At 50.3% G+C, this 61,195-nt stretch overlaps 1 protein-coding gene and 1 pseudogene across 2 annotated transcripts; both read right to left on the bottom strand.

Annotated features, from left to right (window-relative positions):
• Positions 1 to 12,039: 12,039 nt before the first annotated feature.
• LOC120764598 (zinc finger protein 664-like) lies at positions 12,040 to 15,061 on the bottom strand. Of its 2 annotated transcripts, XM_058423839.1 has the most exons (3): positions 14,701 to 15,061; positions 14,206 to 14,281; positions 12,040 to 14,018 (listed from the first exon to the last, which is right to left on the bottom strand). In XM_058423839.1, exons 2-3 carry the CDS (start codon positions 14,252 to 14,254, stop codon positions 12,637 to 12,639), a joined length of 1,431 nt encoding a protein of 476 aa, XP_058279822.1. In that variant the 5' UTR covers positions 14,255 to 14,281; positions 14,701 to 15,061; the 3' UTR covers positions 12,040 to 12,636. The 2 variants fall into 2 exon arrangements, with proteins under 2 accessions (XP_058279822.1, XP_058279823.1); XM_058423840.1 differs by lacking the exon at positions 14,206 to 14,281 and having other exon boundaries at positions 14,701 to 15,060.
• A 1,200-nt stretch (positions 15,062 to 16,261) lies between these two features.
• Positions 16,262 to 37,877, bottom strand: LOC120764601 (zinc finger protein 271-like; annotated as a pseudogene).
• Positions 37,878 to 61,195: the final 23,318 nt, after the last annotated feature.

The raw sequence follows: 61,195 nt of genomic DNA, 5'->3' as shown, positions 1-61,195 counted from the left end.
GGAGCAAGGTACTCTCTCAGCATCTGGCCCACTCTCACGGATCTATTTCACCCAATCTGGGTGGTTTATTCCTGAGGCAGGCTGTGGGGCAGGGTCAGGCTGTGGGGTGGGGTCAGGCTGTGGGGCGGGGTCAGGCTGTGGGGCAGGGTCAAGCTGTGGGACAGGGTCAGGCTGTGGGGCAGTATCCTTATTCCCTAGGGTGGTTATCAGGGTTGTTATCCAGGTCAGTCTCCCCTTATCTCTAAATGCTAAACAGAACAGGCATACCAGCAACACCAGCCACTGTATGATATCATTAGCATTCAGAGATTTGAACCCTTCAAAGACTGGTGGGGTAGACCCAAAGAGCTGGGTGAAGGGTTGGGAAAAGGTTTCCCCTGGTGTCATTTCCTCACAGTAGGTACCATTGTTAAAATAACCCCAGAAACACACAGTTAGTGTATGATAGCCCTGAATCCATGTGCCTGCCTTCCAGAGGAAGAAAAAATCCACAAATTCCTCATCTTGTTAATCCATATAGGAAACTGGATGACAGCCACAGTAGCCTTAGTTACAGGGCCCGTGTTTAGATAAAGGCCTGCAAATGGGAGAAATACGGTCACCACCACATGCCACCGGAAGCAGGGTAAGCCAGACTACATGATATCCAGTACACAAGAATGTGGGCACTTAAGAACTGTTATTCCTTTTTCCTCTCAATGCCCTTGTGCCCCACATTGGGTAGCAAATTCTGTCTTGGTTTGAAAGACTGGTATCTGCCAGGGAGGGGCAGGGCCTCTCTAGGAATGGGGAATTCCAATCCCTTCCTTCTAAGTTATTTCAATTAGAAGATTAAAGAGGATTTTCAGTCAGAGCTATGGGAAAAGGAATAACAGTACTTTACTAGTAAGTATAACAAGGCAAACAAACAACAACAACTACAGCATTAATAATAAAGAGCCAGGAACCTCAAGGAGCTTTGTCTCACAAGCCCCAGGCAGTCTGATCCCTTGGGACCCTGAGAGCACCGAGCTGGAACGGTGGGACACTCCCAGGCTGATGGATGGAACAGCGAGGGTTCCCGGCAGGTAGGGGGGTGTCCCAGCAGGCAAAAAGGGGTGTCCCAGCAAAGTGAGCAGTGCTGAAGAAGTCGTGACAGCCAGACAGGGCTGGCCCAGCTCCAGCGGGGCAGGCGAAGGAGCTCCGAATTCTTGGGCACTCCAGCAGATGATGGATGGTGGTAAAAGTCCCAGAACCAGACCCTCCGTTAACAGTGGGCTCCTCACGTAGTAAAACAGCTGCCCGCCCGACCTCTCCGATGCCAAGAGAAGGAGAAAAGCACACCCAGCTCCCAGAGCGCTGTGCCTTTCCCTCCCCCAAACCTACCTGATCTTCTCCCACCCTTGGCCACTTCTTTTGTGTGGGTCAAGAACCCTCTAAGCATTAGTGTTTAATCTCTTTGCAACTTATGGGGGGAAAAGTTCTATAGGGAAAAAACCCAAAACCAAACCTAACCCCCAACACTAACTAAAAGCAAAAAGATCTCTGTCCTGCAGTCTTTCCGAGCCTCAGCCAATCACTCAGTCTGGAGAAGAATGTGGAGGAGTCAGGCAGTTTTTACAAAACAACCTTGGCGGTTCGTCTTTCCCCACTTCACTCCCAAAACCAGTCTTAAAGGTACAAAGCACAATATAGAGCACAAGCAGAAGAGATGGTTGGGGATACAAACATTATAAAGTCACCCTAGGACACTCAGTCCACGGATTATCCCCATATCATCAACTTACTATCAAAACTAAAAAAACTAAACAAATGCTAACTCTGCACACACATACCTTGTACATGCATGTATGTGTATATATATATACACAGTATACAGCTATATACAGACAATGGCATTGACATTCAGCAAACAGTGATATTTACACATGGTTCTCATCCAACAATCAGATGTCCCTGAGGTACACATTTTGTGGCTCCATCTTTCTGGTCCCTGAGCAGAGACAATCCACAGATTTGTCTGTTTGCCTGTACTTGAAGCAGATTTGATCCAAACTGTCTTCCATAACAAACTTCATGTACTACTGGGACTTTATTTCTGTGGACTGTATGCAAGAACTCAGACGGGGCAGGGCCTGCTCTGTTGGTGGAGCCACGTGTGTTAACTAACCAGGTGGCCTTTGCTAGATGCTGCTCCCAATTTTTGAAAGATTTGCCCACCCAGTGCGTTCAGGGTGGTTTTTAATAGTCAATGTGCCTCTCCACTTGCCCTGAAGCTGGTGCATGATATGGTACACCCACTCACTGCCATGTTCCCTAGCCCAGGTGTTGATAAAGCTGTTCTTGAAATGAGTTCCATTGTCTGACTCAATCCTCTCAGGAGTATCATGCCTCTAAAGAACTTGCTTTTCAAGGCCTAGAATGGTGTTAGGAGCCGTAGCGTGAGGCACAGGGTAGGTCTCCAGCCATCCTGTGGTGGCTCCTATCATTGTGAATAAATAGCACTTACCTTGCATGTCTGGGGCAGTGTAAACTGCTAGGCCTCCCCATAGTTATATTTGGACTGCTTGCCTTGGCGGTTTGGGGAAGGGTGATGTAGTCAATCTGCCAGGCTTCCCCACTCTTATACTTGGACCACCGCCCGCCATACCATAGGGGCTTCACCCGCCTGGCCTGCTTGATTGCAGCACGCATCTCACAGTCATGGATAACCTGAGAAATACTGTCCATGGTTAGATCCACCCCTTGGTCTCATGCCCATTTATAGGTGGCATCTCTGCCCTGATGACCTGAGGCATCATGGGCCCATCGAGCTAGGAACAACTCTCCCTTGTGTTGCCAATCTAAGTCTATTTTTGACACCTCTATCTTTGCAACCTGATCTACCTGCTCGTTGTTTCAGTGCTTCTCATTTGCCCGACTCTTGGGGACATGGGCATCTACATGGCGGACTTTCACAGGTAGCTTCTCTACCCGAGTGGCTATGTCCTTCCACTCATCTGCAGCCCAGATTGGTTTTCCCCTACGCTGCCAGTAGGCCTTTTTCCACTTCTCCAGCCATCCCCATAGAGCATTGGCTACCATCCAGGAATCAGTGTAGAGGTAGAGCTTTGGCCACTTCTGTCTTTCAGCAATGTCCAGGGCCAATTGAATGGCTTTGAGCTCAGTGACTTGGCTTGACCCACCTTCTCCTTCAGTAGCTTCTGCGACGTGTTGTGTGGGACTCCATACAGCTGCTTGCCACTTTCATCCCTACAATGCAACAAGTACCATCTGTAAAAAGAGCGTAACGTGTTTCTTCTGCTGGAAGTTGGTTGTATGGTGGAGCTTCTTCAGCCCGTGTCACTTGCTCTTGTTCTTCTTCATCAGTGAGACTCAAGTTTTCTCCTTCTGGCCAATTTGTAATTATCTCCAAAATCCCAGGCCGATTCAGTTTTCCAATAGGGGTGCACTGTGTGATAAGAGCAGTCCACTTACTCCATGTGGCATTGCTGGCATGGTGGCATAAGAGATGGTCCGAAGATCCTTCATCGGCCTCACGACCTTCACCAAGGACAGAGAATGAAACCCTGAAACCAACCACACAGGAGTTCTGGCCTGGCTGAGGTGGGATGTCTGCCAAGGTGTTGCCTGCAGGAGTGTTTGCTGGACCAAAAAAACTGGTGTGAATCCCCATGGGAACCCGTGCAAGAACAACGGGCAGGTCACGGTGGACTGGCTGTGCTTGTTGCAGAGGACTGGTCTGTCCCGTACCTGTTCTCTCAAAGGTTCCCCCACCCTTTGGCAACTGCCTGTCGCTTTGACAAGAGACTATAAAAAGGACCCCTTGAGTTAACCCCATTTTGTGAACACCCATGGGAAGACACGTCTATTGGCATTGCCACAAGGACTCCATTCTTCTTTCTGGTAGCTATAATCCTCTCTCTCTCTTTCTTCCTCTCCCTCTATCGCATACTGTGATGGCACTCAATAAAAGTGCATGGTTGTTGAGTAAACTGTTGTTGTCCCCTGCTGTGTCTTTTGCGCTCTGAGATTGATAAAAGAACCAACACAACCCCCACTTGCATTAGCAGATCGTGAAAGGTCGGTACAGGGAACCTCTGCTTTGAACATCCACTCCAGCACTGGTAGTTGAGGTGCCAGCAGGAGTTTCAGTGCCTCTTACCTCTGAGGCGGCTTGGACTCCTCCATAGGCTGCTAAAATTTCCTTCTCTGTTGGAGTGTAGTTGGCTTGGAGTTGGAGTGTGGTTGGAGAGGGTGGGGACCCCAGAGAGGAGAACCCTCAATCCATGCAGGAGCCCCTGAAGTCCAAAGTGGAGAGACCAGAGAGGAGGAAGTCTTGGAGAGGTTTTCTTTTGGGTTGATCATGATCCATCCAATAATGGTATTTCCCAAGGGCTTTTTCAGCTAAATCGTGGTGGTCTGGAGTCTTTATGGGCTGAATCTTGGTGGTCTGGATGGTTTTATGGACACAAAATGCCTGGTGACTTCTAGAGATGGGTTGGGCAGGAGGAATCCTTAACCAAATGCTCCCACACCTTTTTTTCTCCCCCTCTAAGACTTCTCATTCCCACAGCTTGACTGGATGGAGGAGGAGGAGTCTGTGAGGAAGAAGAAGATGGCCCTGGAGGCCCAGGCAGGTGAGGTGAGGGTAAGCGCCTTTTTGCCTCTCTCCTGCTCCATCTCCCAGCCCAGCATGGCCCCTGGCTGCAGGACAACCCCGCTGCTGATGCCTTACTGCTTGGGACACATTGGGGTGTTGCAATGGGTGGAGGTAGAAAGGTGCCACAACCCTCCAAAGCATTCCCAAGTGGAGAGCCACCAGGAGTCACCACTAACCTCAATCACTCAATACTCACACTGGATAGCTATAATAAATCCCTCATCAGTAAGAAAGGGGAGGGTCTTTGTATAGAGTTCCACTGAGAGGTTTTTATTCATGTTCACATAAAGTGGTCCAGGGACAGAAGACAGGAGCACAAGTGAGGGACCGGAGTTTACATATGAGGTATCAGGGGTGGAGCTTGAGAACAAGGTTCAATGGGTGAGGGGAGAAAGTGGTGCGAGGCAGGGTAAGGCACAAGGAAAACCAATAGGGGGAAGAGGGGTGGAACATGGGTGGAGGATTGCACCAAATCAGGGCCAATGAGGCCTCGGGGAAGGGAGAACATTTGAGGGAAGGACATGCAAGGGAGAAAGGGGCAGGGAGGGCCAACGGGCCAAATGGGAGAGCAGAACTGGGGGTGCATTTGACAAAACCCAAAGAACTCTGGGAGAGGGCAGCTTCTTCTCCTCCTAATATTAAGGGACTTGTTCCAAATAAGGGACACTCCTCCAAGGGAGTCACAGATGCTCTGGTTTAGGAGGTGCACTGGCCTCCACATTGGGGGTATCTTCTTCCCCTTCCCTCTAGCACAGAGGCAAATCCCCTCCTCTCTTTGTCCTTCCTCCCCAAGACAAGGAGCTGAGGTCGGAGACCAGGGAGGACAAATACCCATGGCAGAACAATGTGGAAGAGGGGCGTTTTGAGCCATTCTGCTCTGTGACACAGGAATTGAAGGGGCAGGAAAAGCCCTGGAGATCCTGCATGAGGACGGGCTCCAAACCCAGCTCAGGGTGCTTCAAGGAAGAAAGACCCTCCCTAGGCTGGGGACATGGCCAGAGCTTTCACGAGAGCTCGGACCTGCTGGTACCCTCAGCAGCTTCATGTGGGACAGAAGCCCCACAAGTGCTTGGAATGTGGGAAGCTCTTCAACTGGAGCTTCAACCTCCTCTACCACCAGTGGGTGCACACTAGGGAATGGCCCTGTAAGTGCTGGGAATGTGGAGAGAAACTTCAGTAACAATTCCCCACCTGCTCTGGCACCAGAAGATCCACACTGGAGAATGACCCTACAACTGTATGCAGTGTGGGAAGAGCTTCAGAGACAGCTCCAGCCTCATCACCATTGGCACATGCACACCGGGGAATGGCCTGACATGTGATTGGAATGTGGGAAGAGCCTCGCGTTAGGTCCAATTGGACCTCCCACCAGAAGATCCACACTGGGGAATGGCCCTATGAGCGTTCCAAGTGTGGGAAGAAGGCTTGGAGCCATTCATCTCCTCAAGCAGCAGCACACACACACAGGAGAGAGGCCCTTCCATTGCCTCGACTGTGGGAAGGGCTTCACCTGCAACTTCAGCCTCCTCACCCACTGGTGTATCCACAACCAGGAGAGGCCCTTTGAGCGTCCTGAGTGTGGGAAGAGCTTCTCCAGGAGCTCTGACTTGACCAGACACCAACAGAGCCACTGGTAAGGGAAGCCCTGTGAGGGCCCCGACTGCAGGAAGAGCTTTGTGCACTGCACAACTCCATCCCCCATCAGAGGACCCCCATTGGATGGGCCCTGGTGTCCCACATTCCCGGTGATCCATGTTGGGAAGACACCTGGCTGGTTCTTCGCAGGCACCTGGATGAATGCAAAGGAAGGAACATGCATGTGGACAGAGACATCAGAAATTGATTGGGAACAGGAGATCCGTTGACTTTAAACTCCAAAAATGTCTCACCTGCTCTGTCAAATCATTTCTTCAGATAGCATCAAGCAGTGCTGGATGATCTTGGATCCTCCCACGGCACAGCACGGCTGCTTTTGGGGTGTCAGCACCTGCCCAGAGCTGCGGATGGGGCCTGTGGGAGCAGCTGGGGCCATACTGGTGGTGCTGGGAGACCCTTCAGCTGGGAGCCAAGGGAACTTGGGTGAGCGTGGAGTACGGGATAGGGGAGGCCATAGGAAATGTGGGGGAGAGGGAGGAAAAGTGGGGTGGGATCCCCAAAAGGAGTGGGAGGGGAGTGGGACCCCACAAACCAAGATTGGAGGTAGGAGTTGGGGATTCAGGGCACGATAGGAAAGGTGAGGGAGAGGAGGGAAAAGAGAGGGCATTGGACTGATGCCTTTTTGGGACTACCTAAAAACAGAGGCCAGACAAAATTAAGGGAATAAAAAGCAGTTGTATTTGTTGAAGGGTCCTCATGCACATTTCAGGCAGACAAAGCCCCCCCAGGGGCTACACCCAAAAATGGACGACGGGTCTCAGGTTTTCATACTTTTATAACTTTGGTCCATTTGCACATTGGGGGTTAATCTTCCAACTACAGCTTCAGGTAATGAAGTAATTTACCCCAGCTTTCCTCACCCCAGCTCACTTTTGTTTATATTTCTCAGGGCCTGAGACAGTGAGGTGTCCTTGATTCCCAGGCCTGGAGAGGAATTGTTTTGTCTGACCAAAATGAGGAGGCAGCAGAAAACACTCTGTATGGAGTTTAGAGTTATACACGAAAGAATTGCTGGATTGCAAATATACAAAAAATAAAAAAGCTGAAATCCTAAGGCATCAATGGCAGCTCAAAAGGATAAAGGGATTCATGACTCCTTGCTAAAACATTTGGATGGAGAGCAAAATTGGAATCTCTGCTGATTATGGAAAGGGGCCTTAGTAGACAAATGCACCTTGGGCTGCATAAGGCTGCAGAGCAGGAGAAGGCATTGGAAGAAATTTTGGGTACATGGACAGGATGAGGAGCCAGCACAAAGGGTGAGCACAAGGACATGGACAGCGGTTCAGATCAGGAAGAGTTAAGAGTTAGGAAAGTGCAGGAAGAATTAGTGGGTGAAAGGGAGAGGTGAGATCAGGCTTGGGAACTTTTAGAAGCCAGGAGAGTGACGAAGTCAGGACAGGAATCCGTAGGGTGAGGAGGATGAGGATGTAGTGGTTTCACGTTCACTAAATTCTGGTCTTAGTACTCACTGTTTTTCTGTGGGAGAGAGACTAGGAGAAAAACAAAGCAGGCTCAACCTTAAAAATGAACAAATAGTTTTATTTACACACACTAAAAGAACAGAATAAGAAAGTTGGAAAAAAACTAAAGAGAATGAAACTTCGAAAACACTCTTCCCTCCCTTTACAAACTGTTCACTTTCTTACAAAACAACATAAAGAGACAAAACTTGTAATTTTCAGTCAGTTTCACTATCTGACAATAGTCTTTCATCAATTCTTTATGGGAAGAGTCTCTCTCAGAGTCATGGATCCCACTGACAACTTAGAATGAGTCTCTTGTGGGTTTTTAACTGTCACAAAAACAACCGCCTGGAGAAACCTGCCTTTGTGACCCCTCCCATTAGCAGGTTCCCAAGCTGCTTATGGGTCATGGGTCGTAGACTTTTGCATACTGGGGTGTCACTTTTTAAAGATGAATAACTCCAAAGCAAAGGATTCTTCATCTCAAGATACAGAGATATCTTCTCCCTTCTTCACTGGCGCAGAGAGCTTCTCATCTTTATCTCTGTTTAAGCATCTTATAGGATTAATATTACTTAGTCCATCACAAACACCTTTGCTCAAATCCATACACAAATCTAAACAATCATCTCCCCAAATGCATATCTTTCCCATGATTTAAAGGAATAATCTAAATATAGAGTTCATTTCCATGGGCTCAAATAAGAATGGAACAACCAACTCTTCAACCCCCTGTTCCAACAGTCTTTTCACTTTCACTCTACTGACTTCGTGCTATTTGTTCTTTAGGTTCACTCTGTCCTTTCTTACTCTCTCAGAGAAGGGCCAAGCTCTGGAAGCTTCATGTTGCCAGGAAAGGGTTAAATCTGCCCAGAGTCTTTGTCTCTTCCTCTGTAGCTCATGGTGTTAGATGTTCAAGGCCGAGCTGATGAGGGAGGAAGAACTCACAAAAACATCAGAGATCAGAGCACCCGGCCAGTCTGGAATCACAAAAAAAACCAGGCAGGATCATAAATGCCTTCTCAGCCCACCCCTTGGTGTAAATTGGGGCAGCCTCAGCCTAGATGGTGCCTATAGCTCTTATCAGGGGCCCGGCAGAGATCTCTGTCTGCTCCAGGGAAGTTTAGAGAAGGTAGTTGTTGTAAAGCAACAACCTCTCCTTCCCCCCACACCCGGGAGCTGATGGAATCCGGCCAGGCCTCAGGCCAGCTCCGCCCCAAAAAGGGGAGACCAGCAGGCCCAGCTGGATGTTACCTGTCTCTCTCTGGCCAAAGGAAAAAAAGGAAAAAGACCCACCTACAGCAAACCAAGGGGGTTTATATGGTACTTCCCAAAGTCATAGCCAACAATTTTCAGTGGTCAAAACAGATGCCAATATTCCAACTAACCCTCTGATAGGTCCCTGTCCTTTCTAAAGCAATTTCCAGGTCCTGACCCAGAAAATCATACTACATTCCTCTATAACTAAAAAACCAAACTGTACTAACCCATGACAGAGGAGAAGGAGAAAAAGAAGTGTGGGACAAGGAGAGGAAGCTGGAGAAGTGGCTGTGGAAGAGAAGGGAGAGGCAGGAGAGCAGGCAGTGGAAGAAAGAGAAGAAGAGGCACCTAAGGAAAAGGGAGAGGCTGTGGAAGGGCAGGCAGAGACAGCAGAAGTGTGGGCAGCAGCTGCTGGGGAGCAGAAAGAAGTTGCAGAAGAGGAAGTGCAGGGATCCTGGGAACCAGGGCTTTTCCTAAGGGTAAATGATCCTCCTAAGCCCTGGTGCCACAGGCAGAGGGCTGTCTGTTGTTCAGGGGATTGAAATCCCCTGGAGAGGGAGAGCAGGCTTTGGGGAAGGCTGTGTTGTTGCTGAGCATGATCAGGAGAAGGAAAAGAAGCTGCAGGCAGTGGTGCTGCTCACCACCAAGTCAGATGGTATGAGGAGGCCTCAGGCAGAGCTTGGTGATGGAAATGAGAGGTAGGGAATCTTAGTGAGAGAATGAGAGGATGTAGAGTGTATAGCCCTAAACCAGATTGAACGCAGAGATGGTCAAGGTCAGCACACTGCTACCAAACAGTGCCATACATGGCAACTGGGATATCCAAGTTATTTCCAGATCAGTTAAATTAAGAGGTGGGAGACCCTGTAAGTATTCCCACCCTGAATGTGGAGGTGGTGTCGGCACTAATGAGATTATTTGTCACAAGCGCCCCAAAGCAGGGGGTGGCCCACATCCTACAGGATGGGGTGGGGGGTGGGAGGGAACAACATTACTGGGGTCACCCTCACTACTTCCACCCCCCACATCCCCCTGAGAACACCGCATGAACCCGCACCCCCTGTGCACTGCATTTCCCAAAGTGACCTTGGAGACTTTGGGGACTGTCCCCGTGTCCCTACCCCCAGTCCCCCTTGGTACCTCCGCTGCTGCGCACGCGCTCGGCCCTGTTCCTGTCGCGGCTTCCCGCTGAGACCAGGCAGGAATTTCAGTCACACCCTCACCTCTTCCTCCTCCTTCTCCTTCTCCTCCTTGTCCTCGAGGTGATGTCCCTTCTCCCACTGAGGACACACTGGTGACACCAGGGGAGACACTGTGTGTCAGCCCACAAAGAGACTGCAGAGTTGTGGTGGCTCCTGGAGTTCCCCCGATGTGACAGCTCAGTGTCCTTGGATGACAATTTGGGGGGGTGCATGCTCATTTAGGGGTCTCCAGGGTGGGTCATGATGTCCCTTCCCATCACCACAGTCATGTCCAGCCTGTGCCTCAGTTTCCCCCTTGCTCTGCACGTACCAACTGGCTTTGATGTTCTGATATTGGGTTTATTTTGGGGGGTTTTGGGGTTGGGGCTGCTGCAATGGGCTGGTGGGTCATGGTGGTGGGCCAGGGCTGTCCAGAACAGAGTTCATCTGGAATCCATGGGTCTGGTGCCCATCTGGACCAGCGCCCATCCAGAGTGGGATCCCTGGCTCTGGTGTCCATCTGGACCAGCATCCAACCTCTCCTGTCCTCGTCCATCCCAGACTCCCTGGTTGGGGGCCGCTCCTCACAGCAGAGTGGACAATACCCACGGTTAGCCCCAAGATGACCCCAAACCCCCTCCCACCAACCCCACCAGGCCACCCACCCCGAGCCCTGGGGCCATCGATGTCCCCAGGAAGCCTGTCCAGCTCTGAATTTCCTGGAAGAGGAGATCCACAGTCCTGGACTGGGGACTCAAGGGCATCCAGGATGGCGAGCACCAAGTCCATGTGGCATGGGGGGACAGTTGGGGACACAGCTGGGGACATGCCTGTGGGGACAGGGGATGGAGGCTGAGGGTTGAAGGTGGGGGGCTGCACACCAAAATGTGCCAAAGTCAAGAGGAAGGGACCCAAAATTGGGGGAAAGGATGGGGAAAGAGGGAAAGGATCCAAAATAGAGAGGAAAAGACAGAAAATAGGGAGAAGAGACCCAAAACAGGGGGAAAGGACCTAAAATGGGGGAGAGGGGAAGGACCCAAAATCAGAGGACAAAGGGTGTCAATGGGATGTTGTGGAGTGTCACAGGGTGTCGTGGGATGTCCCTACCTGTGACGGGACAGTGGAAGATGCTCAGTGTCAGCAGCAGCCACGGGAACATCCTGAGGCACAAGGGGACACCCTGTGGGACACTGGGACATCTTGAAGGACATGGCCCTGGGACCTCGGGGGACTTTGGCTACACTGGGGGTAGGGGACATGGACAAAGGGGAGATGGGGACAGGGACTCACAGTGGGGACAGGGACACACAGAGAGGTGAAAGAGAACCAGTGGGGCATGGGGACATATGGAGAGTAGGGGACACAATGCCATCAGGATACTCATCAGGGGACAATGTCACCACACCTGTGGCGATGCTGCCACCAGAACCCCTCCAATGACACTCAGCGTTGGCTACCTGACCCCACAGGAGACACTGACCCTTGCCCTGTCCCCAGGGTTGATTGGGGTCCCCTGAGCACAGTGGCCCTGAGACACCTGGGTGGCTGTCACTCGATTCCGGGACATTTGTCACCAGCTGAACAAGTTCCCTGTCCCACCCTGGGCAGGGGGTGACATTCAGCAGGAACAGCACAGTGGTGACAGTGGGACGTGGTGACAGGAACTGCATCGGGCAGCGCTTCGCCATGGCTGAGATGAAGGTGCTGGTGGCACTGTGGTGGCACAGGTGGTGGCATTGATGCTGTCCTAGTTCATGACCCTGTTTATGTCCCCACCCATATCCATGTCCCCCAATGGCCCCACCCATGTCCTTGTCCCCCCACATGTCCCCATCCATGCCTTAGTTCAATGTCTTTATTTTGACGCCAGTTTCAGGGCTTTCAAAGAGATGAACAGAAACCTTTTTGTTTCAAGGCCAAAACAAAAGGATTTATGTGTCCCTGCCAGCAGAGCATCCATGTGCTCGGGTGAGTGGGAAAACCTTTTTGGAGGGGTTGGTACCCCACTGAATCCAAAATGGTGGATTTTGACCCAGTCCGTCCCTGTTTGCTGTGGAAGATGTTCATGGGACAGAGAGAATTGAAACAATGGATTTATGTGGGAGAAGACCTCCAAGGTCATGCAGCATTTCTTGATGTCACCAGAAGATGTGAACTGAGATTTTTCTGGGGTTAGAAGTCAACAAATCGTTCTCCACAATGGATTTCTGATGCTGGTCTGTGGATGTGTCCAGATGCCCACAGGGAGCCAGGAGGATGTGAAGCCCCCAGCCAGGTGTCTTCCCAACACAGATCACTGGCACCACGGATCACCAGGGCTCTGCCCACCGGGGGTCACTGGGGATCATCCAGTGCAGATCCTCCCATGGGGGATGGAGTTGGAACAGAACACGAAGCTCTTCCTGCTCTCAGGGCACTGACAGGGATTCCCTCAGAGGTGCCTCTGTTGGTGTTTGGTCAAGGCTGAGTTGCTCGAGAAGCTCTTCCCACACTTGGGACACTCAAAGGGCCTCTCCCCAGTGTGGATGCGCTGGTGGCTGATGAGAGTGAAATTGCTCTTAAAGCCCTTCCCGCAGTCGTGGCAGCGGAAGGGCCTCTCATCTGTGTGAATCCGCTGGTGTACAAGGAGATTTGAGCTGGTGGGAAACGTCTTCTTACACTGGTCACACTTGTAGGGCCGTTCCCCTGTGTGGATCTTCTGGTGGGCAACCTGGTGGGACCTTGACATGAATCTCTTCCCACATTCCCTGCACTCGTAGGGCCGTTCCCCTGTGTGGCTCCTTTGGTGGACAATCAGTTCAGAGCTCCACCTGAAGGTCTTCCCACACTTCCCACACTCGTTGGGCCATTTCTTGTGGGCCACAGGGGCCTTGTGCCTCCTCTTGTGGCAGATCAAGTGGCAGCTCCGGCTGAAACTCTCCCCACACTCATCACAGTCATAGGGCCGTTCCCCTGTGTGGCTTCTCCGGTGGATGATCAGTTCAGAGCTCGTCCTGAAGCTCTTCCCACACTCCACACACTCGTAGGGCCGTTCTCCGGTGTGCCTCCTCTGGTGGGCAACCAGGGTGGAGCTCTGTGAGAAGCTCATCCCACACTCGGGACATTCATAGGGCCTCTCCCCAGTGTGGATGCGCCGGTGGTTGATGAGCGACGGCTTGTGCTTGAAACACATCCCGCAGTCGGGGCAGCGGAAGGGCTTCTCATCTGTGTGAATCCGCTGGTGCACGAGGAGACGGGAGCTGGTGGGAAATCTCTTCTTGCATTGGTCACACTCATAAGGGCTCTCCCTGGTGTGGATGCGCATGTGGGTGACGAGGTTGGAGTTGTACTTGAAGCCCATCCCCCACTCAAGGCAGCAGAAGGGCTTTTCCTCAAGGCAGCAGAAGGGCTTCTCCTCTGTGTGAGCCTGCTGATGCTTAAGGAGACAGGAGGTGGACTGGAACCTCTTCTTGCATTTACCACACTTGTAGGACCTCTCCCCAGTGTGGATTCCCCAGTGGCGCATCAGGGAGGATCTGTGGCTGAAGCTCTTCTCACATTTCAAGCACTTGTGGGGCTTCTCCCCATCGTGAAGGTGCTCAGGGACCCCCAGCTCTGAGCTCTGGCCACATCTCCAGTCACCTCCCCTGCTCAGGGTGGATCTTTCCTCCTCAGATCCCTGTGATCTGCGTTTGCAGCCGCTCCTCGTGCGGGATCTCCAGGGCTTTTCCTCCCCGTTGCATTCCTGCGCTGTGGAGCTGCTTAAAACGGCCTCTTCCATGAGGATCTGGTGTGGGGATTTGTCCTTCGTGGACTCCGTCCTCAGCTCCCTGTCTGGGGGATGAAGGACAAGAAGATGATGGCATTTGCCTCCGTGCCACAGGGAAGGGGATGGAGATCCCTGCAAATGCATCCCCGGCAGGACGGTGTCGGCAGCAGGGTTGTCCTGCAGCCAGAGGCCATGCTGGGCTGGGAGGTGGAGCAGGAGAGAGGGGGAAAGGGGCACTGACTTCCTCCTCACCTGCCTGGGGATCCCCGGCCCTCTTCCTCGCTGCATCCTCGTTCTGCATCGGGCCAAGATTTTAGAAGGGGAAAGCCTGGTTAGGGGGGAAACAAGGGATCAGCGCTTCGGGTTTGATGGTCCCGCTGTCCAAGTGCAGCTGCAGAAGTCAGCGCCCCTTTCAGCCTCGGGGGGCCTGGAGCCCGCTTATGTCCAGTCTCCTCCCACCCCTCCACGCTGCCGTGGGTCCCCCAGCTCCGGGATCGCCCCTCTGCGCTCTCCCCGCTCCGCGGCTCCCGCGTTCCCCCCCGGCTCTCCCGGCCATCCCCAAACCCGATATCGCCCCGCTGCCCGCCGCTGCCGGTCGATCGCCACATGGCACAGGCCAAGATCCCTCCAGGGCCATTTCCGCCTCGGCTTTGGGGTCCTGCAAGACACAGTCATGCCCTGCCCCGAAAAAAACCCCTCCCACAGACCCCGCGATGGATTAGGTGCCATCTCCCCCTCCCCGCTCACCTGCGGGTTCCGGGGGCGCGATGCTGCCGGAGCCAGGGGAAATGCGGGCTGAGCGGGCGGGCGGAGGAACCGCGTTCGGGTCCTGCTGCTCTTGCTCCCCCTTCTCCTCTTCTTTTGGCCCTCCTCCTCTTCGTGCCGCTCCTGCCTTTCCTCGTCCTCCTCTGTCCCTCCTCTTCCTCCCGCTCCTCCTCCGCTCCCAGCCCGGCCCGGGCGGTGCCGACACCCAAAAGCAGCCGCGCTCTGTCCTGCGGTGGTTTCAAAGCGGCCCCGCCCCGCGCGGCACTGGGAGCGATCCCAGGAGCACCGGGAGCGATCCTGAGAGCAGCGGGAAGGAGTTGGGAGCGCTTTCCCCCCCAGCATCGCTCTTACTGGGAGCACTGGGAGGGAACTGGGAAGAAGCAAACCCACGGGCGTGGTTATGCAAATACAGGAGCGATCGCGCGCTGTGATTGGTGGGCGGGGGCAGCACGGGGTTTCCTTGAGTGACGGGAGGGCCGCGGGGAGAGCAGGAGAGATGGTGGCGGTGTCCGGTGAGAGGGGACAGGGACCGGGAATGGGACCGGGAGTGGGGACAGGAACTAGGAACGGGACCGGGAATGGGGCCGGGAATGGGATCGGGAATGGGGACAGGGAGCGGAACTACGGGACCGAGACCGAGAATTGGACCGGGCATAGGGACAAGGACCGGGACCGGGACAAGGAATGGGACCGGAACTAGGGACAGGGATCTAGAATCATACCGTGAATGGGGATATAGATCGGAATGGGATGAAGAATATGCGACTGGGACTGTGACTGGGACTGGGAATGGGACAGGGAGTACAAGACTGGAACTGGGACTGGGACTGAGGCACGGAATACGAGACTGGGACCAGGAATGGGAGCGGGGAAGGGGACAGGGACCGGGAATGGGACCAGGAATGGGAATATGGTAACAGGACAGGGAATATGGAAACAGCGATTGCAAAGAGAACATGGGATGGGGATTAGTGTTCCAAAGTGTTCCAGTGAAACCCATCCGGTGCTGCGAGCTCTGCAGCTGGGCCTCCCCTGGGCTGCTTCGGCCCAGGGCCCAAAGGCCGGAGCTGCAGCCTTGCTCCTGTCTCAAGAACAGGAGCCTCCTGCAGGCCCATGTCCGCTCCATGTCCCCAGCATGAGGGAGGGCTCTGAGCCACAGCGGGTGCTGGCAGGAGGGGCTGCTCTGGCCAGCTGGGGGCCTCTGAGGAATGGCCAAAGCCTTGTGCTCTCTGCAGCTGGCCAAGGACAGCAGCGGGGCTGAACGGTTCGTGTGCCACCGCCAGCCCGAGCTGTGGAGCCCTCAGGGCCCCATGTGAGAGGCAGCCCTGGGGAATGGCATTGGGAATGGGATTGGGAATGGGGACAGGGACTGGGGATAGGTAATCAACAGAGAATGTGGATAGGGACTGGAAATGGGACCAGTGTCTTGGTTTGAAAGACAGGTGTCTGCTAGGGAAAGCTGGAGCTGCCCTTGGAATGGAGGATATTAACATCCTCCCTTCCTATTATTATAATCTTGCAATTAGAGGCTTTCAGGCAAAGATATGGGAATACGAATAAAAGTTCTTTACTGGTATGTAAAACAAAGCAAAACAAACAATAACTACAGTCATTAACAACAAAACAGAACCAAGAACCTCAAAGGCTTTGCTTCACAAAACCCAGGACAATTTGGTGTCAGTGCCCCTGCAGGACTCTCAGAGCACCAAGCTGCAACAGTGGAAAGTCCTGGGCTGGTAGCTGGAAAGGCAGGATGCCTCGGCAGGGCAGGGCAGTGCGGGACTACAGCCTAGCACAAAGAGCAGTGCCGAAGAAGCCGCGATGGCGGGACAGGGCTGGCCCAGCTCCAGCAGGGCAGGCGGAGGAGCTCAGAATTCCAGGACACACGAGCAGATGATGGTAGATTTCCCAGGATCGGACTTTCTGTTGGCAGTGGACTTCTCCCGCAGCAAGCAGCAGCCTGGCCATCCTCTCTCCGATGCTGAGAGCAAGAGAGAGAAGCTGCTCCCAGCCCTGTCCTTTACCTGGTCCAAAAAGTCTGTTTATCTCCCCTCTCCGGGGGAAACTCCCAGAGACAAAAGAATTGTAGCTATGTGCTACAATTCCTCTCCTTTGGCCCCTTGGTTCTGCTCGAGCACCCAGTAGTTAGTTTCCTAGCAATTCATGGGAAAAATTCTCTAAGTAAGAAAGAAACAAATCTAACCACCAACAACCAGGAATGGGACCAGCAATGGGGACAGGGACCGGGAATGGGGAGAGGGAATGGAGAGAGAGACCAAGAATGGGACGGGGAATCGTGTTGGAAGTGGGGACAGGCATTAGGAATTGGAACTGGGAATGGGGACAGGGGCTGGGAATGAGACTGGAAATGATATAGGGAATGGGGAAAGGGACCACAAATGGGACCAGGAATACTGGACTGGGACTTGGAATGGGGACAGGGACAAGGAATATGGGACAAGGACCTGGAGTGGGGACAAGGATGAGGAATAAAGGATCGGGACAGGGATTGGTACTAGAAATAAAGAGACAGGGCCCAGGAATATGGGATTGGGTCAGGGAATATGGGATACAGCCTGGATATGGAGATGGACTGAAATGCGACTAGAAATGACAGGGACCGGGAATGGGACTGGCAATGGGAATATGGGAACAGGACATGGAACATGGAAAAAGCAACCACAGGGAGAATATGGGCTGGGGATTAGGAAGGCGGGAGCAGGATCAGAAATGAGAACATGGCAACGGGACTGGGAACTGGAATATGGGAACGGAACTGGAAATATAGAAATGGAAATGCAAGCCTGGCAAGGGGAATGGGAATACGAGAACTGGAACGGGGCAGGAAATATGGGACTAGGAATATGGGAACAACAACTAGACACAGAGTAAGAGACAGGGAATGAGACTGAGAAAGGGATATGGATTGGGATGGGAGCAGGATGGGACCAGGAGAGGGGTGACATGAGAACGGGCAGGGGGCAAGGGGAGTGACAGCAAGGAGAGGGGGATCCTAGACAAGGGAAATTTCCCAGGCAGTGGATCTGTCATCTGCTGCTCCAGAACCTCCACCAGTACACCAGAGCTGCTTGGCCTGGGATGCTCAAAGCCCTGGGCAACCCCCAAGTCCCTGTCAGGAACCCTCAACGCCCTGGCATGCAGCATCCCCTTGAAGATTCCTCCATATCCCCGTACCTGTCTTAGTTCAACATCTTTATTTTTATGCCAGTTTGGGGTGTTTTGGAAGGAAAAAGAGAAATGAAATTAAAATCCAGGCCACAGGGGGCCAAGAGGATGTGGAGCCCCCAGCAAGATATCTTCCCAACACGGATCACCAGCACCACGGACCACCAGGGCTCTGCCCACCGGGGGTCACTGGGGATCATCCAGTGTGGATCCATGTATGGGGGTGGGACTGGAGGAGTGCACAAAGTTCTTCCTGCACTTAGGGCACTCACAGGGCTGCCCTTAGTGGTGGCTCCGTTGGTGTTGGGTCAAGCGGGAGCTCCTGGAAAAGCTCTTGCCACACTTAGGACACTTGTAGGGCCGTTCCCCAGTGTGGACGCGCCGGTGGATGACAAGGCTGGAGTTGTACTTGAAACCCATCCCACAGTCCTGGCAGCGGAAGGGCTTCTCATCTGTGTGAATCCGCTGGTGCAGGAGGAGACTGGAGCTGGACTGAAACTTCTTCCTGCATTGGTCACATTCATAGGGCCTCTCCCCAGTGTGGCTCCTCTGGTGGATAATCAGGTGGGAGCTCTGGTTAAAGCTCTTCCCACACTCTGCACACTGGTAGGGCCGTTCCCCGGTGTGGATCCTCTGGTGCACGAGCAGGGCAGAGCTATCGCTGAAGCTCTTCCCACACTCGGGACACTCGTAGGGCCTCTCCCCAGTGTGGATGCGTCGGTGGCTGACGAGGGCAGAGTTTCGCTTGAAGCCCTTCTTGCAATCAGGGCAGCGGAAGGGCCTGTCCTCTGTGTGAGTCCGCTGGTGCTTGAGGAGATTGGAGCTGGTGGCAAACCTCTTCCTGCATTGATCACACTCGTATGGCCTCTCCCTAGTGTGGCTTCTCTGGTGGCACATAAGGTGGGAGCTCTGGCTGAAGCTCTTCCCACACTCCCCACATTTATAGGGTCGTTCCCCTGTGTGGCTCCTCTGGTGGACAGTGAGATGGGAGCTGATTCTGAAGCTCTTCCCACACTTGGGACACTCGTAAGGCCTCTCCCCGGTGTGGACGCTCCGGTGTTTGATAAGGCTGGAGTTTTGCTTGAAGCCCTTCCCGCAGTCGGGGCAGCAGAAGGGCCTTGCATCCGTGTGAATCTGCTGGTGCACGAGGAGATGGGAGCTGGACTGAAACCTCTTCCTGCATTGGTCACACTCGTAGGGTCTCTCTCCGGTGTGGCTCCTCTGGTGGGTAATCAGATTGGATCTAAAACGGAAGCTCTTCCCACACTTCCCACACTCATAGGGCCGTTCCCCGGTGTGCATCCTCTGGTGTTTGATCAGATCCGAGCTCAACAGGAAGCTCTTCTCACACTCCCCACACTCATAGGGCTGTTCCCCCGTGTGGATTCTCCAGTGCTGGAGAAGGAGCGATTTCCACCTGAAGCTCTTCTCACATTTCGAGCACTTGTGGGGCTTCTCCCCATCCTGAAGCTGCTCAGGAACCCCCAGCTCCGATCTCTGGCCGCCTTCCCGGCCCAGGGTGGATCTTTCCTCCTCGGATTCCCGTGATCTGCGTTTGCAGCCCCTCCTCGTGTGGGATTTCTGCGGCTTTTCCGCCCCGCTGGATTCCTGCGCTGCGGATCCGCTCAAAACGGCCTCTTCCGCGAGGATCTGCCGCGGGGATTTCTCCTCCCTGGTCTCCGTGCTCAGCTCCTTGTCTGGAGGAGGAAGGACAAGGAGAGGATGGGATTTGCCTCCGTGCACAGGGAAGGGGAAGGAGATGTTGTCCTGCAGCCAGGGAAGAGGCTGGGCTGGGGGACAGAGCAGGAGGGAGGGGAAAAGCGGCACTGACTTCTCCTCACCTGCCTGGCGCTCCTGGTCCATCTTCCTCTTCCTCGTGGCCCTTTCCTCCTCGATCATGCCAAGGTTTGGGAACGGGAAATCCTGTTTTGTGGGGATAAATAAGGGCTGAGCGTGTTCAGTTTGATGGTCCCGCTGCCCAAGTGCAGCCGCAGCAGTCAGTGCCCCTTTCAGTCTCAAGGGCCCCGTGTCCAGCTCATCTCCAGGCTCTGCCCTCCTGCAATCGCCACATGCGACCCGCTAAGATCCCTCCAGGTCCTTTTCCGGCTCGGCTTTGAGGTCCTGCGAGATCCAAACATGCCCTGCCCAGGAAAAAAAACCTCTCGGAGCCCCCCCGCCCCGATGGATTTAGGGCGATCGCCCTCTCTCCGTTCACCTGCGGGTTCCGGGGAGGCGAAACTGCCGGAGCCGGGGGACCTGTGGTCTGAGCGAGCGGGCGGGACAACCCCGTGGTGTTTGTGCTGGTACTGCTCTTCCTCTCCCTCCTCTTTTGTCCCTCCTCTTCCTGCTCCTCCTCTTCCTGCCCTTCCGCTCTTTATCTTTCGCCTTCCCCGGTCTTCCTCCTCTGTCCCTCCTCCTCCTTCCGCTCCTCCTCCGCTCCCAGCCCGGCCCGGGCGGTGCCGACACCTAAAAGCAGCTGCGCTCTGCCCTGGGTGGGGGTTCCAAAGCGGGCGCACTCCGCGCGGCACGGGCAGCGATCCTGGGAGCACCGACAGCGATGCTGATAGCAGCGGGAAGGAATTGGGAGCGCTTTCCCTCCCAGTATCGCTCTTACTGGGAGCACTGGGAGGGAACTGGGAGCAAACAGCGCCCGGAGGCGGCTGCAGGCGGGGAGGGGCGGGGGCAGGCCGTGGGGCGTGGTTATGCAAATACGGGAGCGATGGCGCGCTGTGATTGGTGGGCGGGAGCAGCGCGGTGTTTCCCTGGTTACGGGAGGGCCGGAGCGATGGCGGCGGCGTCTGGTGAGGGGAGAGGGTACCGGGAATGGGGACAGGGACCGGGAATGGGGACAGGGACCGGGAATATGGAAACAGCGACAGCAGAGAGAACATGGGATGGGGATTAATGTTCCAAAGTGTTCCATTGAAACCCATCCGGGGCTGCGAGCTCTACAGCTGGGCCTCCCCTGGGCTGCTGCGGCCCAGGGCCCAAAGGCCGGAGCTGCAGCCTTGCTCCTGTCTCAAGAACAGGAGCCTCCTGCAGGCCCATGTCCGCTCCATGTCCCCAGCATGAGGGAGGGCTCTGAGGCACAGCGGGTGCTGGCAGGAGGGGCTGCTCTGGCCAGCTGGAGGCCTCTGAGAAATGGCCAAAGCCTTGTGCTCTCTGCAGCTGGCCAAGGACAGCAGCGGGGCTGAACGGTTCGTGTGCCACCGCCAGCCCGAGATGTGGAGCCCTCAGGGCCCCATGCAAGAGGTGGCCCTGGGGAATGGCATTGGGAATGGCACAGGGACTAAGAATGGCACAGTGAGTACCAAACTGGGTCTGGGATTGGGGCCAGGAATATGGGCAAAGGACCTGGAATGGCCTGGGAGTAGGAATATGGGGACAACACAGGGAATTTGGCAACAGGAAGTGTAGGGAGAGCATGGGCTGGGGATTAGGAAGATGGGACTGGGATCAGAGATGGGAATACCGGAACAGGACTTGGAATATGGGAACAGGAGAAGGAATATAGAAATGGAAATGTGGGCCTGACAAGGGGAGCAGGAATATGAGAATGGGCACAGTGCAGGGAACATGGAATTGGGAATATGGGAATGGCAACCAGAGAATATGGAACAGGGACTGGGAATGTTTACAAGAATGGGATCTGGAGATGGGGACAGCCCGTGAGCACGACTGGGTTGACACTGAACTGGTGGGGGGCAAAGGGGACAGCTGGGAGAGGGGCATCCTGGACAGGGGACACTGGGAACTGGGATGAGGGGACATTCTGAGAGTTCCAGGGCAGGGGGTCCTTGATCAGCTGCCCCAGAACCTCTGCCAGGGTCTCCCAGAGCAGCTGGAGCTCCTTGGCCTGGGGAGCTGAAAGCCCTGAGCAACCCCCAAGTCCCTGCCAGGAACCCTCAGTTCCCTTGCGCCCACATCCCCTGGTAGGTCCCCCCATGTCCCCGTCCTTGTCTTAGTCCAAAATCTTTACTTTTACTCTGTTTTGGGTGTATTGAAAGGACAAAAAGAGAATCCTTCCACGGGGAGAGAGGAGGATGTGGAGCCCCCAGCCAGGTGTCCTCCCAACACAGATCACCGGTGCCACGGATCACTCTGCCCACCTGGGATCCCTGGGGATCATCCAGCGCTGATCCTCCCATGGGGGATGGAGCAGCACACGAAGCTCTTCCTGCCCTCGTGGCACTCATGGGTCTTCCCTTAGCGGTGCCTCTGTTGGTGTTCGTTCAAGGTTGAGCTCTGTGAGAAACTCTTCTCATGCTTGATGCACTCATAGGGCTTCTGACACCACAAGGATCAGAGCTGGGATGTGCTCTGGTGCCTGTCACACCACAAGGAGCAGGGCTGGCTGTGATGCTCTCTGGTGTGTGGGACATGACAGTGGGCTGGGCTGGCTGTGATTTGTTTGGTGCCTGTGAAATGCCAAGGGCAGTGTCACAGTGGGGCAGATCTCAATGTCCCCAGCAGGTCACAGTGTCCAGTGCAGCCCGTGCCAGTGGTCACTGCACACACGGGGGAGGCTGGGCTGGATGGGGGTCAGGGCAGAAATGCCGCCCCCAGAACTGGGCTCTCCCCCTGCCTCTGGGGCCGAGCCCCTGGTAGGAGCACCTTGGACAGGGCACGGGGCTGCTGCTGGGCCAGGGGGACAGGCCTTGCCCCCTGCCAGCTGCCTGGGCCCCTCTGATGTCTGTCCCACATCCCTGTGGCTCCTGTCCCCACTACTCCCCACCACCTTCACTCCCTCCGTCAAAGCCGCACTCAACGTCTTCACTGTGACCTCTGGAAACAAAGAATATATGGAGGAAAGGAAGTCTATTCAATTTACCTGTAGCGGTTTAATGTTTAATAGAATAATTTATTATTTTTTGTTCTACTGTAAGATATGATTAGGAGAGAAGCAAAGCAGGATGAAACTTAAGGGACATAAAGACAGGTTTATTAACACACTATAAAAAAACAAGAATCAAATGAAACTTCCAAAATACCCTTCCCTTCCCTTAGAAACTGTTGACTTTCTTACAAAGAATGCAAAGAGGCAAAACTTAAAACTCCAGGTCAGTACTACTTATAAAATAGTGTTTCATTCAGTTTTTTAGGAGAGAGAAGGTTTTCCTTATTTGTTCTGGTAACTTTTTACAGGAGAAACAGTCTGCTTGTTGCCTCCACGTCTCACAAAAGCAGCCCGCCCAGGAACTTTTGCAGTTGAGGACCTCCTATATCACGTAGCCTTTCCTGTGACTGCATATAGGCGGTAGACTTTCACATATTGGGGTGTCACATTTTAAAGATGCATGACTCAAAGGCAAAGAATTTTTCATCTCAAGGAACTGAGGTATTTTCTCAATTCTTCACTAGCACAGAACTCTTCTCATCTTTCTCTGTTCAAACATCTTACAAGATCACTAAATTACAGCTTCTAGTTTAATATTCATTCAGTAAATCACAAATACCTTTGCCCCAAAGAAATTCACAAATCATCTCCCCAATTCATATTGTCCGTGATTTAAAGGACTACTTTAGCATATTCATATTACAGTTTGTTACCACAACTCGTAGGAAGTTTCAGCCTAGAACTAAGGCAACTTGTCATCTCTTCAACCTCAGGAGTCACTCTTCTTTCAGTGACTTAGATATTTTGATATTGTCTCTTTACATATCTCTAATTTGGCCTTTTCTCTCTTTGAGAACTGTTAGAACTTTAAAAGCTTCATCCGTGTTAGGAAAGAGTTACATTTTCTCAGGCCTGCAGTGGTAACATGATCTCTGCCGAGCTGCAGGGCTGCAAAGGCATGCTGACTGGGGGGGCTGGTGGATGTTTTCCCTTCCACGCGGTCTCATTTAGGGTGGCTCAGCTCAAAGTTGTTAGGAAATTTCAGGCTTTCTTTCTCTGCTTCCAGCTGCTACAAAGCCTGGCCAGGGGAAAGGGGGCTCAGGCGGCCCGGGCCGCTCCCTGTGTGGGCAGCGGCTCCCGGAGGCCTGGCCGGGCCCAGCCTGGCCGCCCAGAGGGCAGCGGGGCCTGAGCAGGCCCCCTGCCACCCCAGAGTTACCTTGTGGCGGGCAGCAAGGAAGACAGCTTCCCGGGCTGATTTTATGCTTGTGTGACACAGAGGGGTATTTAACTGGCTACTCTGGTCATCCATCTTGAAAGCCATTCAACAATTGGTTGTTACTGTCTGTACTAAACTAACACTACCCTGGCTGGATGCCAGACTCCCACCAAAGCTGGGAGCATGAGAACCTGCTCCAGTGTGAGCTCCTCTCCACAGGTTTGCAGGTCCCTGCCAGGTCCCTGCTCCAGCACAGGTTTCTCATGGGGTCACAGCCTCCACTCAGGCATCCCCCTGCTCTGGCAGGGGCTCCTGCAGGTGCTGCAGGTGCATCTCTGCACTCCGTGCCCTCCATGGGCTGCAGGGGCCCAGCTGCCTCACCAGGGACTGCACCACAGAATCTCAGGGCAATCAGCTCCAGCACCTGCAGCAGCTCCTGCCCCTCCTCCTGCCCTGCCCCGGGTGTGTGCAGAGTTGTTCCTCTCACATGTTCTCACCCTGCTCTTCCCTGGTCAGTTATAACTCCATGATAAGCAGTTTTCTTTTCCTTAAATCTGTTATCCCAAAGGTGTTAACACCATTTCTAACTGGCCCAGCCTTAGCCTGCGGCCGGTCTGTCATGGACCCGGCTGGCGTGGCCTCAGCAGGACACAACGGAGCTGCTGCTTCCAGCAGCCTCTCCCAGAAGGCACTCCTAGAGCCCACCCTTACCAAAACCTGGCCATGCCATCCTAGTATAAGTATGGTAGGGGTTTTTATTACCATCATTAATTTATATTATTGCGATTGTCTCCATTTTGCTATTAATATTATAGTTATTATTGTTACTAGTATTTTTTTGTCTTCTTTGCTCTATATTAATCGTGGCTATAGTAGAACTTGAAACAAAAGTTCTTTATTGCAACAAGAAGTTATAATATATCCTGTTCGGTGTCATTGCTGTGTGTGAAGCTGCTGCTGCCAGGCCTCCCTATTTCCTTGGTTCTGGAAATTCAAAGACATTGCCAGTGGGAGAAGCTTGTTTTCTAATGTTGTTGACTTTCTCGGCTTCAGTTCATATTTGTGATTTTATACCAAAAAAGATACCACCTGAGTCCTGGGTCAAGGGTTCCAAATTCCTTGCCTCACCACTATCTAGTTGCACGCCTGTACCTATAAGGTCCAAGGCCCGAAGTAACCAAGCTGTATAAGCCTCACGTCCCTGTCGTGCAAGATCTTTTTGCAGACTACGGAGACTTTCATATGTCAGGGACTCAATGATGATCTCAACCTCTGACTCACCTGTGGGTTGTGAGGGCCCTCCTTTCTTACCCTTGTTGCCTGGGTGCTCTGATTTCACCTTATACTTCTTTGTTTCCATAGGGGCAACTGCTGCTGGCTGTGGCTGCCCCTGTGGTTCAGCTGGAACCTGGACGGTTGTAACGTCTGTGGGTTCCACTGCTGCACCATCAGACTCTCCTTTGTCGCGGCAGGGGGAGGGTTTCCCAGCAGCTGGGGCTAATGAGGCTACTACAGGGGAAAGGTACTCCCTTAGCATCTGGCCCATCTCACGGATCTCCTTCACCCAGTCTGGGTGGTTTATTCCTGAGGCAGGCTGTGGGGCAGGGTCAGGCTGTGGGGCAAGTTCAGGCTGTGGAGCGGGGTCAGGCTGTGGGGCAGTATCCTTATTCCCTAGGGTGGTTATCAGGGTGGTTATCCAGGTCAGGGTCCCCTTATCTCTAAATGCTAAACAGAACTGGCATACCAGCAACACCAGCCACTGTATGATATCATTAGCATTCAGAGATTTGAACCCTTCAAAGACTGGTGGAGTAGACCCAAAGAGCTGGGTGAAGGGTTGGGAAAAGGTTTCCCCTGGTGTCATTTCCACACAGTAGGTACCATTGTTAAAATAACCCCAGAAACACACAGTTAGTGTATGATAGCCCTGAATCCATGTGCCTGCCTTCCAGAGGAAGTTAAAAATCCACAAATTCCTCATCTTGTTAACGGATATAGCAAACTGGATGACAGCCACAGTAGCCTTAGTTACAGGGCCCATGTTTAGATAAAGGCCTGCAAATGGGAGAAATACGGTCACCACCACATGCCACCGGAACCAGGGTAAGCCAGACTACATGATATCCAGTACACAAGAATGTGGGCACTTAAGAACTGTTATTCCTTTTTCCTCTCAATGCCCACGTGCCCCACATTGGGCACCAAATTCTGTCTTGGTTTGAAAGACTGGTATCTGCCAGGGAGGGGCAGGGCCTCTCTAGGAATGGGGAATTCCAATCCCTCCTCTCAAGTTATTACAATTTAGAAAATTAAAGGAGTTTTTTCAGGCAGATATGGGGAAAGAAATAATGGTTCTTTACTAGTAAATATAACAGGACAAACAAAACAACAACAACTACAGTAATAATAATAATAATAAACAGAACCAAGAACCTCGAGGGGCTTTGTTTCACAAGCCTGGGGCAGTCTGATCTCTTGGGCCCCTCCCCAAGAGCACCAGGCTGGAACGGTGGGACACTCCGGGGCTGATGGCTGGAAATGGCAGGTTGTCACCTGCAGGCAAAAGGGGGGTGTGTCCCGGCAGGCAGAAAGGGGGTGTCCTGGCAAAGTGAGCAGTGCTGAAGAAGCCGCGGTGGCTGGACGCGGCTGGCCCAGCTCCAGCGGGGCAGGCGAAGGGGCTCCGAATTCCTGGGCACTCCAGGAGATGATGGATGGTGGTAGAATTCCTGGGACCGGACCCTCTGGTAACAGTGGACTCTTCACACAGCAAACAGCAGCCTGACCGTGTCTCTCCGATGCCCAATGCCGAGAGCAGCAAAAAGCACACTCAGCTCCCGGAGCACTGTGCTTTTCCCTCCCCCAAACTTAAGTGATCTTCTCCCACCCTTGGCCACTTCTTTTGTATGGGTCAAGCACCATCTAAGCATCAGTCTCTTAGCAACTCATGGGGGAAGGGGGGGAATTCTATGGGAAAAAAAACCCCCAAACCTCACCCCCAACACCAAGGCTCCCAGTCAGAGAACATAAGGGTAGATCTGGGTCACCCAGGGCCAATAAAGACAGTAATAATACCAGGAAACCTGGAATACCACTAGACAACAGAAAGTGTTACTACTGGGGAGAGGTAGGACATCTGAGAACTCGTAAAAAACTTTTGTTTGATGAAGTGATTGCTCAAGAACAGGAGACCCTAGAGAAGATTTTAAGGGGTGATGATTAGGGGTGTCAGGGGCTTTACACACTAGGGGACCCAGTGAGTGATCAAGAGGAGCCCCTGGTAAATTTTGAAGTGGGTCCCCAAAATGAAGAATTTGAGTTTCTAGTCGATACAGGAGCAGATTGATCTAGCATAAGAAAACTCTCAGCAGGAGTCACCATTGGGAGAAAGGTCTGCCAAGTGTTAGGAGCAAAAGGAAAACCATTCAAAGCCTCAATAGTTGCGAATGTCGAAATAAGAGGGAACTGAAGACAATGCTTTGCTGACTTTATCTATCTACTCAATTTAGAAAGTAACCTATTAGGAAGAGACCTACAGGTCTAGGGGTGGGGTGGGAATCATGCCGAGAGATGGGAAGATGATAGCCCCAATTATGAGGCTAACTCAAGGGGACATAGAAGAGATAAATCCAGAAGTGTGGGCAGAAGAAGGAAGATGTGTTTATCTAGACATTCCACCAATACAGGCAGAAATTCAAAAAGATACCCCTCCCATCCAGGTTAAGCAATATCCAATATCCCCAGAAGGTAGGGAAGGATTAGTACCCATAATTGAACATCTATTAACAGAAGGTATTTTAGAACCATGCATGTCTCCCCATAACACCCCCATACTGGCAGTCAAGAAGGCAGAAGGCAAATACAGATTAGTTCAGGAGCTAAGGGAAATAAAGAAAAGCACCATCACCAGGCACCCTGTGGTGTCCAAAGCCTACACTCTCTTAAGTGGAATCCCAAGAGAACACACCTGGTTTAACAATCATTGACCTAAAAGATGCATTTTGGGCATGGCCTTTAGCAAAAGAATGCCGAGACTGGTTTGCATTTGAATGGGAGTAACCCTGACAGGAGAAGGAAACAACAGCTAAGGTGGACATGCCTACCCCAAGGGTTTACAGAGTCCCCAAACCTCTTCAGGCAGGCATTAGAGGAATTATTGGAACAGTTTACCCCTGAGAGTAAAGTGCAAATTCTAGCGTATGTAGACGACCTTTTGATACCTGGTGAGGAACAGAGTGAGGTCAGGGGGACCAGCAGTCCACTTCTGAATTTCTTAGGGATAAAAGAAAGGCCTAAGAGTATGCGAGACAAGTTACCATTTGTAGAATCAGAGGTCACCTATCTAGGCCACATAACTGGAGGAGGATATAAGAAGTTAAGCCCTGAAAGAATCTCAGGCATCTTATCTATAGCAGCCCCCCAAACCAAAAAGAGAGATAAGAAAACTCAGTCCTATTTGGGTATTGCAAACTGTGGCTAGATCGGTATACCCAAAGTGTCAAGTTTCTCTATGATAAATTAGTAGATCCTGAACCTGTGAGATGGACAGCTAAGGATGAAGAACAGCCACAAGATTTAAAAGATATCTATCCTCAGCACCTTTCCTGAGTCTGCCTGACCTCAGGAAAGGGTTTGACTTGTTTATAAACACAGAAGGGGGAATTGCATATGGGGCGTTAACCCAGGAGTGGGGAGGGTGCAGAAAGCCAGTAGCCTACCTTTCAAAGGTCTTAGACCCAGTGGCTAGAGGGTGGCCAACCTGTCTCCAAGCAACTGCTGCTGCAGCTGTCCTAATAGAAAAGACCCAGAAATTACGCCGCAGAGAAATGTTAAAGTCCATACACCGCACGATCTTAAAACAGTCCTAAGCCAAAGAGCCCCGCAATGGCTGACAGACTCTAGAATATTAAAGTATGAAATCATCTTAAAAGTTTAAATCCAGCACAGTTTCTCTCCTGAGAACCTTTACCCAAGTTGGAACATGACTGTCTTGAACTTGTAAACTTACAAACTAAAGTAAGAGAAGACCTGGAAGATGTACCCCTGCCTTACGGAAAAATATTATTCATTGATGGGGCCCTGAGAGTAGTAGAAGGGAAAAGAACTTCAGGATATGCTGTAATTGCTGTAACAGAGGGGAAAACCATGGAAATTGTAGAAAAAAGGGAAATTGCCTTCCAACTGGTCAGCCCAGTGCTGTGAGGTCTATGCATTGAAAAGGGGATTAGATCTACTAGAAGGAGATCAAGGGACCATCTGTACTGATTTGCGATATGCATTAGGGTTTGTCCACACCTTTGGAAAATTCTGGGCAGAGCGTGCATGCTTAAATTCAATGGGAAAGAACCTAGTGCATGAGGAATTAATAAGGTTAGTATTAGAATCCCTGCCTAAACCAGCAGAAATAGCGGTGGTGCATATAAGAGGACATCAGAAAGCGGATACCTGTGAAGTGAGAGGAAATCAACTGGCTGATCAGATAGCTGAAGAAACAGCTCTAGATTTGGGGGAGCCAATGAGAATCCTTAAGCTAGATGGAACACCAGGTGAAAAGGAGCGAAAAGAAGAGCCATTATTCAGTGAGAAAGGATTAAAAGCAATAAAGGAATTAGGACTACGTCATGGGGAGCAAGGGGAGTGGCTGACACCTGATGGGAGCAAGTTTTTAAATAAGGCTCTAGCCCCAAGAATACTAACAGAAATACACAAATTAACCTATTGGGGAATGCAAGGATTATGAAACCACTTTCTAAGGGAAAACCTGTCTATTGGGGCATATGATTTGGCAAAAGCAGTAACTAGAGGATGCATAATCTGTCAAAAGGTAGACCAAAAGGTAATGAGAAAGATCGCACCTGGGGGAAGGGAGCTAGCCCTGAGACCATTCCAAAACGTCCAAATAGATTTCACTGAGATGCCCCCTATGCAAGGATATAAACATTTGCTAGTAGTAGTAGATCACCTCACCCACTGCGTAGAAGCCTTCCCAACCAAGAAAGAAACAGCAGAAGTGGTCGCAAAAATAATTTTAGAACATATCATTCCCTGGTACGGGCTAATCAATAACATTGGCTCAGGCAGAGGACTACGCTTTGTTGCCCAAGCTTTACACAAAGTCATTGAGGCCCTGGGGATGAAATGGAGGCTGCACACCCCATGGCATCCCCAGAGCTCTGGAAGGGTGGAAAGGATGAATAAAACCCTCAAAAATGTGCTAACAAAACTAATTGCTGAAACTCAAATGAACTGGCTCAGGTGATTACCCCTCGCCCTCCTAGGAATCAGAACGAGACCTCAGTCAGACATAGGGGTCTCCCCCTATGAAATGATGTTTGGCCTCTCTTGCCTAAGAACTCCACACAGCTCAGGGGATTATCTAGAAGGGGAGACACCAACCCGGAAATACTTAGAAACCATTGGGAAAACACTAGAGAGTCTTAGGAATAAGGGATATCTTCCCCAGACCTCTCCCCTTGACCACCAAGGTGCACCAGATTAGCCCTGGGGATTGGGTACTGATCAAAAGGAATAACTCCCCATTCACCCCCAGATTTGAAGGCCCCTTCCAGGTGTTACCACACACACCACAGTGCGTACGCAAGAAGAAGGCTGGATCCACATCACCTGAGTAAAAGGACCAGTGTCACCCCCTGACAACAGATTAGACCCAGCAGTACCACCTACAGATCATCCCAAGTGGGTCACAGTTCAAGGCTCGGGAAACCTTAAAGTGACTCTTAAGAGAAAGCCAAATATCAGCTAAAGATCACCACAGACCGACAAACCAGTTTTAGGATATGTTAAAGATTGATATACCAGTTAAAGGGTTCTAGTAATTTTTGTTGTTTGATATTTATAATTATTGTTGTCAGTTTATAACAGTTTGATAAATATTTCCGGAGTTTTCAAATTAGTCAAAGTCCTTATTGTTAACGAAAGTCGTACTGTTCTTAAGAATTAAAATACCTCTTCTAAAGACCCCAACTTTGATGTGGACTAAATCTGCTACAGAGCATTTCCTAAGGACCACTAAATTAATAAAGAAGTAAGGATAAAGAAAAATCTCTGTTACCCACCCCCCCCCTCCCCGAGAATTCCCCAGTCCCAGGAGGCAAGACTGGGAGAGCAAGTGAAGTCCTCCACACCAGAAATGGCTCATACCGGACTCTTGGGAGGGCTGGTGTTAGCCCTGCTCGTGGGTAGCACCCTAGAGAGTAGAGAAACAGCATGTACTGAGTGCTATCACCCTCTCGATGATGGGGAAAATCTCGGGTCTTTAATAAGAGTCCATAGCAACATAAACCACAGCTGTTTTAATCACTCCCAGTTAGCCACCTGTCAAGAAGATAGGAAAGTTTATTGGATTGCAAGAAATACAGCCTCGTTTAGGCAGTGTTTGCTTGGGGAATGCCCTGTAAGAGATGCCTAGTTCTGCTGCAAACATGAAGCCAACCAAGAAGGATTAACAGACCTAGTAGAAGAAAAACTAACAGTGGTAACCAAATTTAAAAAAAAGAAGACTTAGAAATACCCCTGGGGAAAATTTTATTCATAGATTTAGTTGAGAGGATCAGTAAGGAGTTAAATTTAACCAACTGTTGGGTTTGGGGAAATACCCAAATGACAGAAATTTAACCTTGGGTTGGGATTAGTCTGAGACCACTAGAGAGATTGAAATGGAAACAAGTAGAACAAGAACCTCAAATCACGGGGCAAAGAAGGAAGGAGGAATGGGACTTAAGGTCAAAGGTATTGGTGAAGAATGTATTATGAGGGAAAAAGGTCTAAGACCCTAGTAAGAAAAATGGCCTGTAAAAAATATCTAATAACAAAAGATTTAAGCACTAGGTGGATTCCCCGAGAGCCAAATCGATACTGGTCCATTGGGAAGAACGAAAAAGGGTGCATTTACCCTGAGGGGTACAGGCTGCATGAATGCGCCAAAAAAGGGATAAACCCCTTCTGGGGAATAAGAAAATTGTCCAAATACTGGGAATATCCCTCAGAAATAAAAGATGCATTTTGGGAAGCCCCAATTTGTTTTGGATTTGTAGAAGCACAGCATACACCAAACTCCCAGGAGATGGGGCAGGGAGTTGCACCATAGCAATCATTAAACCCGCCTTCTTCCTACTCCCAAAAGAATCAGGGTCAAATCTGGGAGTTCCACTACATGATGATTTAAGAAAAACCAACCGAAAGAGAAGAAATATAATTGACATGGGGAGTACCCAAAAATAGAAAGGCAAAATCTGGACCCCAGAAAAAAGAATGAAAACTTATGGGCCAGTCACTTGGGCCAAGATGGGTCTTAGGGATACTGCACCCCGATTTATATGCTCAATAGAATTATCCGACTCCAAGCAGTACTAGAAATTTTTTCCACCAAAACAACCCTCACCCTTGACGACATGAGTAACCAATTAACCCAGACCAGAGCAGCAATCTCTCAAATTTGGCTTGCTGTAGATTATTTACTAGCTGATGAAGGAGGAATATGTGGCAAATTTGTTTCCTCAGAGTGCTGCTTAGAGATCAATGACAAAAGCGAACTGATCAAAAACATCTCCAAAGAGATATGCAAGATAACATATGTCAGTACCCAAGAGTGGACTCCCCTAGTAGATACTAGTTGGTGGAAGAAAGCGGCTTTTATTATAGCTTGTGCATTAACAAGTTTACTGTTTCTACCCTGCCTACTCCCTTGCCTGGTTCGAGTAGTAACTTCCACAATCCAAGCACGTATACAAATCCCAGAAATGACCAATCAGAGACAAACTAGAATTATGAAGGTAGAGAGCCAAGAACAAGAACACAAAAACGCCAAAAAGGTTTATGATCGGTACCAAAAATTGAGAAAACACTATTTCCGAGAGTCAGAAAGTGCAAATTGATGTAAGGCTGGAGCCCGATCAAAGAATTAGAGGGGGGAATTGTAAAAAATAAAGTTTCTAAAGGTTAATTACCCATTTCAATGTTAAGTTACACAGTTGTTTGTCAGAATGTTCTGTAAATGTCTCATAAGTTATGTAAGTTAATTAGTTCCTAGTTCATATCCTGCCTCACCGTCGAGTATCGCCCTGCTGCTCCCTTTGTACCCATGATGGCAGATGCAAACGTAAGACTCCCATAAGGCCTAGTATCAGGCAGAAGCTAAATGAGCAGACAAAAACCTCTAAAACCAACGAGCCCTAGTACCAATAAAGATCTAAACAACACCTTTAGATGAAGAAAACAGTAAAGAACGTCAGACCACCAACCAAAGCTTTTCGCCTTGTTGCCATGACCTGAACTGCACTTGATCAGCATGACACCCCTGGACCAAGAGCCAGCAAGTGTCTTCCTGGAGACTCTTGTGAGGCGAGAAGACCGAGATCCGCCATACAGAGATGGAGCTGATTGCCTCCTCCTCCGAGTCGCCACTGGAGCAGCAGCATGGTGCGCTGGGCCTCCTCTTCCCAGGCTGTTCTTTTAACAAAGGCTGAAATCACTCTGGAGCTGGTCTCCTGGCCCATTCATAACATGAGCCACAGCGGGTACTGGCAGGAGGGGCTGCTCTGGCCAGCCGGGGGCCTCTGAGGAATGGCCAAAGCCTTGTGCTCTCTGCAGCTGGCCAAGGACAGCAGCGGGGCTGAACGGTTCGTGTGCCACCGCCAGCCCGAGCTGTGGAGCCCTCAGGGCCCCATGCGAGAGGTGGCCCTGGGGTACAGCACTGGGAACTAGGGACAGGGACCAGGAATGGGACAGGGAATAGGGAAAGGGTTTGGGAATGGGGACAGGGACTGGGAAAGGGGACACGGACCAGAAATGGGGACAGGGACCGGAAATCAGGACAGGGATCAGAAATGGGCTGGAAATACAAGACAAGTAGTGAGAATGATACTGGGAATGAGGGCAGGGACCATGAATGGAACCAGGAATATGGGTCTGGGAAAGAGAATTGGGACAGGGACTAAGAATACGGGACTGGGATGGGGAATGTGTCTAGGAATGGGGACAGGGACTGGGAATATGGGACTGAGTCTGGGAGTGGGGACAGGGTCATGGAATATGGGAATGGGACCGGGAATGGGACTGGAAATAAGAGACAGGGACTGGGAATAATACTAGGAATGGGGACAGGTACTAAGAATTAGGCCAGCTATACCAGAATGGAACTGGGAATGGGACCAGGAATGGGGAGAGGGACCAGGAATGGCACTGGATAGTGACTGGGAATGAGGACAGAGACTGGGAATATAAGAATGGAAATAAGAGACAGCAATTCAGAATGATAATGGGAATGGGGACAGGGACCAAGAAGGAGACCTAAAATACCAGACTGGGACTGGGAAAGGGACAGGGAATACGAGACAGGGACTGGGAATCCAACAGGGAATACGGGACTGGGACCAGGAGTGGCACGGGGAATGGCACCAGGGATGGGGACAAGAATTGGTAATGGGGATGGGGACTGGGAATAGGACTGGAAATATGAGACAGGGACTGGGAATGATAGTTGGAATGGGGACAGGGACCAAGAACGGGACAGGGAATATGGGACTGGGAGCAGGAATGGGATGGGGAATGGAGACAGTGACTGGGATTATGGGAGAGGGTCCAGAAATGAGACCAGGGATGGGAATATGGCAACGAGACAGGGAACATGGAAACAACAACTGGAGAGAGAATATGTGATGGGGATTAGGAAGGTGTGACAGGAATCAGAAATGGGAACACAGCAACGGGACTGGGATCAGGAATATGGGAATGGGACAGGGAATGAAAAAATGGAATTGCAGGACTTGCAGCAGGACCAGGAGTATGAGAACGCGGCAGGGAATCGTGACTGGGAATATGGGAATGGTAGCCAGCCAGAGAATACAGGACAGCTACAGGGAATGAGACCAGGAATGGGATCCAGACTGGGATGGGAGCAGGATGAGACCAGGAGTGGGGTGACATGGGAAAGAGCAGGGGGCAATGCAAGTAACAGCGGGGAGAGGGGGAACCTGGACAGGGGACACTGGGAACCGGGACGGGGGGACATGAGGACAGTTCCAGGGCAGGGGGTCCTTGATCAGCTGCCCCGGAACCTGTGCCAGGGTCTCCCAGAGCAGCTGGAGCCACTCGGCCTGGGGAGCCCAAAGGCCTGAGCAACCCCCAGTCCCTGCCAGGAACCTTCAACTCCCTGGCATCCAGCATCCCCCACATCCCCTGGAAGATCCCCCCATGTCCCCATCCTTGTCTTAGTTCAAAATCTTTATTTCTACCCCAGTTTTGGATGTTTTGAAAGGACGAAGAGAAATGAAAAGAAAATGCAGGCCATGGGGAGCCAGGAGGATGTGGAGCTCTCAGCCAGGTGTCCTCCCAACACGGATCACCGGCACCACGGATCACTGGGACTCTGCTACCGGGGTCATTGGGGTTCATCCAGTGTGGATCCTTCCATGGAGGATGGAGCTGGAGCAGTGCATGAAGCTCTTTCTGCACTCAGGGCACTCACAGGGCATCCCTTAGTTGTGCCTGCGTAGGTGTTGAGTCAAGGTAGAGCTGTGGGTGAAGCTCTTGCCACACTCGGAACACTTGAAGGGTCTCTCCCCGGTGTGGATGCGCTGGTGGTCGATGAGGGCAGACTTCTCCCTAAAGCCCTTCCCGCAGTCGGGGCAGCGGAAGGGCCTCTCATCCGTGTGAATCCGCTGGTGCCTGAGGAGACAGGAGCTGGTCTGAAAACTCCTCTTGCATTCATCGCAGTGGTAGAGCCTCTCCCCAGTGTGGATCATCTGGTGGCGGATCAGGTGGTAGCTCCGGCTGAAGCGCTTCCTACACTGACCACACTCGTAGAGCCCCTCCCCGGTGTGGTTCCTCTGGTGGGCAATCAGGGTGGAGCTCCGGCTGAAACTCTTCCCACACTCCCCACACTCGTAGGGCCGTTCCCCCGTGTGGCTCCTCCGGTGGGAAATCAGAGTGGAGCTCTGTGAGAAGCTCATCCCACACTCGGGACACTCATAGGGCCTCTCCCCAGTGTGGATGCGCCGGTGGATGAAGAGGGATGAGTTGTTCTTGAAACACACCCCGCAGTCAGGGCAGCGGAAGGGTCTCTCATCCGTGTGAATCCGCTGGTGAACGAGGAGACGGGAGCTGGTGGGAAATCTCTTCTTGCATTGATCACACTCATAGGGCCTCTCCCCAGTGTGGATCATCTGGTGGGCAATCAGGTGGCAGCTCCGGCTGAAGCGCTTCCTACACTGACCACACTCGTAGAGCCCCTCCCCGGTGTGGTTCCTCTGGTGGGCAATCAGGGTGGAGCTCCGGCTGTAGCTCTTCCCACACTCTCCACACTCATACGGCCTCTCCCCAGTGTGGATGCGCCGGTGGGTGAAGAGGGATGAGTTGTTCTTGAAACACATCCCGCAGTCGGGGCAGCAGAAGGGCCTCTCATCTGTGTGAATCCACTGGTGCACGAGGAGATGGGAGCTGGTGGGAAACCTCTTCTTGCATTGATCACACTCATAAGGTCCCTCCCTGGTGTGGCTCCTCTGGTGGTGGATCAGGCTGGAGTCGGAACTGAAGCTCTTTCCACACTGCCCACACTCATAGAGCCATTTCTCTGTGTGGATTCTTGAGTGTCGGATAAGGGAGGATCTCCACCTGAAGCTCTTCTCACATTTTGAGCACTTGTGGGGCTTGTCTCCATCATGAAGCTGCTCAGGAACCCCCAGCTCTGAGTTCTGGTCATCTTCCTGGTCCAGGGTAGATCTTTCTTCCTCAGATCCCAGTGATTTGTGTTTGCAGCCCATCCTAATGTGAGATCTCTGGGGCTTTTCCTCCCCGTTGGATTCCTGCGCTGCGGAGCCGCTCAAAACGGCCTCTTCCATGAGGTTCTGCCATGGGGATTTCTCCTCCCTGGTCTCCATCCTCAGTTCCTTGTCTAGGGGAGGAAGAACAAGAACAGGATGGGATTTGCCTCCGTGACACAGGGAAGGTTAAGGAGATGTTGTCCTGCATCCAGGGGCCAGGCTGGGCTGGGAGATGGAGCAGGAGAGAGGGGGAAAGGGGCACTGACTTCCTCCTCACCTGCCCGGGGCTCCCAGATCATCTTCCTCTCAGCGTCCTCATCCATTGGGCCGAGGTTTAGGAATGGGAATTCCTAGTTTAGCAGGGAAAGCAAGGGCTGAGCGTGTTGGGTTTGATGGTCCCGCTGCCCAAGTGCAGCTGCAGAAGTCAGCGCCCCTTTCAGCCTCGGGGGGCCTGGAGCCCGCTTATGTCCAATCTCCTCCCACCCCTCCACGCTGCCGTAGGTCCCCCAGCTCCGGGATCGCCCCTCTGCGCTCTCCCCGCTCCGCGGCTCCCGCTATCCCCCCCAGCTCTCCCGGCGATCCCCAAACCCGATATCGCCCCGCTGCCCACCGGTACTGGGCCATCGCCACATAGGACCCCCCCCAAGATACCTCCAGGGCCATTTCGGGGTCGGTTTCGGGGTCCTGCAAGATCCAAACATTCCCTGGCCCGAAAAAAACTCACCCAGAGACACCCCGACGGTTTTGCGACGAGCTCCCCCTCCTCACTCACCGGCGGGCCCCGAAGGGAGAACTTCCTCCCGCCCCTCCTCTTCCTACTCCACCTCTGTCCCTCCTATTCCTGCTCCTCCTTTTCCGGCCCCTCCTGCCTTGGCTTGTCTTCTTCCTCTCTCCCTCCTCTTCCTCCCGCTCCTCCTCCGCTCCCAGCCCGGCCCGGGCGGTGCCGACACCTAAAAGCAGCCGCGCTCTGCCCTGCGGTGGTTCCAAAGCGGCCCCGCCCCGCGCGGCACTGGGAGCGATACTGGGAGCACCGGGAGCGATCCTGAAAGCAGCGGAAAGGAATTCGTAGCACTTCTCTTCCCAGTATCGCTCTTACTGGGAGCACTGAGAGGGAACTGGGAGCAAACAGCGCCCGGAGGCGGCTGCAGGCGGGGAGGGGCGGGGCCAGCCCGTGGGGCGTGGTTATGCAAATACGGGAGCGATGGCGCGCTGTGGTTGGTGGGCGGGAGCAGGGCGGGGTTTCCCTGGTTACGGGAGGGCCGGAGCGATGGCGGGGGCGTCTGGTGAGGGGAGAGGGGACCTGGAATGGAGAGGAGGATGGGAATAGACACGCGGATGAGAATATGGGAACGAGACAGGGAAGATGGAAACAGCGACAGCAGAGAGAATATGGGATGACGATTAGTGTTCCAAAATGTTGCAGTGAAACACATCCGGGGCTGCGAGCTCTGCAGCTGGGCCTCTCCTGGGCTGCTCCGGCCCAGGGCCCAAAGGCCGGAGCTGCAGCCTTGCTCGTGTCTCAAGAACAGGAGCCTCCTGCAGGCCCATGTCCGCTCCATGTCCCCAGCATGAGGGAGGGCTCTGAGGCACAGCGGGTGCTGGCAGGAGGGGCTGCTCTGGCCAGCTGGGGGCCTCTGAGGAATGGCCAAAGCCTTGTGCTCTCTGCAGCTGGCCAAGGACAGCAGCGGGGCTGAACGGACAGGCCTGGCAAGGGGAGCAGGAACACAAGAATGGGATCAGGACAGGGAATATGGAATTAGGAACATAGGAATGGCAACTAGAGAATACGGGACAGGGACTGGGAATGATTATAGGAATGGGATCCAGACTGGGTTGGGAACATGATGGGACCAGGAGTGGGGTGACAAAGGGGAGCGACAGCTGGGAGAGGGGGATCCTGGACAGTGGACACTAGGAACTGGGACAGGGGGACATGGGGACAGGTCCGGCGCAGGGGGTCCTTGATCAGCTGCCCCAGAACCTCCGCCAGGGTCTCCCACAGCACCTGGAGCTGCTTGGCCTGGGGACCTCAATGCCCTGAGCAACCCCCAAGTCCCTGCCAGGAAACCTCAACTCTCTTGTACCCAGCATGCCACACATTCCCTGGGGGATCCCCCCCGTATCCCCATCCATGACTTAGTTTAACATCTTTATTTTTACCTGGTTTTGGGTGTTTTGAAAGCACAAAAAGAAAAGAAAATGCAGGCCTTGGGGAGACAGGAGGATGTGGAGCCCCCAGCCAGGTGTCTTCCCAACACGGATCACCGGCACCATGGATCACTGGGGATCATCCAACATGGATCCTCCCGTGGGGGATGGAGCTGGTGAAGCAGCACACAAAGCTCTTGCCACACTCAGGACACTCACGGGGCTTCCCTCAGTGGTGTCTCTGTTGGTGTTTGGTTATGGCGGAGCTCTGAGAAGCTTTTCTCACACTTGATACACTCATAGGGACTGTGACACCACAAGGAGCAGGGCTGGGATGTGCTCTGGTGCCTGTCACACCACAAGGTGCAGGGCTGGGATGTGCTCTGGTGCCTGTCACCCCACAAGGAGCAGGGCTGGCTGTGATGCTCTCTGGTGCGTGGGACATGACAGTGGGCTGGGCTGGCTGTGATTTATTTGGTGCCTGTGAAATGCCAAGGGCAGTGTCACAGTGGCGCAGCTCTCAATGTCCCCAGCAGGTCACAGTGTCCAGTGCAGCCCGTGCCAGCGGTCACTGCACACACGGGGGAGGCTGGGCTGGACGGGGGTCAGGGCAGAAACGCTGCCCCCAGAACTGGGCTCTCCCCCTGCCTCTGGGGCCCAGCCCCTGGTGGGAGCACCTTGGGTGGGGCACAGGGCTGCTGCTGGGCCAGGGGGACAGGCCTTGCCTCTTTGCCAGCTGCCTGGGACCCTCTGATGCCTGTCCCATATCCCATCATGGGCAAAACAGGTTTGAAATTCTAGAAAGCAATTGGACTTATTGCTATCAAAATCAGAGCAGGATAGTGAGAAGTAAAATAACGCTTTAAAAGCACCTTCTGGCCATCCCTCCCTCCTTCCCAGCTCTATCTTGTCCACCAGTGGGTGCAGGGAGACAGGGAATGGGGATTCAGGTCAGTTCATCACATTTTCTCCTGCCTCTCAGGGAGAGGAGTCATTCCCCTGCTCTTCCAGGGGTCCCACCTTGGAACACTGCTCCATGAACTTCTCCAACATGAGTTATCTCATGGACAGCAGTTCTTCACAAACTGCTGCAAGGGGGGTCACTCTACCATGAATTCACAAGTGCTACCAGGACCCTGTTACAGCATGGGCTCCTCTCTCCACGGGTTTTCAGGTCCCTGCCACGTCCCTGCTCCAGCACAGGTTTCTCATGGGGTCACAGCCTCCACTCAGGCATCCCCCTGCACTGGCAGGGGCTCCTGCAGGCACTGCAGGTGCATCTCTGCACTCCAGTGCCCTCCATGGGCTGCAGGGGCCCAGCTGCCTCACCAGGGACTGCAGCACAGAATCTCAGGGCAATCAGCTCCAGCACCTGCAGCAGCTCCTGCCCCTCCTCCTGCCCTGCCCCGGGTGTGTGCAGAGTTGTTCCTCTCACATGTTCTCACCCTGCTCTTCCCTGGTCAGTTATAACTCCATGATAAGCAATTTTCTTTTCCTTAAATCTGTTATCCCAAAGGTGTTAACACCATTTCTGACTGGCCCAGCCTTAGCCTGCGGCCGGTCTGTCATGGACCCGGCTGGCGTGGCCTCAGCAGGACACGACGGAGCTGCTGCTTCCAGCAGCCTCTCCCAGAAGGCACTCCTAGAGCCCACCCTTACCAAAAGCTGGCCATGCCATCCTAGTATAAGTATGGTAGGGTTTTTCATTACCATTATTAATTCTTATTATTGCTATTGTCTCTATTTTTGCTATTAACGTTATAGTTATTATTATTACTAGTATTCTTTGTCTTCTTTGCTCTATATTAATCGTGGCTATAGTAGAACTTGAAACAAAAGTTCTTTATTGCAACTAGAAGTTATAATATGTCCTGTTCTGTGTCATTGCTGTGTGTGAAGCTGCTGCTGCCAGGCCTCCCTATTTCCTTGGTTCAGGAAATTCAAAGACATTGCCAGTGGGAGAAGCTTGTTTTCTAATGTTGTTGACTTTCTCAGCTTCAGTTCATATTTGTGATTTTATACCAAAAAATATACCACCTGAGTCCTGGGTCAAGGGTCCCAAATTCCTTGCCTCACCACTATCTAGTTGCACGCCTGTACCTATAAGGTCCAAGGCCTGAAGTAACCAGGCTGTATAAGCCTCACATCCCCGTCGTGCAAGATCTTTTTGCAGATTACGGAGACTTTCATATGTCAGGGACTCAATGATGATCTCAACCTCTGACTCACCTGTGGGTTGTGAGGGCCCTCCTTTCTTACCCTTGTTGCCTGGGTGCTCTGATTTTACCTTATACTTCTTTGTTTCCACAGGGGCCACTGCTGCTGGCTGTGGCTGCCCCTGTGGTTCAGCTGGAACCTGGACGGTTGTAACGTCTGTGGGTTCCACTGCTGCACCATGAGACTCTGCTTTGTCGGGGCAGGGGGAGGGTTTCCCACCAGCTGGGGCTAATGAGGCTACTACCCGGGAAATGTACTCCCTCAGCATCTGGCCCATCTCACGGATCTTCTTCACCCAGTCTGGGTGGTTTATTCCTGAGGCAGGCTGTGGGGCAGGGTCAGGCTGTGGGGTGGGGTCAGGCTGTGGGGTGGGATCAGGCTGTGGGGCAGTATCCTTATTCCCTAGGGTGGTTATCAGGGTGGTTATCCAGGTCAGTCTCCCCTTATCTCTAAATGCTAAACAGAACTGGCATACCAGCAACACCAGCCACTGTATGATATCATTAGCATTCAGAGATTTGAACCCTTCAAAGACTGGTGGGGTAGTCCCAAAGAGCTGGGTGAAGGGTTGGGAAAAGGTTTCCCCTGGTGTCATTTCCTCACAGTAGGTACCATTGTTAAAATAACCTCAAACCCACACAGTTAGTGTATGATAGCCCTGAATCCATGTGCCTGCCTTCCAGAGGAAGTTAAAAATCCACAAATTCCTCATCTTGTTAACGGATATAGCAAACTGGATGACAGCCACAGTAGCCTTAGTTACAGGGCCCGTGTTTAGATAAGGGCCTGCAAATGGGAGAAATACGGTCACCACCACATGCCACCGGAGCCAGGGTAAGCCAGACTACATGATATCCAGTACACAAGAATGTGGGCACTTAAGAACTGTTATTCCTTTTTACTCTAAATTCCCTCGTGCCCCACATTGGGTAGCAAATTCTGTCTTGGTTTGAGAGACTGGTATCTGCCAGGGAGGCGCAGGGCCTCTCTAGGAATGGGGAATTCCAATCCCTTCCTTCTAAGTTATTTCAATTAGAAGATTGAAGAGGCTTTTCAGTCAGAGCTATGGGAAAAGGAATAACAGTACTTTACTAGTAAGTATAACAAGGCAAACAAACAACAACAACTACAGCATTAATAATAAACAGAGCCAGGAACCTCAAGGAGCTTTGTCTCACAAGCCCCAGGCAGTCTGATCCCTTGGGACCCTGAGAGCACCGAGCTGGAACGGTGGGACACTCCCAGGCTGATGGATGGAACAGCGAGGGTTCCCGGCAGGTAGGGGGGTGTCCCAGCAGGCAAAAAGGGGGTGTCCCAGCAAAGTGAGCAGTGCTGAAGAAGTCGTGACAGCCAGACAGGGCTGGCCCAGTTCCAGCGGGGCAGGCGAAGGAGCTCCGAATTCCTGGGCACTCCAGCAGATGATGGATGGTGGTAAAAGTCCCAGAACCAGACCCTCCGTTAACAGTGGGCTCCTCACGTAGTAAAACAGCTGCCCGCCCGACCTCTCCGATGCCAAGAGAAGGAGAAAAGCACACCCAGCTCCCAGAGCACTGTGCCTTTCCCTCCCCCAAACCTACCTGATCTTCTCCCACCCTTGGCCACTTCTTTTGTGTGGGTCAAGAACCCTTTAAGCATTAGTGTTTAATCTCTTTGCAACTTATGGGGGGAAAAGTTCTATAGGGAAAAAACCCAAAACCAAACCTAACCCCCAACACTAACTAAAAGCAAAAAGATCTCTGTCCTGCAGTCTTTCCGAGCCTCAGCCAATCACTCAGTCTGGAGAAGAATGTGGAGGAGTCAGGCAGTTTTTGCAAAACAACCTTGGCGGTTCATCTTTCCGCACTTCACTCTCAAAACCAGTCTTAAAGGTACAAAACACAATATAGAGTACAAACAGAAGAGATGGTTGGGGATACAAACATTATAAAGTCACCCTAGGACACTCAGTCCACGGATTATCCCCATATCATCAACTTACTATCAAAACTAAACAAATGCTAACTCTGCACACACATACCTTGTACATGCATGTATATATATATATACAGTATACAGCTATATACAGACAATGGCATTGACATTCAGCAAACAGTGATACTTATACATGGTTCTCATCCGACAATCAGATGTCCCTGAGGTACATTTTGTGGCTCCATCTTTCTGGTCCCTGACAGAGACAATCCACAGATTTGTCTGTTTGTCTGTACTCAAAGCAGATTTGATCCAAACTGTCTTCCCTAACAAACCTCATGTACTACTGGGACTTTATTTCCGTGTACTGTATGCAAGAACTCAGACGGGGCAGGGCCTGCTCTGCTGGTGGAGCCATGTGTGTTAACTAACCAGGTGGCCTTTGCTAGATGCTGCTCCCAATTTTTGAAAGATTTGCCCACCCAGTGCTTTCAGGGTGGTTTTTAATAGTCATTGTGCCTCTCCACTTGCCCTGAGGCTGGTGCATGATATGGTACACCCACTCATTGCCATGTTCCCTAGCCCAGGTGTTGATAAGGCTGTTCTTGAAATGAGTTCCATTGTCTGACTCAATCCTCTCAGGAGTATCATGCCTCTAAAGAACTTGCTTTTCAAGGCCTAGAATGGTGTTAGGAGCCGTAGCGTGAGGCACAGGGTAGGTCTCCAGCCATCCTGTGGTGGCTCCTATCATTGTGAATAAATAGCACTTACCTTGCATGTCTGGGGCAGTGTAAACTGCTAGGCCTCCCCATAGTTATATTTGGACTGCTTGCCTTGGCGGGTTTGGGGAAGGGTGATGTAGTCAATCTGCCAGGCTTCCCCACTCTTATACTTGGACCATCGCCCGCCATACCATAGGGGCTTCACCCGCCTGGCCTGCTTGATTGCAGCACACATCTCACAGTCATGGGTAACCTGAGAAATACTGTCCACGGTTAGATCCACCCCTCAGTCTCATGCCCATTTATAGGTGGCATCTCTGCCCTGATGACCTGAGGCATCATGGGCCCATCGAGCTAGGAACAACTCTCCCTTGTGTTGCCAATCTAAGTCTATCTTTGACACCTCTATCTTTGCAGCTTGATCTACCTGCTCGTTGTTTCAGTGCTTCTCATTAGCCCTCTTGGGGACATGGGCATCTACATGATGGACTTTCACAGGTGGCTTCCCTACATGAGTGGCAATATCTTTCCACTCATCAGCAGCCCAAATTGGTTTTCCCCTACGCTACCAGCTGGCCTTTTTCCACCTGTCTAGCCAACCCCACAGAGCATTGGCCACCATCCAGGAATCAGTGTAGAGGTAGAGCTTTGGCCACTTCTGTCTTTCAGCAATGTCCAGGGCCAATTGAATGGCTTTGAGCTCAGTGACTTGGCTTGATCCACCTTCTCCTTCAGTAGCTTGTGCAACCTGTCGTGTGGGGCTCCATACTGCTGCTTTCCACTTTCAGTTCATCCCTACAATGCAACAGGAACCGTCAGTGAAAAGAGCATTGCGTGTTTCTACTGCTGGCGGTTGGTTATACAGTGGAGCTTCTTCAGCATGTGTCACTTGCTCTTGTTCCTCTTCATCCGTGAGACCAAAGTTCTCACCTTCTGGCCAGTTTGTAATTATCTCCAAAATCCCAGGGCGATTTGGGTTTCCAATGCGGGTGCGCTGAGTGATGAAGGCAATCCATTTGCTCCATGTGGCGTCGGTGGCGTGATGGGTGGAGGGAACCTTTCCTTTAAACATCCACCCCAGCACTGGTAGTCGGAGTGCCAGGAGGAGTTGTGCTTCTGTGCCAATCACCTCTGAGGCAGCTTGAACTCCTCCATAGGTGGCCAAGATTTCCTTCTCTGTGGGAGTGTATTTGGCTTCAGACCCTCTGTAACTTTGGCTCCAGAATCCCAATGGTTGGCCCCAAGTCTCCTCGGGCACCTTCTGCTAAAGGCTCCAGGACAGGCCATTGTTCCCAGCTGCTGAGTAGAGCACGTTCTTCACCTCTGGTCCCGTCCTGACTGGGCCAAGGGCTACCGCATGAGCGATCTCCTGCTTGATCTGGGCAAAGGCTTGTTGCTGTTCAGGGCCTGAGTAGAAACCATTCTTCTTGCGCGTAACCAGGTAGAGAGGGCTCACAATATGTCTGTACTCAGGAATGTGCATCTTCCAGAAACCTATGGTACCTTTAAACCTTTCCTTTAAACATCCACCCCAGCACTGGTAGCTGGAGTGCCAGGAGGAGTTGTGCTCCTGTGCCAATCACCTCTGAGGCAGCTTGAACTCCTTCATAGGTGGCCAAGATTTCCTTTTCTATTGCAGTGTAGTTAGTTTCAGGCCCTCTGTATCTTCGGCTCCAGAATCCCAGTGGTCGGCCCCGAGTCTTCCCAGGCACCTTCTGCCAAAGGCTCCAGGACAGACCATGGCTCCCAGATACAGGGTAGAGCACATCTACGCATCCGGTCCTGTCCTGACTGGGTCAAGGGCTACTGCATGAGCGATCTCTTGCTTGATCTGGGCAAAGGCTTGTTGCTGTTCAGGGCACCAGTGGAAATCATTCTTCTTGTGGGTGACCAGGTAGAGAGAGCTCAGAATATATCTCAGGAATGTGCATTCTCCAGAAACCTATGGTGCCTAGGAAAGCTTGTGTTTCCTTCTTGCTGGTGGGTGGGGACATTGCGGTGATCTTATTGATGACCTCAGTGGGAATCTGCCGCCGTGCATCCTGCCACTTTACTCCCAGGAGCTGGATCCCTCGGGCAGGTCCCTTGATTTTGTTCTTCTTGATGGCAAAACCGGCTTTCAGGAGAATTTAGATGATCTTCTCTCCTTTCTCAAACACTTCAGCTGCTGTGTTCCCCCACACAATGATGTCATCGATATACTGTAGGTGCTCCGGAGCCTCACCCTTTTCCAGTGCAGCCTGGATCCGTCCATGGCAGATGGTGGGGCTGTGTTTCCACGCCTGGGGCAGTTAGTTCCAGGTGTACTGCACGCCCCTCCAGCTGAAAGGAAACAGAGGCCTGCATTCTGCAGCCAGAGGAATAGAGAAAAATGCATTAGCAATGTCAATTGTGGCATACCACTTTGCTGCCTTGGACTCCAGCTCGTACTGGAGTTCCAGCATGTCCGGCACAGCAGCACTCAATGGTGGAGTCACTTCGTTTAAGGCACGGTAGTCCACAGTCAGTCTCCATTCTCCGTCAGACATGCACACAGGCCAAAGGGGGCTGTTGAAGGGTGAGTGGGCCTTACTCACCACCCCTTGGCTCTCCAGCTCTTGTGGATAGGGTCACTGCATCTTGATTCGTCCAGTGCTGCCAGAGGTGCACCACTGAACTGGCAACAGCTCAATGCATTGCTCTTCTGCCTTCAGGAGTACTATTGCAGATGGGTTCTCCAACAGTCCAGGCAAGGTGTTAAATTTCTTAATGCCCTCTGTCTCCACAGCAACTATTCCAAAAGCCCACCTGACTCCACTAGGGGCTTTGTAATAGCTGTTCTGGAGGAAGTCTATGCCTAAAATATGCAGGGCCCCTGGGCCAGTCACAATTGGATGTTTCTGCCACTCCTTCCTGGTCAGGCTCACCTTGGCTTCCAACAGAGTCAATTCCTGTGATCCCCCTGTCACCCCGGCAATGGAAATACCTGATGGCATAAGGGTACACTGTGGGCCAATATCAACCAAAGCTTCATATTTCTGTGGCTCTGATGTCACAGGCCATCGGATCCACACCGTCCAAAAGACTCAGTTTTCCCATGCCCCTTTCTGGCTAGAGTCAGGGCCCCTCTAGCACTGGTCATTATTCCCATCCTGGGCATACATAGTAGAGGATCCTCCAAGGGAGTCCGGCAGAGCCTCCTCACTTCTATAATGCCTGGGAGCATGGTCATAAGTTGCTGAGGCTACCTTTATCTTAGTGGAACCCCCTCGGTTAGTGTTTCTCTCCTTGAGCTCACACACCTGTGCTGCCAGGGCAGAAGTGGGTTTCCCATCCCACCTTCCCATGTCTTCCCCACGGTCACGCAGAAAGAACCACAGGTCAGCTCATGGGGTGTACCCTCTCTCTCTAGCTGGGTTACATTGGACTTTGACTCTGGGGCCTGTAACTCCCACCGGTGCTGCCACAATCTGCTCGTACAAGCGGGGATTGTGATGGTTCATTTACTGATCTCGGAGTACAAAACACAACACAGAGGGTATTTCAGCATTAAAACAAATGCACCCTTTATTGACTCACCATAGCAAATGCAAAAGAGGGATTAAGAGTGAGAGAAAGAGATAGAGAAAGAGAGAGAGGAAAGGGGGGATATAGCTACCAAATGTGGAGATGAATTCCTCGTGGTCCGGTCGATGGGTCTGCCTGTCACGTCGGGGAGAGTCTCTCTCTCAAAATCTCTGGTTAACTCAGGGGTTTTTATTATAGCCCTCAGTCGCTGGGGGGGAACAGGTAATAAGAATAAGTCTGTTGAAGCCACCAAGGGGGAACAGGTAGTCCATGTTCTCAGCAGTAAGCGAGAGCCATTGTCTTCTTGGTCCAACGAGCACACCTGCAGACAAACATCTCGCTTCAGTTAAGTCAGCCCCACCTCCGCGTGTTGGGGTTGTAGGGGTCTCATGTCTCAGTCCTTGGGAGGGGGCTTCGATCTCTGTCTGTCACAGTGGTTGTGAAGCAGATGAGGGATTTTCGGTGGGGGACCACCAGAATTACCCCAGAAAGTCCACTTGGCCAAGAGGTGGGGAAATTCATAGGCTCTTGTCGTGAAGCAGGGACCGTGAAGCAGGTGCCAACTTCAGGTACAGAATCGCCATTACACCGCTCAAAGCCAGTGTACCGTGACGTGGTGACACAGGACAATGCACCTGCGGACGATTGGCGAGCATCCACCTCGAGCAGGCCAGAACTGCAGTGGGGTCCTCCGCGTCCTCGTGACGATTGTGAGGCAAAGGAGGGGAACTTCAGACCAACTCTTAAACCACCCCATGACTCATGATTGTCTTCAAGAGATCTTCTTCAGCAGGGTTCTGTAGTGGCGTTGCGAGGTCTTCAGGACTCATCAACATTGGTAGTATATCCCGAAGAACAGAGGCAGTGTGTAAAGGGAGAGAGAGAGAGAGAGAGACAAAGAAGGAAAAGTAGAAAAGGAAAATGAAACAATGTTATTAATTCAGATTGTCAAACAAATCACAAGTAATCAAAACAATAATAATCAGTATTAATTAAAATAATTATTTCAAAACAAATCACAAAAAAATCACAAGTAATTTTTACAAGATTACAAAAGAAAATAATTTCAAAATACACTTTCAAATTTTATAATTGCCTTGTATCAATAGCCTTGGGGATGTCCATAGGGGAGAGGACATTGGCCAGGTTATGAGCATTAATTATGGACTTCAACCGTGTTAACCGTTTCATCATTCTTCAATTCATAATGAATAAAATTGCTGATAAAACAAAACCAATTAAAACTAAAATCAAAAAAACAATGATGGGATGACACAATTTGTTCAAGGCACTTGTGGCAGTAGGTGACCACTCCAAAAGCGTGTCCCACCACCTGTGCTCGACATCTTTTCTTATAACACAATGTATTTCTTTCACATTATGATGAACAGTTACCAGGGTTTTCTGTGTCTTTCTTGATCTTTTCCAAAATTTCTGTTAAATCCTGGTGAGGCAACAATTGCTTTACTCAAGTAAGGTTCATTCCAATGGGAGTAGGTGATAGTTTGTGAATCAATGTATAATTCGATTGCAAAAGGTAATGAGAAGTAACTGGAGCTTTATAAGAAAAATCACATCTTGTAATTTTAGTAAAATTGCAAGCACAAAAATTTGAATGACTTTTAGTATCCACTACTACATTTTCTACAAATACCATATCACAAGCAGTTCTAAAGCATGTACAACCATTACCTACATATATAAGAACTGTTTCAGGAGCCTTGTTAGGATGAATTTCAAAATGACAGGTATTTTGTTCTTTGTCCAAACTAATGTCCTGATCTATAATTTAAATTAACGGTTTGCCATTTCTCACCAAGTTGATGGGCCCTTTCCCTATGCTTGGAAGGATAGAGAATAGCTCCATCATGATTCAATCCTAATGCAATGATAGGGAATATCAAATGCACTGAGGCATTACGTATGGTTAACGCAAATGCTGTGGCTATGTTTGTAATGGGGTTGTAAGTAAAATTCACTAAGTTCTATCAGGATTGAAATTCTCTTTCAAAATCAGTGGCATTGTCCCAAATTATTTTCCAAATTTCAGTAGGAAAAATGCCTTCTTCACCTTCTCTTATAATAGAGGCAGCAACTGACTGCATCCACAATTGAGCTTGGATACAGCTGAGGGCCAAAGAAACATACCAATTTGTGATCATTTACATAATTTGGTCAAAACTCTAATTGTGGCAGCCAATTTATTCATTAGTACTATTTAGAATTCCCAATCCCGTTCCCATAACACCAGTTGTTTCTCTTAACGTCTGAGGCCAAGAATAACCGGTGGTTGGGTTGGAGTGGTGGTGGTATGAGCCGTAGTAGATTGGGCTGTGATATTTATTTTAAACTTAAAAGAAAGCCCTTCAGTATTTTTGGCCCAAAGACAAACTACTTCTACAGTTTGTGCTAATGTGAAATTGTTCCAACAGTCCTGTACGCTTGGATACATGCAGACCTCTTTATGCTTATGTATTTGGTTTATCAGAACACTGATGGATGTTGCCTTACTACAGGTGGTTCCATTAATCATTTGGCACCCTATACTAATTTTTTCCCCCATTATCCCTTGAAGCTGCCAGGTTTTTTTGTTTTTCCCATTCCCGCCTAGTGTATATCTGATTTTCATGCATAACAACCGTTGATAGTTTTAAATCTTTCACATTTCCTGGATCACATGGATCCGGTAGAGTGAACAAAAGCTTGGGAACAAGGCCATTCCAAAAAATTCTGGCCATGGGGTTGTGGTAGGATACAGAAAAGTATCACCAGTTTTATCATGGTTCAGATGATCTTTAATGTCCCTTGGAGTTCTCCTGTGAAAAGCAAACATAAAAAATCTGCCACTAAGAGGCAGAAAATTAAAATGATGGAATTGTCCAGTGTGTAATTTATCCGATGCTCTTTTCCTAGAGCGTCAAAGATTATACATGCATAATTATTCAGAGGGATTTTCAGCACTAGGGGTACTTCCCCTACAGTAGGGAGGTCCACCAGAGCAGGTTGTCCAGGGTAATGTGCAGAATTCTTAGGATCATCAGGTCCCTGTGGTGAGGGAATTATGCTTGGAGCTGTAGGGCAAAAAGCAGTGATTTTGGGACACCCATTTATCCCCCATCTATCATTCACACCTTTCACAACTTCTTCAGTTATTGAGAAGATGTTACAGTAATATTCAATCTGAGCATACCACTTTCTTACTGAGGCCCCCTGGGCCACCCTGTCAGGTGGGGGGGTCCCAGTAGGGATTGATCTAATAACTTCAAAAGGGCCTCTCAAGAAAATTAGCTGTTGTTGTGCAACCTTCTCTACTTCTATGAGAGCTAAGCTAACCACAAACAATCCTTTTTCCCAGCTAGTGTATCTTTTTTCAGCATCTTTGAAACCATGGGAATAAAAACTAGCAGATCTCATCAGACCCTCAGGACCTTGCTGCCATATGTGTACAGATAGCCCTGAGGAGGCAAATCCCCATTCTACCTGGAAAGGGTCTATAGGGTGAATAGGGCCAAGGGCTTGATGAGCTGTTGCTTCAAAAATCCGCAAGTGCATTACTTCTTCCTGAGCAGGGGTCCAATCCCATTTAACCCCTTTCCTCAGCAAGTCATAACGGGGCCTAGCAATTATTGAGAAATCTGGAATGTGTTTTCTCCAGAACACTACTAGTCCTAGAGCTTGCTGGAGATCTTTCCTGGATTCAGGCATTTTAGTCTGATCTAAAGAGGTTATCTGGTGGAATCTGGTGGAATACATGTCATAGCTCCCTTCCACCAAATCCCAAAAGCTTCACTCCCTGAGGAGGTTTTTGAATTTTCTCTGAGGTAACCTGCAAATCAAGACTTTCTAAGTAAGATTATTTTCTGTTGGACATCTCCCACTTCTTCTATTTCATCTCCTCCCACAAGGATATCATCAATGTATTGATAGACAGCTACATTGTGACCTATGGGTATATTTTTTAACTCTTGGGCATCCTGAGCTAGGTTGAGGGAATGTTTGTACCCTTGGGAAAGCCTAATAGAAGTGTCCTCTGGGGTTTTTACAGGTCCATACTTTTTACTGTAATTAATGAGATCTGCTGCAAGCTGATTCCCAGTCCAAACTTTATGACCACCGGCAGATGAATCAGATTGAGAAGCTGGCAACTGAGAGGGGATTGAATATGAAGCAAACCCAGGATCAGTAGATCCAGTTTGGTTGCTTGGGTTTCCAAGGAATCTATCCAGCCTTTTTACGAGACCTAAAGCCATCATGTTTTTTTCGGAAGAAATTGCTGTAGGTTTGAGTGATTCTGGAAGCCCCCGAATCAAAGGGGTCATCAGTCCAGGCTGCACAGGTAATTGCTTTGGTGATTCATAGCCAGAAATTAATTTTCTTTCATGTATCATTTGCAAGCAGGCAGCTTTGTGAATGTTTTCTAGCAGTTGGTCAGGGCCACCGATTATAGCCAAAGGATCGCCCCTTTCCAACAGGCTATGCCCCCCTGCCCAATAAGCTGCAAACTGAGTCAGGGACCATGGAATATGTTTATTTCCTGTTGTCAAGAAAACTCCATGTCCCCAATATCCACTGGCCTCATGTTCAGTTAATTTAATTTGATCTCCACCAGTGAGGGACACTCGGAAGACATACTCTGTCTCTGATCCTTGTGGGAGGCAGTTGTATTCCTTTTTTAACTTAGCCAGTTCAGTAGCGCTGTATGGTATATGTTTGGTTGTGATATGTGGTTCAAAATCTTCATCATTAATATAATTATATTCTGTTTTAACCAAGGGTCTCATGTGAGAACAGCAGATTTCCCTGCAGTTTTTGGCTGCTTCAAATTCCTTATGGGGATAGATTTGTTTAATGTGAGGAGTTTCCTTCTCCTCTGTTTCTATAGAGGAATCAATATTATAGGAGTTTTTAACACATTCCTCTCTAAGGGCAGCTCTCAGTGCATAGATCTCATTCCTTTCTTCATTTAATTGTTTTTGCAACATTTCAACTAGGTTTTGGAGGGAGTCTATTATAGCTATTATAGCTTTTTCCTTTCCTTTCCTTCACTTCTTTGCTTAAAGCAACTTTCTACAGCTGCTGAAAGACAAGCTCCCAAAACTGAGCAGAGGATAGTTTTGGTTTTGCCAAGTTTAAATTTTGTTTCATGTTGTAAAGAACATACTCTATCAATAACATTTTCCAAATTAAACCGATTACATTGTACCCACTCTTCCCCTCCCGGAGAAGGCTTGGCATTGTGTTTAGCAAGTAATGCATAAAATGCAGCTTTGTCTTTTGCACTAGAGTTTATGGTCATTTTATGAAGGGATCAAAAACCCACAACAGGGAGGTAAGACTTAGTTACCCACACACACAGCTCGGCTGTGTCTCCCTTCACTTCCCTGAGTGGGTGAAGAGACAAAATCTGCCTGGGAGGCCCTGCTTAGTTTCTTCAGGTTGTCCCTTCCTTCCCAGACAGTCCAGAGACACACAAACACAAAAACAGTTTCCCCTTTTTTGCACTAAGAGATCTTTTGTGAAATTCTGAAGATAGAACCCTCAATTGAGTATGGGGGTGCTTATCACCTAGGCGTGTGCAGTTTGTGGGAAATTCGAGTCACCCCCCCTTGCTTTCTAGCTCTGTTCAACCCTTTCGGGAATGACAGGCTAGGTGCGGCTGGAGCGGAACGTCCTTCCCCTATTACAGACTACACACAACCCTGCAAACCCCTCCGTCTATCAGAATCCTGTTCGTGACGCCAATTTAATGTCACGATCCGCTCGTACAAGCGGGGGTGGTGATGGTTCGTTTACTGATCTCAGAGTGCAAAACACAACACAGAGGGGATTTCAGCATTAAAACAAATGCACCTTTTATTGATTGACCATAGCAAATGCGATAGAGGGATTAAGAGTGAGAGAAAGAGGTAGAGAAAGAGAGAGAGAGGAAAGGGGGGATATAGCTACCAAACGTAGAGACAGAGTCCTTGTGGTCCGGTCGATGGGTCCGCCTGTCACATCAGGGAGAGAGTCTCTCTCAAAATCTCTGGTTAACTCAGGGGTTTTTATTATAATCTTCAGTCGCGGGGCGGAACAGGTAATAAGAATAAGTCTATTGAAGCCACCAAGGGGGAACAGGTAGTCCATGTTCTCAGCAGTAAGCGAGAGCCATTGTCTTCTTGCTCCAACGAGCACGCCTGCAGACAAACATCTCGCTTCAGTTAAGTCAGCCCCACCTCCGCATGTTGGGGTTGTAGGGGTCTCATGTCTCAGTCCTTGGGAGGGGGCTTCGATCTCCATCTGTCACGGTGGTTGTGAAGCAGATGAGGGATTTTCGGTGGGGGACCACCAGAGTTACCCCAGAAAGTCCACTTGGCCAAGAGGTGGGGAAATTCATAGGCTATTGTCGTGAAGCCGAGAGCATGAAGCAGGTCAGGTACAGAATTGCCATTACACTGTGCAAAGCCATTGCACCGTGGCGTGGTGACACAGGAAAGTGCATCTGTAGATGACTGGCAAGCATCCACCTTGAGCAGGCCAGATCTGCAGTGGGGTCCTCGGGGTCCTTAGGATGATCGTGAGGCAAATGAGGGGAACTTCAGACTGACTCTTACAGGTGCTACATGGGAACTGTTCCTCCTCATTTCCTCCCTCATTTGCCTCATTTTCTCTTTGCGTTCTTTAACTACAGCAGAGACCTGAGCCTGCATTGGGCCACTGATCATACTCATAATTTCTGAGCTTGTTGGCTACAGAAGCCGCTGTCTCTTGGTTGTTATCAGGATTGTTGAATGAATGTGGCGTATTTAGATGGTCCTAGAGTTGCCAGATTCCACAGCATTTGCCCTGTGCGTTGAACCTTGTCCGGGTCATTACCATGCTGTCCGCTCCTTCAAAAAGGTACTTCCAATACTGCCACATCTCTCAGCTTTTGGATTCCTTTTTCAAGGGTCTTCCAGCACATTCTATGATGGTGTTCCTGCATTTTGTCTCTGTGGACAAACCTCTCCCGTACACTCATTAAAAGCTGCTCCCAAAGGGAAAGGGGCCCTGGCTCCTTTACAAATACCTGATTCACACCTGAGTCCTGGGTCAAGGGTCCCATATTCCTTGCCTCACCACTATCTAGTTGCATGCCTGTACCTATAAGGTCCCAGACCCAAAGTAACCAGGCTGTATAAGCCTCACATCCCTGTCGTGCAAGATCTTTTTGCAGATTACGGAGGCTTTCATATGTCAGGGACACAGTGATGATCTCAAACTCTGACTCCCCTGTGGGTTGTGAGGGCCCTCCTTTCTTATCCTTGTTGCCTGGGTGCTCTGATTTCACCTTATACTTCTTTGTTTATACTTCCACTGCTGCACCATCAGACTCTCCTTTGTCGCGGCAGGGGGAGGGTTTCCCACCAGCTGGGGCTAATGAGGCTACTACAGGGGCAAGGTACTCCCTCAGCATCTGGCCCATCTCACGGATCTCCTTCACCCAATCTGGGTGGTTTATTTCTGAGGCAGGCTGTGGGGCAGGGTCAGGCTGTGGGGTGGGGTCAGGTTGTGGGGCAGTGTCAGGTTGTGGGGCAGTGTCAGGCTGTGGGGCAGTATCCTTATTCTCTGTGGTAGGTATCAGGGTGCTTATCCAGGTTAATCTCCTCTTATCTCTAAATGCTAAACAGAACTGGCTTAATTGTCATATCAGCAACAATAGCTACTCTATGATGTCATTAGCATTCAGAGATTTGAACTCTTCAAAAATTGGTGGGATAGACCCAAAGACCTGGGTGCAGTGTTGGGAGAATGAAAACCCCCTTCCCTCCAAATGATTATAGTTTTGCGATTAGAGGCTTTCAGGCAAAGGTATGGGAATAGGAGTAACAGTTCTTTACTTGGAACATTAAAAAAAACCCCCAAAACCAACCAACCAACCAAACAAACAAAAACAAAAAAACCCAAAACAAACAAAAAACCCCCAAACAAACAAAACCAAAAAACAAAACCCAAGCAAGGAAGCAAAAAAAAATCCTCGATAAACCCTGACAGAGTCAGGGATATGACCTGACACCCTTGTGGTCAGGGTTTTGGAAGCAGTCCAAATAAATCCTCCTGGAGTAACAGATGTGGTTCTGTGGAGTAGAGATGATCCTGTAGTAAGTCCAGTGGTGGTGAGATGAGTCCGGTCTTTCCCAGAGCATCCAGTGGAAAATCCGATACCTGGTGGTCTTCAGTCTCAGTTTTTATCTAGCTAGAAACAGTTGGCTCCTCCCTCACTGCATGTCACAACGGGATGATGGAATGTGTCGTGTCATTGGTGGGCCCTAATCAGAAGATGTCCCCTGCAGGATGGAGGGGTGGTGAAAGAGATAAAAAACACTGCCCCACCTGGTTTTAATGGCTGGGCCATTATCAGAAGGCATCCACCCCCTTCCCCCCAGAGTCACAAGAGATATGAGTCGTCCCCCTCGGCCTTGTTGGCAACAGATGGGGCCTAGAGGCACAGCCTGGCCAGGGCTGCACTTCTGGGCCCAGGTCAGCCCAGCCCCGGCCGCCCAGGCTGGGCGGAGGGGCCTGGCCGACCCCTGGCTATTGCATGATGTTACCTTTCTCTCTCTGGCAACCGGGAAAAAAAGAGGGTGACGTGTAGGAAATCAAGGGCTTTTATGTGTATCCTCCCAAAGTCACAACTGACATTTTTAGTGGTCAAACTAGATGCCAATATTTTAACTAACCTTTTGATAGGTTCCTGTCCTTTGTAAAGCAATTCTTAGGTCTTGACCTGGAAATACATTCTACATTTCTGCATAAATAAAAACAAAACTGTGCCAACTCCTGACACCTTAAAATCAAGAATGTAATCCCCGTCTCTCTAAATTATTGTCATTTTGCAATTAGGGGCTTTATAGGTAAAGATATCGAAATAGGAATAACAGTTCTTTACTAAGAATATTAAAAATACAAATGTAGTAGAACAAGCAAACAAAACCCAGAAATCTTAGAAACACTGACAGAGTCAGAATACAACCTGACACCTTGTTGGTCAGGGTGTTGGCAGCAGTCCAAATAAGTCCTCCTGGAGTGACAGATGTGATTCTGTTGGAGTAGAGATCATCCTGTATAAGAGTCCAGTGGTGGTGAGATGAGTCCGGTCTTCCCCTGGGAATCCAGTGGAAAACAGATGACTTTGTTATTCTGTATTTCAGCTTTTATCTAGGTTGGAATGCTTGGCTCCTCCCACTGGGCGGAACATCTCAGGATGATGTAATTTTACTAGTTATGCCATGAGCCTTAATGGCCTGTTAACAAAAGATGTCCCCCCCTTGAGTGAGGATAGGATGTGGAAGAGATAAGGAACATTGCTCTACTTGGTTTGAAGAGCTGGACTAATAACAGAAGGCATCGGTCCCATGCCCGTTGGAGTTTTGAGGAATGGGTTATTGTCATGGGTTAGTACAGTTTGGTTTTTTAGTTATAGAGGAGTGTAGTATGATTTTCTGGGTCAGGACCTGGAAATTGCTTTAGAAAGGACAGGGACCTATCAGAGGGTTAGTTGGAATATTGGCATCTGTTTTGACCACTGAAAATCATTGACTGCGATTTTGGGAAGTACCATATAAAACGCCTTGATTTCCTGCAGGTCAGCCTTTTCCTTTTTTCCTTTGGCCAGAGAGAGACAGGTAACATCCAGCTGGGCCTGCTGGTCCCCCCTTTTTGGGGCGGAGCTGGCCTGAGGCCTGGCCGGATTCCATCGGCTCCCGGGTGTGGGGGGAAGGAGAGGTTGTTGCTTTACAACAACTGTTCTGGAAAAAAAGAGAGAGAGAGTCAGAGACTTGCTCTTTTTGTATGTTTCTTTATTATCAAGCTTGGCCTTGGGGGAGAGCTTGCTTGCTCTCTTGGCAACGCGGAGGAGGAGGTACACACAGCTTCGCTTCACAGCAAAGCTGGGGACTCCCACCCCCCCTCACGGGCTTTTTCCCCTTGCCGGGGAGTCCGTTTCGCGTCGCTGATCAGGGGTCATCCAGCGATGGGGGACTCCTTCTCAGGTCACGGTGACTAAATAAAACTGCTTCGGCGGACCCCCGTACCTTTTGCACTAGTCTAAAGTGTGACTACAGTCCTGGATTTTACTTTGGTTCTCTGCTTTTTAGAGTCTCTGTTCTTGAGTTGTTCCCAGAATCCCAGTGTTCTTTTTATTTGCATATTCAGACACTATCCGGCGAATGGAAGCAGAGATACAGGTAATAAGGTCAATTCTTAATTAACAAACAAGTAAATAAGGTGATAAATCAATATTAAAGCAGGAATAAGGCAAATTCTTTATACAGAACTAGCATTAACAATCTTAATGAAATTACTTAACAATTAAGTAACTAAAACATAGATTATTCGAATAGAACTTATTTATAACAACAACTACTTTCTCTAAACTTCCCTGGAGCAGACAGAGATCTCTGCCAGGCCCCTGATAAGAGCTATAGGCACCATCTAGGCTGAGGCTGCCCCAATTTACACCAAGGGGTGGGCTGAGAAGGCATTTATGATCCTGCCTGGTTTTTTTGTGATTCCAGACTGCCTGGGTGCTCTGATCTCTGATGTTTCTGTGTGAATTCTTCCTCCCTCAACAGCATGGCCTTGGACATCTAATACCATGGGATTAGCTACTGTGGGAGAAAAAAATACTCTAGGCTGATTTAACCCTTTCCTGGCAACATGAAGCTTCCAGAGCTTGGCCCTTCTCTGAGAGAGAAAAGAAAGGGACAGAGTGAACATAAAGAACAAACAGCATGAAGTCAGTAGAGTGAAAGTGAAAAGACTGTTGGAACAGGGGGTTGAAGAGTTGGTTGTTCCATTCTTATAGAGCCATGGAAATGAACTCTATATTTAGATTATTCCTTTAAATCATGGGAAAGATATGCATTTGGGGAGATGATTGTTTAGATTTGTGTGTGGATTTGTGCAAAGGTGTTTGTGATGGACTAAGTAATATTAATCCTATAAGATGCTTGAACAGAGAAAGAGATGAGAAGCTCTCTGAAGAAGGGAGAAGATATCTCTGTATCTTGAGATGAAGAATCTTTGGCTTTGCAGTTATTCATCTTTAAAAGGTGACACCCCAGTATGCAAAAGTCTACGACCCATGACCCATAAGCAGCTTGGGAACCTGCTAATGGGAGGGGTCACAAAGGCAGGTTTCTCCAGGTGGTTGTTTTTGTGACAGTTAAAAACCCACAAGAGACTCATTCTAAGTTGTCAGTGGGATCCATGACTCTGAGAGAGACTCTTCCCATAAAGAATTGATGAAAGACTATTGTCAGATAGTGAAACTGACTGAAAATTACAAGTTTTGTCTCTTTATGTTGTTTTATAGGAAAGTGAACTGTTTGTCAGGGGAGAGAAGAGTGTTTTTGAAGTTTCATTCTGTTTTGGTTTAGGTTTTTTTCCCAACTTTCCTTTTCCATTCATTTAGTATGTGTTAGTAAAACTATTTGTTCATTTTTAAGGTTGAGCCTGCTTTGCTTTTCTCCTAGTCCCTCTCCCACAGAAAAACAGTGAGTACTAAGACCAGAATTTAGTAAACGTGAAACCACTACAGTTATATAAGAGATATAGAAAAACACCTCCATAACCGGTTTCAACAGATGGCAAATAAAATACTCATTTGTGGTTACATATTGCAACCTAAGACAGATGGTCAAGGTCAGCACACTGCTACCAAACAGTGCCACACACGGAAACTGAGACATCCAAATTATTTCAGGATCAGTTAAATTAAGAGGCGGGAGACCCTGTAAGTATTCCCACCCTGAATGTGGAGAGTGTGTCCGCCCTAACCCAAGCACAAGCCCTAGATGAAAGCACATAAAGAGCTTTTAAAGTGGTTCAGTTATTTACCCAAGCCCACTGCCATCCAACCAAAGCCATTTCTCTGCCTGGGTGGTACAGGACTGTGCCAGGGGAGAAGGAATTAAGTATCTTTCACCAAACAAGCCAATTAAGCTTAAGCACTCTCGGATTTTTGTTCTGAGATGCAGGTGGTTTTAGAGTCTCTTTGCCTTCTGCAAAACTCTGAGCCAAACGCAAGAAAGAGACGGAGTCTTCAGGTTCTGATTTTTCAAGGTTGCGCGCTTCATTTATTAATTCTTGTCTTACAATTTTCTCAGTGCCCAACTAAGGTCTGTGCAGCTGCTCGGGCATCTGGCGACTCCTCCCGGACTGGGCTGTCGCTATCTTTTATACTAATTGCTACGTGTTCTTTATTTATCATTATTTGCCAATACCTATTACTTATACTAAAAAGGTCATCCCTACTTTGACCCAATCTCCTTAAACTACTTTGTGCCACCGTCACTGCAGAAAATGGAGTGAGGGAAAAAGAAAGAAGAAGCAGGAGACAACACCCCAAATCCTCCATCTTGCCCCCATTCACTTCCATACTAAAACCCCAAACCTACTGTTTTTTCACCCTGTGATAAGCTAAACTACTATCTTTCACACTCTTGTGGCTTGCAATCCTTCCCGCAGTGCAGGAAGCCTCTCCCATGGACTGGGATCAAAGCCAATGTCCCTCTGGGCTCTGTTCCAGGGTCCCAGACCCCCCTGTCCAGGTCCCTGACCCTCCAGGGCAACCAAAGGAAGGCCCTGGACTCCAACAAAGCACCACACATAGTGACCAGTTTTCATGGATGTATCCACTACTGGAGCAGTGACTTGGATGTCTTTGGGCAGTTCTTTGTGGGTAGATGCCAATGCCCATGATAAACCGCATTGTATCCATGTGAACAAAATGGTGTGAAAAATCTATTTACCGTCATGTTGGGGGTTAAGTTTTCCTGTGGAATTTTTCTCCCCCATAAGTTGCTAGGAGACTAAATACTGATGCTTAAAGGGTGCTTGACCCATACAAAAGAAGCGGATCACTTAGTTTAGTGGGGGAGGAAAAGGCTCCCAGAGAGCTGAGGGTGGAAGTCTCTCGGCTCTCGGTTTTCTGGGGAGGACGGTCGGGCGACGACCAGCTGCGTGGATTCCACTGTTAATGGAGGCGTTCGGTCCTGAGAATTCTAGCATCAGATGGAGCACCCAGGAATTCGGAGTTTTTCGTCTGCCCTGCTGGATTTGGGTCAGCCTGGGTCCAGCCGCCGCGGCTTCTTCAGCACTGCTCACTTTGCCTGCTGGGACACCCCCCTGCCTGCCGGGACAACCCACCCTTTCCAGCCATCAGCCCTGGAGATTCCACTGTTTCGGCTCAGTGCTCTCGGGGTCCCAAGAGATCAGACTGCCTGGGACTTGTGAGACAAAGCCCCTCAGGGTTTCTTGGTTCTGTTTTTATTATTATTATTATTATTATTATTATTATTATTATTATTGCTGTTGTTGTTTGTCTGTCCTGTTATATTTACTAGTAAAGGACTGTTATTCCTTTCCCCATAGCTCTGACTGAAAAGGTTTTTTTTAATCTTCCAAATTATAACAACACGGAGGGAAGGGATTGGAAATTCGCCATTCCTAGAGAGGCCCCGCCTCTCCCTAGTAGATACCTGTCTTTTCAAACCAAGACACATAAGAAGCTGCACAGTTTCACCTCTTACCCAAGTTGATTCTCTTCCTCCAAGAATACTCAAAGAACTGCTGATATTATCTCAAGGCCTCTCTGGATGATTTTTGAACAGTTTTGGGAATCTGGAGATGTCAAGATCCTGACTGGATGCTGGCTAACAGTTTTACAAAAGGTCAGCAAGGATGATCCTGGAAACAACAGGCCTGTCAGATTCACTTCAATGCCTGGTAAAATGATAGAGGAGATTATTCAGGAAGGCATTGAAAATCATCTGGAGAACAATGCAGTCCTTGGTCACAGGCAGTGTGGCTTCATGAGGGGAAAGTCCTGCTTCTCAAACCTGATGGCCTTTTAGGACACTGTAACCCACCAAGTTGATCAAGACAGCTGATGGTG

This window comes from Hirundo rustica, chromosome 32, assembly GCF_015227805.2.
Source record: "Hirundo rustica isolate bHirRus1 chromosome 32, bHirRus1.pri.v3, whole genome shotgun sequence".
Lineage (NCBI taxonomy): Eukaryota > Metazoa > Chordata > Aves > Passeriformes > Hirundinidae > Hirundo > Hirundo rustica.
The sequence above is the reverse complement of the archived record's forward strand: the minus strand, read 5'-3'. Positions and strand labels throughout refer to the sequence as shown.

What these genes read in the sequence shown, in the direction of transcription:
- LOC120764598 (XM_058423839.1), bottom strand. Translation starts at nt 14,254, where the DNA reads ATGCAGAACGAGGATGCAGCGAGGAAGAGGGCCGGGGATCCCCAGGCA. An exon ending in GGCCGGGGATCCCCAGGCAG is followed by an intron (nt 14,019 to 14,205) that starts GTGAGGAGGAAG and finishes TTCATCCCCCAG; the next exon opens with ACAGGGAGCTGAGGACGGAG.